The sequence below is a fragment of the Martes martes genome (genome assembly GCF_963455335.1).
Source record: "Martes martes genome assembly, chromosome: 10".
NCBI lineage: Eukaryota > Metazoa > Chordata > Mammalia > Carnivora > Mustelidae > Martes > Martes martes.
Genome location: NC_137898.1, coordinates 56,589,366 through 56,649,644, shown reverse-complemented (window position 1 = coordinate 56,649,644; position 60,279 = coordinate 56,589,366). Strand labels below are relative to the sequence as shown.

Below are 60,279 nucleotides of genomic sequence, written 5' to 3'. Positions count from 1 at the left end.
AAGTCTATTCTAGAGGACCAAGTGAGGTACAAGAGTAGTGAACACTTTAACTAAACCCCAGAGTTAGGCATATAGTCCTAAGGAGAACATGAAGACTTACTACATGGAGGAGCACCAGAGAACACAGGACTGCCTTAGAAAGTCTCACTACCAGGAACTGCGTATGTTGGGGTGGGAGGGACACAGGGAGAAGAGTCTTAATTACACTCATTCAATTTATTCCTACTGAATTTTCAAATGTAGAGCTTTTCCTTAGCACATAGTGAATAAGGGTAAAAAAAAAGGATGGGCTTTATAATACATGAACATAAAGAATTGGCTAGAAATATTTTGTTTCAATAGTCTGATATAGTTGATTCAGACATAATAAACATTTACTTTCAGTATAATAATGTGTAACACTTTTATAATATGTGCATTCCCATAGTCAGCCCTGAGTTCTTTATATACATCAACCAATTAATGGGTTGATTCTCATGCAAACTAAAAATGATTTTTAGGATTAATATCTACATTTTAAAAATAAGGAAACTGAGAAATAGAGAAATCAGTTGACTTTCTCATAGTCATAGAGATGGTTAAAAATGGAGGCAGAATTTGAACCTAGGAAGTTTTACACCAGGTTTATATTCTCAACCACTACTCTATACTTAGTTACATATTAATATTTACACTCTGATATATCAATGTGACAACTGCTAAAATAGAATTAGAAAGGAGATATATAATCAGCCTAGGCTAGGGATTATAAGAAAGTCAAGAACAGTTCCAGAAGATAGGACATCAGGAACATCAGGTAGGCAACTTAGCAAACTTCCTGTGGATTAGGTCAACTTAAGTAGGCAGTGTGTGGAGTGTGTGTTGTGTGTGGAGCATGTGGTGTGTGTGTGTGTGTGTGTGTGTTGGACATTAGAGTGGTATCCAGTTTTGCATTAGCCAATTCTGCATTCATTTCACTTTCTAAGGTTTATCCCATTTTCTCCATCTAACAATCACCCAATTTGATTATTAAGCAAGTTTCAACTTTCTAGAATGATAGTTTTCAAAATTTAGGCTTGAGCCATCTTAAAAATACATATTGCTTAAGCCCTTTCTAAAACTATTAGATTAAAATGTCGGTGGTGCATCCCATAAAAAAATCTCATTTACTTTTCATCATTCGTTCTGCATATTTATAATTCAGTGACCCAATGTCCATGCCACAGTTGTAGGATGCTGAGAATAAACACACAGATATTCTACTCAGAGAATGTGGCATGAGTTAAAATTCCTACAGAGTTTTATAGTTCTTACTTCAAATACAAAAGGTTGGAAAGAATGTCACTTAAAACATTATGACAAAAAAACTATGTGGAGAATAATAATAAAAAAAAAAACTCACAATTTTCTTGGACCTGTCAGAAAGTTCAAATAACAGTGTGAATAATCTAAAATTTAAGGAAAGATAGGTAACTCCAAAAAGAGATGGAACATGATCCTGTACTTACCAGCGGCATGTGTCAGATACTGTATAAGCCACGATAAAGAATTTGTTAATTTTTTTAAATTTAATTTCTTTTCAGTGTAACAGAATTCATTGTTTATGCACCACACCCAGTGCTCCATGCAATACGTACCCTCCATAATACCCACCACCAGGCTCCCCCAACCTCCTACCTCCCACCCCTTCAAAACCCTCAGATTGTTTTTCAGAGTACATAGTCTCTCATGGTTCATCTCCCCCTCCAATTTCCCTCAACTCCCTTGTCCTCTCCATCACACCACATCCTCCGTGTTATTTCTTACGCTCCACAAATAAGTGAAACCATATGATAATTGACTGTCTCTGCTTGATTTATTTCACTCAGCATAATCTCTTCCAGTCCCATCCAGGTTGATACAAAAGTCAGAAAGTATGCTTTCTGAGGAAGGCATAATACTCCATATTATGGACCACATCTTCCATATATACAAATGGCTATCAGACACATGAAAAAATGTTCATTATCACTAGCCATCAGGGAGATTCAAATTAAAACCACATTGAGATATCAACTTACACCAGTTAGAATGGCCAAAATTAGCAAGACAGGAAACAACATGTGTTGGAGAAGATGTGGAGAAAGGGGAAACTTCTTACACTGTTGGTGGGAATGCAAGTTGGTGCAGCCAATTTGGAGAACAGTGTGGAGATTCCTTAAGAAATTAAAAATAGAGCTTCCCTATGACCCTGCAATTGCACTACTGGGTATTTACCCCAAAGATACAGATGTAGTGAAAAGAAGGGCCATCTATACCCCAATGTTCTTAGCAGCAATGGCCATGGTCACCAAACTGTGGAAAGAACCAAGATGCCCTTCAACGGATGAATGGATAAGGAAGTATTTGTTAAAATTTAAACCAAATTATTCACAGCTGAGTATAAACCTATATGAAAATACATAATATCTGGGAGTGATGTATATATGACACAAAGGGGAATTCATACTTACTCAGATTTTTCTCCCTAGACCTAGACTGGTACTCATAAGACAGTCTGAGTGCATGACTAGACCTTCAGCATGGACCAGGCCTGGTGGAGGGGAATAGTAGTCACTGTAAGATAGGAAGGACCCTTCACCCAGGTTTTCTTCCCTAAGGAATAAAAGCCTTCACTGGGAGGAAGAGCACAAGTGGAGACCCATTGCTGCTGAGCCAAATGAGCAAAAACAAAGTCTATAACCCAGGGTGAGACAAGTTCCTTAGACATGTCCCACAGTGCTAGGTGAGGGGAAGAATCATTGAGGACATTTCATTTTCAAGACTCAGGAACATACTACCTGTCTAAGACACGCTAAACCAACCCAGATGGTATTTAATGTCCTCTGGCTCTTACCACCAGATTAGCAGAGTTTGAGGAACAAGTAACAGTGCTCTACACCTGAGGGAGTGTGCAAAACATGGAAGGTGGCCTTATTGCAGCACAGGAACAAAGAGAAGATCTAACATTGACAGGGGGTAGACATCAAGAAAAACCTAACTCATCAGCCACACCCTGAACACAAGGTAAAGTTAGAGAAATGTGATACATTCACTGAAGATATTCAAAGCAAAAGCATGAAGAATTCAATGACCTGAATAGTCCTTTACCTATGGAATAAGTTGAATCTGTACTTAGAACCTTCTAACACAGACTTCAGGCCCAGGTGACTACATTGGTGGATTTAGCTATTTAAAGGCTAAGTACCAATTTTCCAAAAACTAGCCAAAACACATATAAACAGATTGAACTCTAACCAAATCATTGAAGATACAATTGAGGCCACATCATTAAAATCCACTTCATAAGTAGAATAAATACATAGATAGGGGTTGAGTTCAGGGTCGCAACAGGGTTCCAAGAACAGCCACTTGTGCTTATAAATTATACAGCATAACTGACTGCTTCAAATTCAGGATGTAATGTTAATTAATACAAACTCCCTCTAAGAATTCATGATAGCATTTCTTCTATTATAATAAATGTAAGTAGGATTATTTTTTCTAAAGTTCATGCTATGGAATATTAGTGTCATATTTTGGTCAAAGGAGCAATCTGAAGCCAATATCATCTTAAAGTTTCAAATGAATATTTGTTAGTTGAAAGACCTGAGAAATCCTTCAGTAAAAGTATAGCTAAAAATTTAGTTTTATTGGTCAAAATTTACAAACAAATTTCTCCTGACTTCTTTCTACTAATAATGTCAATAATACCACCTAGAACTAGAGAACACTGAATAATGTCATATGGCACAGAAGTAAACAAGTACACACTTGGTTAATGCTGGACTTGGAACATCGCTAAAATTTCCTGCTTTCCATGAGAGAGAAATCCTCTGTGAAGTGTCACAAGACACAGAAACAGAACTGCTTGAAAAATAATTGTTTGTTTGAAAAGACAGATCAATAAACTAGACTCTATAAATATTCATCCATCAAAAAGCAACATAATGTCACTTTAAAACAGAAAAAGACTATGAATTTTTAAAGATTACCAAGTTTTTACAATTCTGTTCATGGTAGAAAATCTCTACTTTTCTCACATAATTATCATAGTCACAGGATCAATTTCATGTCTTACAACATTAACATAGTAGAGTCAAAAATAACATTCTTTCTGAGAGGGAGGCCAGGCATATGGGAAGTGTTTCATCATCCATTGTTTTGGGAACCAACATAATAAGGGCAATGTACTATCTTTGTTTAAATTAGGATATAAGGGAATTTATGGGTTTTATTATTATTATGCGTGTGGTGTCTTCTTTTTGGAGGGTAGGTTTTGCTTCAAAATGATGCTGACACAGAATGTGATGTGTTCAGTTCTAACGAAAGCAGAACAAAGTGTTTGTTCTCTTCCACATGGGAAATCTGAATTATTTCCATACAATGGAAAATTGTAAGACACTTTTATTCGTGCATTTGACATGGGTCTCGCCTTCCATTTTCTGGGTTTGGGAAGGAGGCTCACAGGTCTTCCCTGAGAGGGGTCTGCATAACTTCCGAAAGTTCTTTTTCCATTCTGAACAAAGACAACCAGTGCTGCTCCTTTCCTTAATTTGATTCTTTACAAGAGTTACGTTGTTTTCTTGGAAAAGAGTTTCAGCACCTGTTCTCTAATCTGTTTAGTTCTGACCCCATAGATTACAGGGTTCAGAGCAGGTGGAATGACTACATAGAAATTAGCCAAAAGGATGTGGATGTAGCGTGGAATATTCCGGCCAAACCTGTGGGTCATAAATGAAAAAAACGCAGGAGTGTAGAAAGCCAACATGACACACACGTGAGAGCCACAGGTGCTCAGTGCTTTGAGCCGGGCATCGTGGGAAGGCAGTCGAAAGACAGCATGAAGGATCTGGACATAGGAAATGACAATAGCTATGATGTCCAACACGAGGATAGAGATGGCACATAAGCCATAGATGATGTTGACCCTGATGCTGGCACAGGACAGGCGGGCAATGCCCATGTGCTCACAGTAAGTGTGAGGAATAATTTGGTGTCCACAAAATGGTAACCGTAGGATGAGTAAAACAAAGGGTATGGCAAAAGACAAAGTTCTCAGTAGGATTATCATTGCAATGATGACTACCACCTTGTTTGTCAACACCAGCGTATACCGAAGAGGGTTACAGATGGCCACATAGCGATCATAGGCCATGGCCACGAGCACAGCTGACTCCATGCCAGTGCAGAGGTGGATAAAGAACATCTGGATGAGACATCCCTCAAAGGAGATTTCTCTCAGGTTGAACCAGAAGATGCCAAGCATCTTGGGGATGGTGGATGTGGACAGGCCCAGGTCGATAGATGACAGAATGGCCAGGAAGTAGAACATGGGCTGGTGGAGGCTGCTCTCAGTCTCAATCACGGAAAGGATGCTGATATTCCCAAGAACAGCTGTCAGGTACACAGCAAAGAAAGGGAAACCAATCCACATATGTATATGTTCCAGTCCAGGGATCCCCAGAAGGAAGAAAGAGTAGGGACGAAATAGGGTAGTATTAAGTGAGACCATCTTCCTGGGATATTTTTATAGTGAAAGATATTATAGATCAAATACCTCCCATTCACTGAATAAGCCTCCTCCTTGTTTAGCACACAGAGAAAATGAAGAAATCAGTGAAACATTTATTGTATCTACCCATCTTTGATACCTGAAAGTGTACAAAATTGAATGGTAAAACAAAGCCACATGATTGCAGTGTACATCATCATATCCGTTCAATTAAACTGAATATTGTTATTCAACCAAAATTTACCGAGTACCCAACATAGATTTGCTAAGTTCTATGCTAAGACGGTAGCAAAAGATGAGTTAGGGAAGGTTCCTTTTTTGATGGAACTTAAAGTTTCAGTGGTTGAAACAGTTATGCAAATGAACCATTTAAATTAAGAAAATAAGTGGCAAGATAAAGTTTTTCCCTTGCTTCTTAGGTGCACAAAATATTTCCTGAAAATTATTTAGTATTTTATAGAAAAATTATTTGATTTATGACTATATAAATTATGTACAAGGTAGGGACATAAACATAAACACAATGACAGCCATTATGATTCTGCGTGTATCACATTTCTGAGCTGAACATATATAATGTGTCTTTAAGGAAACTGCAAGTACACCAAACCAGAAATTTCTAACACAATTTTGGATCTATGTAGGCTTTTCACTGTTCAAGTTCCCAAAAAAGTTTTTCATGCCATAGTCATCTTCTGATCTCTCCTTTCTTGCTGATACCAATATTAGAGAATGAATCTGCCTTGAGGTTTTATCAAGAAGCCATACCAAACTTCATTTCAAGATAATCCTCTTAATCTGGGTCTGCTTAGAAAAAAATTCACATACTCCTCTTCATTTCTGTTCTGATGGTAGGTAAATAGAGCTTTGCCCTTTAAGTGCCTTCCTGCTGATGTCTGTCCAGAAAGAAAAACAGATCTACACATGGACACAGAAACATTAATGTACAGTTTTATAAAATATCACAAAATTCACAAATATAGTGAATTAATTCATACACACAACTCCTGGAAATTAAATCCATCATTTATCTGACTATATAATTTATTACAATATATATGCCTTAATAACTCTAAGCACATTGTGATTAAAACCTCTTGCCTTCTCTTTCATATACTTCCATATAGATAGATAATAGATAAATAAATGATAGATGATAGATAGATAGACAGACAGACAGGCAGGTAGATAGATAGACAGAGAGATGTCTGCACACAGCGAGAGAAGGTCTGGAACTCAGTAGAAGTAAGAATTACAATTTTAAGAAGTTACCACTAGCAGGAAAGTAGATCTAATCCATACCACTAGGAGGCTATCTCCTTACTCACATGACAAGTTTGGAAGAACCTGGAGGGCTGAGGTAAATGTATTATGTTATAGATCACCTTTGATGTACTCCACTCCCTATAGATAGGATTATGCCTTTCCCTTGTTTCTCTGCTCAGTATTCAGTGAGACTGCTAAGTCCTGTGCAAATGAGAAACAAGCTACAAACTATATTAGCCAGATTAACTGTATTAGAAATTGTGTCTGGGGATGGAAGCGTGTGTGTGTGTGTGTGTGTGTGTGTGTACGTGTTGGAAGGGTGCACTGCAACTTGGGTCTTGAGCAAATTGCTTAAGAAATCCTAGAAAGAAAAGTTGGATCACAGGTACGGGGAGAAACAGTTAAGATAATTAGTCAAGCAAATTAACTAATTAAAAAAATAGAAGAGGTATTTCAAGAAAGCAATATGAACTATATAGGAAACTATCCCTAATTTGAACTGGGATGACTATATGCAAGGAAAAGCATTTAAACCCAGGGGATTTGGGTATTTGGGGATGAAGTAGAATCTTATAATCAGATTTCTTTTTCTGTGATTGTGGTTCAGCTAAGTTAGAGTTTAGTAGATGAGAAATGGCATAATGTTTTGAAGCAGACGTTAGGAATTGAAGCCAGAGTCTTCCTGCCGTGTGAATTTGGTTAAATTATTTCCCCTCTTTGAGTCTATGATTCCTCACCTATGCATGAAATGAGGCTAAAATGCCTATGTAGCTGAATTCTTGCAAGGTTTGCATGAGTCAAGATGGGACATCAAAAATGTAGAGTTACAATTACTGGTAAAAACCTATTGACAAGAACACAATAAAGTAGAGAACTATAGTGGAAGTGGTTTGCCTTATCTCAGACCTTCAGATAATCTGTACATCAGGAGTCAGCAGACTAAATACTGATCCTCACTTTACCTCCCTATAAATATTTTGGTAGGGGTCCTAACATTAGTAATAGAATATATCTGATTAAACCTATCCTTAGACATTTTCAGACATTAGCATTACACACTAGAAGACCAAACCATTCCAAAATGATTAGCACTACCTTTAGTTGGAAGAAAGTAGCAAGTGGTTCGGTGTGTTTTACTATGTTGTGATTGGTGAGAGATAATTTCTGAATAGGTTAAGGTAAGTTCAATTATTATTCTCCCTCTATGTTGAAAACGCACTCAGGATGGGGACATTTATCCAACCTTTAAATTAGATTAGAAGGGACTGAAGGAGAGGTAAAGGTGAGCAAGAGCAAGAACACAGGAAAAGAAAGAACCTTGATAGATCAGCAATTAGATAGGCTCCAGGTCAGTGAAGAGCTCTCTGCACAAAAAGAATGGCAGAGGTGTCAAAAGATGTCGGAGCTGCATGCAGACACAGTATAAGGGAGTATTAGAAACAAAAGAAGCAGTTGCTCATGTGCATATAGAGATTATGCCAACATATTCCTACAGTCAGTTCCCTTATCCCAAGCCTTCAGTCAGCAAGTTTTTCTACTCCCCCCATCCTGTCATCTACCACTCTTTCTTGTGCTCAGCTGGCTACAGATAAGGATCCATACCTCCAAAGCATTGCTTACCAGCAAGGACTCCTGGAGAACTTAGCAAATCTCCCCTAGCAACCTTCTGATCTCCTTTTGCGTTGGTGGGAGGATTTTTAATACTGTGGCCAAGCCTCTAGAGAGAGGGGAACTTTGCATTGGGATTCCCTAGGAGGAGAGGGGGCAAGAAAGCTCTGAGATCTAGATTAACTCCTTTTCTAGTGGCATAGAATATACCAGACTCCAATAGACCATGTCCTGATTCTGGACCTTGGCTCCCAAATCTAAGATTAGCATATTTTCAGTGGGGTTATTATTATTACTATCATTATTATTATTATTAAATATTATTATTATTATTTTGGCCATGTAAATTTTTTTAAAATTTTTACAAACAAGGTTCTTGGAATCAGTTTTAAGCTATTACTTTTGAAATCCTCAAAGGGAGGGAGTGGCTTGTCCAGGCTCCAAATATATATAAGCTAATGATTATATTAAGTCTGGGTATATCTTCTTAGTATCATGCAACTACCACATTGAGTCAATATTTATTAAAAATGAAGTGCTAATAAGTAGAGAAGTACACTAAAATTATATCATAATGACTCAATATTTAGCATAGTTACACTATCCTGAAGTGAGGAACTGCATACAGTTTTGAATCGCACAGAAACCTATCATGTCATCCCAGTGGAGGTTTCCCATCAGTAGTGGAAAGCAGGAATAAAAATCCAGAAGGCAGAGGCTAGTCATTTTAATCACTCCTTTCCCGACTACTTATTTAAAGCCATGTACGAATTGCCTTATCCTTTCAATCTCCATTTTGAAACCTGACAAATGGGGACATTTGTCAAACAAGTTTCAGTGCCCTATAGTCCTAACATCATACGGGGATATCAACCCTTTTTAGCGATGAAGAGACAGAAACAGAAAAGGAAGAGTAGTTCACATGGGGAGGTAGAGTTGAGTGTTTAAGCTTCCATTCTAGAGGGTTTTCCATGAGTAACAGGAGCTGACCTTGGACATTCAGATGGATACATCAGTTTTATCATTCACTCACTGATGAATTGAAACAACTATACACCGATCAGGTGCCATTTAAGGCACTGCCTGTAGAGTAGTAAACAGCATGGACAGTGAAAGACAAGAAACAGAATAAAAAACCACACAGATGACAAAAATGAACTGTGTTGAAATATAAGGCTGGGAAGTAGGAGAGGATGCTGATGGTGAGAGTTAGTCATTCTAAGTAACATTGTCAGGAACGTGACTTTAGGGTAAGGGTCAGGGAAGGTGGAGCAAGTCATGTGGAATCTGGAATGGGGCGATGGCTGTGGGAAAGCTTTCCAGGCAGAGGGAACAGCAAATGCAAAGACACTGAAGCTGAAGCATGCTGGGTGTCATCAAAGAAAATGCAGCTTCCACAGAATCCGAGTCTCAGAGATGTGGACAACATCAAGCCCCCTCAGACTTCCACACACTTACAAGTCAGAAGGTCATCATTCAACAGAATAAATATCAAAGGAGATCCCCATACAGTGGCTAGTAGTTAGGCTAGTTCATGGCTACTCTTTCAGTCAAGAAGCCAAATTTAAATCAACTCAATTACTTGTTTGTTTGGTTTGGTTTTATATAGCAAAACAGGGCAACAGAAAAAAAAAAAAAAAAAAAAAAAAAAAAAAAACCATGGTACCAGAGTATCAATAGTGAACTTTTCTTTTAATTGACTGATAATACATAAATATATTTGCATGCCTTCCCATTCTTTCTTCTACCTAATTACAGTAATCACTACAGGATATTTAAAGATCTCATATACACAAAGAAAACAGAAAATGAGTGTTTTATTCCTTCAGTCACTAATCAGTCAGATTAGATGAAAAAAGAATAGCAACACAGGCACACACAAAAATGGGGATAGGGGTCTTTTTATGTCAACTCACTATTTGTATTCATTAAGAAAATCTAGCAGTTTGTAGGGAATGAGAGTTACCTGCACAAATTTGCAAGTATTGCTTTAGTGCTCCCCTGGATCCAGTGCCTTTGTGGCCATGCTAATTCCAATACGATTATTATCACTGTGTAAGTGATACATTTTTACTCTTTGAAATTTTTGGAATGTGTACCTTGACTTTGATAGTAATTTGATAGTGATTAATTATTTCTATAAGATTATAATTTTAAAATACCAGATGCCCCATAAATATGAAGTTTTATGTTTCTTTAATTTTTGAAATTATCATCATGTTTTTCAAATATTTCACCTCTTCATTTATTATTTCCCTGCTTCTAAAATTCATTATGTATGTTTTTGGCAATTCCACATTAATCTTCCAAAAAACCAATTTTTTTTCATTTTCTTACATTCATTAGTGATAATTTCATCATTGCTTTATGACCTCTTATGTACAGTTTTTATATGTGTGTGGGTGTGTGTGTCATAAATGATATTCAGTAATCTTATGTGCAGTTTCATCCATATTGCTTAGATCTACTATAGTAAAATGTCTTTTTTTTTTCCTCCAAATAGTCTATATAGGATTTTAATTCTCTGGATGTTGGATTTGTTTCCTACTGCTGCCATAATAAATTATCACAAGTTTAGTGGCTTAAAACAGCACAGATTTATTACTTTACAATTCTGTAAGTTAGACATTCAAAACATACCACTAAAATCAGGATGTCAGCTAAAATCAGGATGTCAGCAGGGTAGCTTTCTTTTCTGGAAGCTTTAGAGGTGAATCCTTTCTCTTGACTTTGCCAGCTTCCAGAAGATGCCCACATTCCTTGACCATGTGCCTCCTTCAGTCTTCAAGTCTGGCAATGGCTGATGTCAGCCCATTTGGGTTGTTGTAACAGAATACCATAGATTGGGTGGCCTGTATACAGCAGAAACTTGAAGTCCAAGATCAAGGTGCAGGCAGATTCAGTCTGTGGTGAGAAGCTTCCTGGTTCCCAGATGGTTGCTATGTCCTCACATGACAGAAGGGAGGAGGGAGCACTTTGGGGTATCTTCCAAAAAGATATCAATTCCACTCCGTTCCATAATTAAGCTCCATCTTCATGACCTTATCCCCTCTGAGAGGTCTTGCCTCCAAATACCATCACACTGGGGATTAGATTTTAGAATATGAATTTGGAGGGAGACACATTGTCTATAGCAGCTAGTCAAGGGCTTCTCACATTTTTATTTTTTGTTTAATTTCATTTATTTGCGAGATCACAAGAACGATAAAGCACAGGCAGCAGGGGAGGGGCAGAGGGAAGGAGAGAAGCAGACTCCCCACTGAACAGGGAGCCTGATGTGTTGCTTGATCCCAGAACCCTGAGATCATGAACTGTGGCAAAGACAGATGCTTAACCCACTGAGCCACCCAGGTGCCCCAAGGGTTTCTCACATCTTACCTTTAGATGTTAGATTTCTGCTGCTTCTCATTTCCACCTTTAAGGACCATTGTGACTACCTTGACCCTATCTAGATAACCTAGAATAAAGTCTCAGATTTAAGGCCTGATTAATAGCAATCTAAATTCACCTTTATTCTGCAAGGTAACCTATCCACAGTTTCCTAGGACGAGGATGTGAATACCTTTGGGGGAGATGGGCCATTTCTCTGCCTATTACCAAGGTTGTTTCATAAAACTGTCTGGAAACTGTATTATTGAATCTTCTATGTTTCTTCTTGTTTTATTACTAATGTTTTTGTTTTATGTCACATCTATTTGCTTCTTTCTGAACTTTGTTATGTTAATGCCAAACATTTTGTGTAAAAATAATGTAGAAATAATCTGAAGCCCAGGATAATGCTACATGAAGTTATTTCAGTCTAGAGATTTCATATTTACTTCTGGCAGATAACTATGGGCACTAAAAGTCTCAAGTCAAGAGGCTAAGAAAAGTAATGTAGAAAAGAAATCATGACAGTGATGAAGGGACTAAATTAAAACACTTTGGAAAAAAGCACATGTCTTCTAACAATTTTTATAACAAAAGAACATGTTGATGAATTGGATGGGGTAGAAAGATTTGAATAACTGAAGACAACGACTAGTTTTAAATTCGACCAACTGTACAAGAAGAGTTACATTTACGAAGATGGAAATGTTAAAGCAGTTATCAAGAATGCCTTCTTGGCCATGTGACCTTTGCTGTGTCTTTTAGACATATATGTAGAGATACCTAGTAGACAGTTTGCTCTCTCATGGTGGAGATCAGTAGAGAAGTAAGGGATGGAGAGGTACTGTGGAGTTTCCAATATATATACAGTCTTTAAAGCCAATTACTGAATAAAATATCTTTAAAAAGAATATAGTTATAGGAGAGAAATTAAAGCAGAAGTAAGACATAGGGCATTCATGACAACATTTAGAAGTCAGGCAGTAGAGGAGGACATAACAAATATTAAAAAGATCATGTAGTGAGGTGGGAGAAAACAAAACATGTAAGAGTAGTTTCAAAAAAAAAAAAAATGTACGTAAGGACAATTACTTTCAAATGAGTGAATGGCCAGTTTCCCATGCTGCTGAAAATTGTTGTATGAGGGCAGAGTTTGTTTGGGTTGGGTAACTAGAGATCATTAACTTGACTAGAGGTGTTTCAGCTTCAGAAAGGTACTGGGGATAATGCCAGTCTAAGGAGATGGGTTGAGGTGAGGAAAGACAGATTATACACCTTGCTATTCTCTCATGTCTTTTTTTCATCTATTTTTAGAGAATTCCAATAGATCCATGATCTTTGGGGGATGATAGTGTTCATTCACTTGTTTTCAGGCTTTGTCTCCAGAAACATGTACACATTCCTAGATCTGAGTTCTAGGATTTCAACTCTCACTGTCGGAATTTCCACTTTTGTCTCACTTTGTTGCAGGATCCTGGGCTCGGTGTCTGATCACGGACACGTCTGCTATTAACTTCCACTTTATCTGGTGCTCAAGTTCTCTTGGCAGGAATGTCTCAGTCTGCCAATGCAGTTGGTTAGCTGCCATAAAGTTAGAATACTGTCCCTCTGTGTCAAAGTGCCAAAATGTACCTGATGATCTCATTAGCTCCCTTTTCTTCCCTAATAACTGGGTTCCAAGAGCTGCCTAAGGTAGCAATCTGGCCACTGAGATCCTCCCAACTCTCCTCATTCACTTCCCTCTGTGCCCACCAAAAGCTTTTCCTTTTTCCTTTTGGGAGATCCTCCCAACTCTCCTCATTCACTTCCCTCTGTGCCCACCAGAAGCTTTTCCTCAGTTTTCTTCTAAACCTATTATTTTGGGAAAATGCCCATGAAGAGTGAAAAGATAACACATGTTCAGGTAAAATGTGGAGGAACTGATGAAGTGTATCCACCACTCTATTTCTAGCATGTGATGGAGGTCCCCACAGTGCAGAGGTGTGGCCAGTTTCTGAACACAGAGTTAAAATATTTCAGTGGAAGTGGTTTAGAAGCAGGGGTTGGATTCTAATCATAACTGTTCTTTCATTTTCTCAGTGACATTTCTAAACCTAGGAAGTGCAAGATCAAGGTATCAGCCCATTTGGTTCCTGATGAGAGCTCTCTTCCTAGCTTGCAGATATCTGCTTTGGCCTCTCTTCTTCTTCTTTTAAATATTTTATTTATTTATTTGGAGAGAATGAAAGAGAAAGAGCATGAGAAGGGGGAGGGTCAAAGGGAGAAGCAGACTCCCCGCCAAGCATGGAGCCCAATGCAGGACTCGATCCTGGGACTCCAGAATCATGACCTGAGCCGAAGGCAGTCGCTTAACCAACTGAGCCACCCAGGTGCCCCTGGCCTCTCTTCTTCTTATAAAGCCATTATGCCCATCATGAAGGCCCCACCCTCAGAACTTAATCTAACCCTAATTGCCTCCAAAGACCCATCTTCAAGTACCATGACATTGGAGGTTACAGCTTCAACTTGTGTGAATTTGGAGGGGCAGGGGGAGGGCAAAAGCATTCAGTCCATAACAGCACCCTGAATGTGCAGGTGTGTCTGAGCCAGTGCATTAACTAGTGAAAGATGCATAACTTGAGAAACCCAGTGCAAAGTGAAGGTGCTTGACCCTTTGTTACAAATATGGAAGAACACGGCTTTTCTTTTTCTTCCATGGTCTCTCTTTTAACCAATAATGGTGTTTTCCATTTTCTCTTTTATCTTGCTCTCTTTGGAGCATGGGAATATCCTATAGGTAAGTACAAACTTGCCCAGGAGCATAGGATTGCTGTCCTGTGAATTGGATTACTGGTTAGAGGTTTGGCTAGGATCAGGGTCAGGAGCACGCCAATGGCAAAAGGAAGAGGCAATCTCTGAGCAAGAGTAGGGTAGCAAGTAACCCAGCAATCGTCCTGGGAATATATGCAGAGGGTACAGCAGGTGAGAATGTACAAGTCAGGCTCCAAGCCTCAACACCTGCCCCATTTTCATAAAAGATTTTAATTACAGAGCATAAATGCAAAGATAAAATTGTTTAAAAATTCAAAACAACATTAAACTCTAAGTACAACAGAGATTAAACCCCAACTGTAGCGCCCCCTTTTGAAGGCAGGGTCCTGAGTACTGCAGTGGTCACACACCCATGAAGAGAATAATGGCATTAACTAAGCCTCTACAGGTCTAACTTTTGAGATATATTGGTTCATTACTGGAAAAGAAAGCTATCAAAAGGACTTGTAGGGACCATACCTGCACCAGTCAAGTTTTTATTTTTCATAGAGTAAGTAGATTGACATGAAGCACCTAAGACACAATGTTAGCATCTGCTTAAGGTTATTGAATTACAGGCTTACAGGGGGTTACGTTACAAAATTTTATGTTAATTTTGCCTTTTGGATGTAACTCAAAATTTGATCACAATGTTATCAATAAAAAGAACTCAGAGAGTACATGATTACATTTGAGATTATCTATGTGTGAGAAGTAGGTTGGTGCAATAAACAGAGGGAGAAACTGAAAAATAAATGGGAAACAAAAGTCTGAGGTTAATTTATCTGATCGATGTCACTTATCTAAGAAAATTGATAAAACTACGAGTAGAAGAGCAATGATCTGACTTGAGAACCTGGCTCTTGAACACCAAATTATACTGTCCCCCAAAGTGATGATCTGGAATGGTGAAAGAATGAGCTGTGTCAGTCATCGTGTGGATTCCTAACGCAGCAAGGAACTAAAAGGTTAATGGATACCAGCAAAGTGACCAAGAAACCTTACTTTTCCCTGCCTTCATTTCCTTACAAGTCATGGATTTGTAGTCATGACTTGGGACCAGATTAGAAACTAGACTCCTCAGAGACCTTGTTTGTTTTGGTTTGTTTTGGTTTTTTGTTTGTTTGTTTGTTTTTATAAAACTGGCTCTAAGGGATTTTATGTTGAAAGCTCCAACCAGGCAAAGAGCAGCACCCTCAATAAAGACTGAGCAGGTTGAGACAGAACAGAGACAGGATTCCGTCCTGGTGCTGTCTGGTGAGTCTCCCAGCTCATAGGTCATCCTTACTTCACAGTGATGGCTGAAAGCAAAGGGAGGGATAGGAAAAGAAGAGACATGGGAGAAGTGTGGCAGAAAGAAGACTAAAGCTGGAACTTAGAGAATAACTAGGATCATGGTCAGAAAGGGCCAAATAATTTCTGTAAAACAATATGGTCTTTAGGCTGAAGCCATTCAAAGTGGATTTTAGAAAAAACAGTCTGCTCAATATCTAAAGATTGAGAGACAACTGGTATCATTGGAACATGGTTCAAGGTGTTTTAGAAGAATTATCTTATCCTAAAATTAAGGGTTTGGGGTACCTGGATGGCACAGTCAGTTAAGCACCCAACTCTTGATCTCAGCTCAAGTCTTCATCTTAGGGTCGTGAGTTTGGTCCCCACTTTGGGCTTCATGCCCAGTGTGAAGCCTACTTAAAAAATAAATAAATAAGTACATAAATAATTAAGGATTTCATTTTTAAAGGTTTATTTGCATTATTGTTTCTATTCTAGACAAAGGAACTGAGGTATAGCGATATGACAGTTCTATAAGCTCACACAGCTAACATGTAATACTTGCTTTCCTTCAACTCTAGAGTGAACAAGTCATGAAGCTGGGTTTTAGCACAATTAGTCTGAATGCAGAGCTCATGCTCTTGAGCACTAGAAAGCAAAGTGCCTTAATCAGCTCAAGAAATGATGATTGGAACTATCCCATTGAGGATGGAGATAATTGTACTGATTTTCATGATATTTTTAGAAATACAATCAAGAATACTTTTTTTTTAAGATTTTATTTATTTATTTGACAGACAGAGATCACAAGTAGGCAGAGGTGCAGGCGGGGGTGGGGGGGTGGGAAGCAGGCTCCTGCCAAGCAGAGAGCCCAATGCGGGACTAGATCCCAGGACCCTGATATCATGACCTGAGCCAAAGGCAGAGGCTTAACCCACTGAGCCACCCAGGTGCCCCAAGAATACTTTTTTAATAGGTAGAGAAGAGAAAAGGATGTGCTCCTATTTCTGAATGGGCCCCCTGGTTACATGATAACGACGTTTACTGAGATTAGACAATAGCGAAAGTAAGATTAAGTTAAAGCTGGAGTTTGGTAGAGGCAGGGTTGAGGATTCAATTTTAGAAATTTTTTTTTTTGGTAATGTTTTGGCAAAAGAAAAGTTAAAAGTAATTGCAATAGGAATTTGGTTTAAGAATCTGAATTTGATACAATTTGGAGGCTTTGAGACTTTGATTCAAGATTCTTCATTATAAAGATAACTATTAAAGGTGCACCTGAGTGGCTCAATGAATTAAGCATCTGCTTTCAGCTCAGGTCATGATCCCAGGATCCTGGTATTGAGCCCTGCATGGAGCTCCTTGCTCAGCAGGGAGTCTGCTTCTCCCTCTCCCTCTGCCTTCGACTCCTCCTGTTTGTGTTCTCTCTCTCTCTCTCTTTGTCAAATGAATAAAATCTTTTTTTTAAAAAAAAGGTAGCTAAACTTCTGGTAGGCTACTTAAGCTCTTGATCATTAGATAAGTTATATGTAAAATAAGCAAAATTAATGTTCTTCTTGAAGGTTTTTTTTTTATTTAAATATTGGAGATGGTTTTTGCCCAGAGTCTGACAAAAAGCCTTATAAATAATATGCAGTCCCTCAATAATTGGTATTTGATGTTGTGGTTTTCACTATTATTCCCAATCATATTTTGTAATAATAATTACTAAATACTAACAGATGGACTAATTTAACAATTTAAAGTAATTTTTAATATTTTGGCATAAATTTTGATGAATCTGTGTGTTTATTATATAGTTATTTTTCATCCCACGTGCTAATCCCAGAGTGTTGTCAATCACCTGGAATTAATTTCCATCATCATATTTAGAAGCTAGCAGAATCCTAAATTGGTCAGAACTGAAGGGGGAGGTTCTGTTGGTGAACATTGTGATAATGAGAAAAAGTAGCTAATTAAGTGTCCTCTATTATCTTTAGGTCTTCTACAGGACAGAGACTTTCTGGTAACCTGTAGTTTGGGTCAACACACATTTCTGAAGACTTATGCCTTACAAAATAGAATGCTCCTTCCCAATGACACCCAATTCCACCTCTTCTCCTTCTTGTTGCTGGGAATCCCAGGAATGGAAACACTGCACATCTGGATCGACTTTCCCTTTTGTGCTGTGTATATGATTGCACTCATCAGGAACTTCATGATTCTGTTTGTGATCCAGGCTGAGAGCAGCCTACACCAGCCTATGTTCTACTTCCTGACCATGCTGGCTGCTATTGATTTGGGTCTGTCCACAGCTACCATCCCCAAGATGCTCGGGATCTTCTGGTTCAACCTCAGAGAGATCGTCTTTGAAGCCTGCCTTGTGCAGATGTTTTTCATTCACAGCTTCACACTTATGGAGTCAGCAGTCCTGTTGGCAATGGCTTATGACCGCTACGTGGCCATCTGCAACCCACTCCGATATAGCACCATCCTCACCAACAAGGCTGTTTCTCTGATCGGTGTGGGTGTGTTAGTGAGAGCATTTATTTTTGCGCTCCCATTTGTATTTCTTATCCTGAGATTGCCCTTCTGTGGGAATCATGTCATTCCCCATACCTACTGTGAACACATGGGTCTTGCTCGCCTCTCTTGTGCCAGCATCAAGATCAACATCATCTATGGCTTATGTGCAATTTGTAACCTAGTCTTTGACATCATAGCCATTGCCCTGTCTTATGTTCAGATACTCCATGCTGTTTTCCGTCTTCCTTCCCGTGAAGCCCGACTCAAGTCCCTCAGCACATGTGGTTCTCATGTTTGTGCCATCCTTCTATACACCCGCCCTCTTTTCCTTCATGACACATCGCTTTGGCCGAAATGTCCCCCGCTATATCCACATACTCTTGGCCAATCTTTATGTTCTTGTGCCACCAATGCTCAACCCTGTCATATACGGAGTCAGGACCAAACAGATCTATGACCGTGTAAAGAAAATATTATTACAGAAACAAGGAAAGGAAAAAGAATGACACCTAATACGTGTTCAGTTCCATCTGAAATTTTATGAAACTCAAATCAGAAAGATGCCTTCTCCAAGAAAGTATGTTAAAATATGTATCTATATTGGCTCTATTCTGTAAGTATTCAAATGTATTTAATTTCCATGTGCTTTTCAGACCATTTCCCAACATGCATTGTTGCATCCTCTTTGCCCCTTAAAATTCGATGTAGGGGCGCCTGGGTGGCTCAGTGGGTTAAAGCCTCTGCCTTCGGCTCAGGTCATGATCCCAGGGTCCTGGGATCGAGCCCCGCATTGGGCTCTCTGCTCGACGGGGAGCCTGCTTCTCCCTCTCTCTCTGCCTGCCTCTCTGCCTACTCATGATCTCTGTCTATGAAATAAATAAATAAAATCTTAAAAAAAAAATTCGATGTAATAGGTCATGTCATTTTGCTCTATTCACCTAAATATCTGATTGATATTTATATACCAACAGTTTTGAATGCATCCATTGCCACTAAATTAGTTGATATTTCATGCAGCTTCTTTTTTCTCTGAATGGAATTGCTTTCTGAGTGTGTATTTCATAACTGCAAGCTGCTGGGGATAAAATGATGACTATTCCACTTTCCCTGACTTTATGGAATTTATAGAGTTTAAAATTAGTCAGCAAACTCAACTTATAAACATCTAGCTTTTTTTTTTTTCAGCTTTTTTATATTTTGGTAAGTAAATTTGTCTCCATTTACAAGTATCAAAGACGATTTTTTTTGCCTTTTTTTAAAAGATTTTATTTGTTTATATTACAGAAAGCAAGAAAGCTCAAGCAGGGGGAGCAGAAGGCAGAGGGAGAAGCAGGCTCCCTGCTGAGTAAGGAGCCCAATGCAGGGCTCACTGGATCTCAGGATCGAGCAAATGAAGGTAGATGCTTAACCAACAAAGCCACCTAGGTGCCCCAGTCTTGCTTTTTTGAGGCAGATTGCTTCTTCCTAAAGATGACCCCCATATTAGCCCTTAAAGGTGCTGTTGACACCCTTCCTGTTAGCAGTGGCAGGTAAGGAAGTTGGTACAAGTCACAGAAATCAGTTGCTTTCTTATATGCTAACAATGTAACTGAAGAAAGAAATTAAGGAATCAATTCCATTTACAATAGCACCCAAACCCATTAGATACCTAGGAATAAACCTAACCAAAGAGGTGAAGGATCTATACTCTAGAAATTACAGAACACTTATGATAGAAATGGAGGAAGACACAAAGAGATGGAAAAACATCCCATGTCTATGGGCTGAAAGAATAAACGTTATTAAAATGTCTGTGCTGCCCAGAGCAACCTACACTTTCGACGCAATCCCTATCAAAATACCATTGACGTTTTCACAGAGCTGCAACAAACGATCCTAAAATTTGTATGGAACCAGAAAAGACCCTGAATCACCGGGTGAATGTTGAAAAAGAAAACCAAAGCCTGTGGCATCATAATGCCTGACTTCAAAGCTGTGATCATCAAGATAGCATGGTTTGGCACAAAAACAGACACACGGATCAATGGAACAGAATAGAAATCCCAGCAATGGACCCTCAACTCTGTGGTCAACTAATCTTCAACAAAGCAGGAAAGAATATCCAATGGAAAAAAGACACTCTTCAATAAAATAATATATATTTAAACCAGTTTGACAACTTTCATATTCTAAATACACTACAAATGTCATGCACATTTAACATAATTATTCTTTTTCTTAATTAAATCTCATGTTTACTATCTTTTACTTCAACCTGAGATACAGATATTTCACAACAAAGATTTCCTTCTTTAGAATTTTTTAATCATGATTAGTAAGTCTTATTTGCCTTGCTTTGATTTTATACATAATTTTACAGTTACTTTTCCCATTGTCCTACAGATGCCCCTGCAACTTATCAAATTTTAGTATAAACTAGCTGTCTTACTCTTTTCTATTCATAAAGGATAAAAAAAATGAGTCCCCTTTTCTACTTTCTGACTTATATACTACTGTTGGTTTAATTTACTTCTCATAAACTTTGAAACTTAGGCACATAGGGTTATTGTTTTGGAAAGTCAACATTCATTTAAATGTTTCCAAATACTTACTATGTCTGTTGTTATTCATTCCTTTTGCATCTTTAAAATTTCATCTGTAATAGTTTTACTCATGTCTGAAGAAATAAACTTAAATATTACTTGATGCACTTTTTCTGGTACTGAGTTTTCTTTGCTTAAAAAATAACCCTTTGGGGGACGCCTGGGTGGCTCAGTGGGTTAAAGCCTCTGCCTTCACTCAGGTCATGATCCCACAGTCCTGGGATCAAGCCCCGCGTTGGGCTCTCTGCCCAGCAGGGAGCCTGCTTCCTTTCCTCTCTCTCTGCCTGCCTCTCTGCTTACTTGTGATCTCTGCCTGTCAAATAAATAAATAAAATCTTAAAAAAAAAAAAGAAAGAAAGAAAAATAACCCTTTGTTTCATCCTCATTTTAAGGTTGCTTAGAGGATATGATATCATGAATTAACAGGGGATCTCCCAGATTTACAGAAATATGACTGATAAAAGTGGTCATTATTTACCTTGTCCAATGTAATTTTTAAAGGTGTACACGTTACAATTTTATGTATATGTTATGATGATTACACAATCAATTTCATTAGCTCATCCATCACCTCACATAGTTACCTTTTGTTTTTTGTGGTGAGAAAACTTAAGATTTACTCTAGCAAATTTTAAGAATACAATAAAGTATTACTAACTACAGTTGCCATGTTGGACAATAGATCCCCAGCACCTCTTCATCTTATAATTGAAAGATTATATGCATTATGAATATTTCTCCTCCCTACCCACCGTTCTACTGTCTGGTTCTATGAGATTGACTTTTTTAGATTCTATATAAAAATTAGACCATGTAGTATTTGTCTTTGTGTCTGGCTTATTTCACTTAGCATAAACCCTCTTGGAAAATTTTCTTTCTTTTTAAGACCAAGTAGTATTACATAATATTATATTGTTTACATGTACAACGGTTTCTTTATCTATTCATTTGTCAGTGGATACTTAGGTTGTCTCCTTATCTGGCTACCATGACTAATGATCCAATGAACTCAAGAGTGCACATATTTTTGAGCCACTGATCTTATTCCTTAAGGTATTTACCAGGAAGTGGAGTTGCAGGATCGTATAGTAGTTCTTTTTTTTTTTCTTTTTTTGAAGAAACTTCATACTTTTCTCTATAATGTCTGTACCAAAGCTATTCTAGTAAACATATTAAGTCTATTTTTTTTTCAGGATAGTAAAAATAGTATTTAATTCTTAACTGACACTTGTGTTGTCTTTAAGAATTTTGTATCTGACCAGGTTTTCTTTTCTTTCTTTGTTTATGACTTTTCTTATTTATATCTCCTTTTATTTTCCCTCTATCTTTGATCAACTGAAATTTAAATGCAGCTGGTGTGATGAAATATTATATTATAGGCTGGTAACTACTTCAGACTTCTGATGTAAATATTTATATTTATTTTTGTAATTAGAAAGTTGTCAACCATATATTTAACCCTCAATTTTTTCCCTATCATTAAGAGTCTCTTATAGTTTGTTCTCCTCTCTTTTTTTTTCCCCCCTTCCCATATGTTCCTCTGTTTTGTTTCTTAAATTCCACACCACATATGAGTGGAACATATGGTTTTGGTCTTTCTCTGACTGACTTATTTAGCTTAGCATAATATAATCCAGTTCCATCAGCAAATGACAAGATTTCATTTCAAGATTTCAAGATTTCATTTCAAGATTTCAAGATTTCATCAAGATTTCAAGATTTTTGATGGCTAAATAATATTCCTCTGTGGTGTGTGTGTGTGTGTGTGTGTGTACAACCTCTTCTTTATTCATTCGTCAGTCGAGGGATATGTGTACTCTTTCCATAATTTGGCTATTATTGATAATGCTTCTATAAACATCGGGAGGCATGTACTCCTTCAGAATCAGTATTTTTGCATCCTTTGTGTAAATTCCAAGTAATGTCATTGCTGAGTTGTAGGGTAGTTCTCCATTTTCTGCATCCTCACCAACATCTGTTCCTTCCTGGGTTGTTAATTTTAGCCATTCTGACCATTGTGAGGTGGTATCTCATCATGGTTTTGATTTGTATTTCTCTGATGATAGGTGATGTTGAGCATCTTTTCATGTGTCTGTTAGTCATCTGAATGTCTTCTTTGAAAAAAAATTTCTGTTCATGTCTTCTGCCCATTTCTTAACAAGATTATTTGTGTTTTGGGTGTTGAGTTTGATAGGTTCTTTGTAGATTTTGGATACTAACCCTTTTTTATTCATGTTATTTGCAAATATCTTCTCCCATTCCAAAGTTGCCTTTAAATTTGTTGAATGTTTCTTTAGTTGGGCAAAAGATTTTTACCTTGATGAAATCCCAATAGCTCATTTTTACTTTGGTTTCTGGTGCCTCCAGAGACTTGACTAGTGAGAAGCTCCTGCAGCTGAGGTCACAGACATTGCTGCCTGTGGTCTCCTCTAAGATGTAATGGTTTCCTGTCTCACTTTTAGTTCTTTCATCTATTTTGAATTCACTTGTGTGTATGGGGCAAGAAAGTGCCATTCTTATCATGTAATTATCCAATTTTCTCAAAATCATTTTTGAAGAGACTGTCTTTTTTTCCACTGGATATTTTTTCCTGCTTTGTTGAAGATTAGTTGACCATACAGTTATGGGTCCATTTCTGGGTTCTCTATTCTGTTCCATTGATCTATGTGTCTGTTTTTGTGCCAGTGCCACACTGTCTTGATGACTACAGCTTTGTCATAGAGCTTGAAGTTCAGAATTATGGTGCCTCCAGCTTTGCTTTTCTTTTTCAATGCATTGTCTTGATGATAAATGATCGCATGTCCCTTTCAAGAAGACCAGTGTATATTTGGCTGTCCAGTAGGATCCTTCTTCAGGGGAAGACAGCCTCCAGTTCAATGGGGTCCAGGTTTCAGAGTGCTCTCAAGATTGAATTCAGGAAACACAGCCTGACAGCAAAAATTCCTGACATCATTCCTGACCTGCAGAAAGTAGCCCCAACAGAACTTCTCCTGGTTTGCTAGGTTCTCCTCAGGAATATATTTCTCACAGTCGTGATGTGGAGAATGTGTTTTAGGGACTCTAGGGCAGAGTTAAGGGCTGGTTGATTAGGCATGATAAATCCACTCTAACATTCTATGTTCCCTGAGTCTTTGGAAACTTTCCTTTCTGGTTTTCCTCAGGAAGATTCTGGCATTTCAGTTCATTTGCTGAAGACCATCTTTGAGTACAGGTATCAGTCAACTATCCAAACATTCTCAAATACACTGGGTCCAGAATCTCTCTTTAAGGTCCTCATATTAGATACAACTCAGCCTCACGTTATGTCATATTTCTTCTACTCAGATCCAGTACTCAGAATTTTGTATCACACATGTTCCTCAGGCTTTCTCTGTATAAACTGACAAAATCTTACAGTTCTTTGGTTAATATAGTTTATTTCTGGATCCTTCTAGCATTTCTGTCCAATCGTAGATCTAGACACTAGCCATATCTGATTATTGAACGTCTGAAATGTGGCAAATTCAACTGAAGGAATGAATTATTTTTCTTTAAGATTTTACTTATTTATTTATTGGACAGAGAGAGAGATCATAAGTAGGCAGAGAGGCAGGCAGAGAGAGAGGAAGAAGCAGGCTCCCCGCTGAGCAGAGAGCCCGATGCGGGGCTCGATCCCAGGACCCTGAGATCATGACCTGAGCCGAAGGCAGAGGCTTAATAAGCCACTGAGCCACCCAGGTGCCCCTGAAGGAATGAATTTTTAATCTTTATTCATTTTAATTAAAGTTTAAAATCTGAAGCCATATAAAATATTTTTCAGTTCAACATAATGTTTTGTTTTGCATTTTATTTTAGCTATTGAAAATTTAGTGTACAAAATAAGCTGTGTTTTGTGTTAAATACTGGATTACTTTTTTGTGTTAAATACTTTTTTGTGTTAAATACTGGATTTTTGTGTTAAATACTGGATTACTTTTATCATTTAATGATATCAAACATAAATGATATCAAACATTTAATTGTTAGGTATATTATTGATTTTATGTTTAAATACATTTGGATAATATTAAGTTAGATTAAGCATTCTATTGAATTAATTTTACTTATTTTTAGTTTTCATAACATGGTCAAGAGAAAATTTTAATAATAATAAGTGACCTACATTTTATTAATATTTAATTTTAATAATAATAAGTGACCTACATTTTATTCCATTTTATTCCTATTAGACACCACTATTCTCAGAAACCATACAGAGCGGTGGGAATTTTTATGGCATAGATCACCAGTCCATTTTAAGCCAGTTACCTCAGGGGAAGATATTATATTTTCTCTGAATAGGGGGAGACTATGTACCTCATACAAGAGAAGAAGAGCTGCTTCAAATAGTAAAGGGGGTTTGGCAGAACTTAGGATTTGCTTCACTGAAGTCTACTCACATAATGCCATTCCAAATTTAGAGTTCTATTTCTTTCTAAAAAAAATGACCTAGCAGAACATTAGGAGGGTTTTTTTGTTGTTTTGTTTTGTTTGTTTGTTTGTTTGTTTGTTTAATATAGGCTAGCATACTTTGTATCCTTGCCTGGGCCTTAGGCTAGATATTTAAAGCCCTGAGGTTGTTGACTCATTATTTCCTTTATCCTTCTTCTCCAGCTTGTGTATCCCAGAAAGAGCAAATCTGTACTTTTCTCATTCTTACTAAAATATTTGGCAGAAATACTTGGACACTCAAAGCCTTGCCTTTTTTAAGCACTTGCTTATAGAAAGTAAAAATATATGTTTGTCACCATATTCTACATACCACCAATGTCCCCTTTGCCTATAGCAGCATAGGCCCTATTTCCCTAAGCCTAATTAGGTGAGGAACCAATGCCAAATTTCATTCTTAAGAATTTGTTACCCAGGAAGTTCTTCTGGTATCTATACTTACGTCAGTTAGGGTTCAGAACTACTATGAGTATTAAGGAATAAAGAATTTATTCTAGGAATTAGATACAATTGTGGGAGGATGTAGGGAAGAAGAAAGATCAAACAAATTTCTAGCCAGATTAGGCCTGCATGAATTAGTTGGTGTTTGCGGAAAACCAGGTATTCTCAGCTTCTGAGATGGGATCATAAAGGAAGTGAGTGTAGAAATGTAAGAAGATGGTTTGTTATTCCTGGCTACTGCTTCTGTGTTTGCAGTAGAATATCTGGTGGTGCATTTGTGATCACTGTTAATAAACAGATCAGTAGCTGTGGGGAGTTGTGTGTTGCTGAAGGATATGGGGAGAAATGAGAATTCTCTAGTATCACTGTGTTTCTCTGTCTCTGCATACAAACAATATCGAACCACAGAAAACAGTGGTTGCTGTTTCACATTTGCTCCCAGAGCATATGAATTTCTGATGTGACCAACTCTAAACTAGAAACTTACAAGGAAGAGAATTGTGGGAAACAGTGTGCTAGCAAGGTCACAGTGCAGTATCTCACCAAGACACATTTTACCATCTGTGCTTGTCCAAGTGAGGAGCACAATCAATTCTCAGTTAATACTTTAAGGAATTAAAGACACATTGTTTAATTAATTGATAGTAAATGAACCAAATCATAAATGAACTCAAAATTCCATCAGGGTATTTTATTTTTTAAGTACAACAAAATGACAACCTGTTATTTTATTTTTCTACAAATTAGTTTAAAGAACAAAGGGAGAATAAAAAAAACATACAGGAGGATAATCAGCTCTAAAAGTTATTAAAAAATATAATTTTGTAGTGATGAAAAATCTTGTGATACTGGTTCAAGAACAGACAAACCAACTATAAAAATGAAAAGAGACTCTTGTACAAATTGAAATTTAATATGAAAAAAGAATATATGAAAATCAGTTCTGAAGTAATGAGTTACTAAGTCATTTATGTTATTAAATAAGTTAGAAATAGAAATATAAAGATATTTCATTTTCTTACCTCTCACCTTAAAATAAATTGTAGTTAGATTGGAATTAAAAGTAAAACTTAACAAACACACACCCCAGTAACAATACAGATGTTGGGATGTTGATATATAATAAAGCTAGGCAGTAGCCCTAAGTTGGAAAGTGATAAAGTCATGTGTCATAGGTAATATAATCAGTATTGATTTCATTTAAAAATTTAATCTGCCATATGAAAATAAGGTATTAAATATAAAGGGCTTATAGGAAAGTGTTACTGTGTCAAGTGTAATCAAAAACTCATGCTATGAGACTTTTAAGAAGCTAGGCAGAAATTTGAAGAGGAGGCAAGGAAATCAGTAAACACCATAAAAATAAAGAACATGACCTATTCAATCAGTAACGTACTATCTGATGATCCTTCTTTTTCTGAGCATAGAACCTTTAGAAATTTTTCAAATATGTACAAACTTGATTCATAGAAATGTCACAACATTGATTCTGAATTTAAAATAACTAAATATTATATATGTTCAAATTATGAAAAGATCAAATGCAAAGGAAAGATTCTAGTACATTTAAAAAGGAATACCAAATCTCATAAGTATTAATATACACATATCTCTAAATTTAATAGTAAGTGAAACAATTGTCTGTGAAATGATACACAATAGAGTACCATTTACATGAAATAAAAAAATTATACTCCTAAACCCCTTAGAAATTATTGAGTTTGAAAAGATCACGTTAGACTCTAAGAGAGATGAAAAACATGTAGTGGTCATTCCCGTCTCTGAGGATAAGACAAAACTGGAACTGGATGGGGTAAGATTCACAGGTCATTTCAAATTAAATGTCTCATATATTTAATGAAGAATAAAAATCAAGATAAATAAGTCTCAGTAATAATGGTTTTTAATTCCATGCTGTGAGGACATTTGTTGGATGTTTCCTTGTCTTACTTTTGTTGAAGGGAGGGAAAAGTAGGACGTAAAAATGGGGGGAGAAAAAAAGCACTGCAAATGTAATGATGACAAGGGTCATTGTTTGGACTAACCACTCTCACACTGAGTGAAGTAATACAAAAACTTCTTCCTTCCAAGGAATAGGTCCTTGAACTTGAAATATTTTAAAGATTATTCAAATCATAGAATCAACAATGGGCCAAGATCAAATGCTCTGGAATATAATTTGGCAGCACTAAATTTGGACAGAGAAAAAATCTCAAAAAAGAGCCCACATTTTCCCTGCTAGGTCAAAATTCTTGGTAAACAGAGGCAAGAGTACCTACTTTTTGGCAAAGACACGGAGCACTCGCTCTCGAATCTGTTTGGTCCTTACACCATAAATGATGGGGTTGAGTGAAGGTGGGATAACCAAATAGAGGTTGGCAACAAGAATGTGAATGTAGCGTGGTATGTTGTGTCCAAATCGGTGAGTGAGGAAGGAGAACACTGAGGGGATATAGAAAACACAGATGACCCCAACGTGAGAGCCACACGTGCTGAGTGCTTTTAGCCGAGCATCCTGTGATGGGAGGCGGAAGACAGCTCGCAGAATGTAGACATAGGAGATGCAAATAAGGACCAGGTTCAGCAGAAAGAGAGAGACCACGAAGAGCCCATAGATGGCATTGATACGGATGTTTCCACAGGACAGTTTTGCGATGCCCATGTGTTCACAGTAGGAATGAGCTATTACACGAGCCTGACAGAAGGGCAGGCGGTAGATGAGATAAACTATGGGAAGTGTAAACAAAACTGGACGAAACACGATGCATACACTGATGCCCACCAGCACCCGGGATGTCAAGATGGTCGTATAGTGGAGTGGAGCACAGATGGCCACATAGCGGTCAAATGCCATGGCCACCAGGACTTCGGCTTCCATGCCAGTGAAGGCATGGATCAAAAACATCTGGGTCACACAAGCCCCAAAGTTAATCTCATGAGCATCAAACCAGAAGATACCCAGCATGCGGGGCACAGAGGTTGTGGAAAGGGCCAAATCGATAGTTGAAAGGAGGGCCAGAAAGTAGAACATGGGCTCCTTCCGCAGGCTCTGCTCCATTTTGATAACCAGCAGAATTGTGGCATTGCCCAGTAAAGCCAAAAGGTAAACTGAGCAGAAAGGCAGAGAGATCCAGGCATGAGCCCCTTCCAGACCGGGGATTCCAACAAGAAAGAATGTGGTTGGGTGAAAAGTACTCCTGTTGGGATAAAACATCCTTCCAAATGACAGAAAAGGAGAAGTCATTCCTACAAAGAGGGGAAAAAAGTTTGAAGGTGATCATGAAAATGACTAGCTTTGTCCTTCAATATATAGTGAAAATGAAAAAGGTTGCTATTTGAAAGGGCTTGTTAATATATTTTGTTATTATAAGCCAAGCCATAATCATTTAAATAGGCCACTCTCAAAGAATCCAATACTCTTTTTTTAACCTACAAGGCTTTTCAGCAAGCCAACGGCAAAATTATAAGACAGAACGTGCTATTAAAAATGGAACAATTTTGTATGCTCTGTACCTTTTGTAAAGCTCCTGTCTGAAGAGAGATATGCAAAAAATCAAGGATGCACACATAGAAATGCAGATATAATCCAAGAGGCGACAGCCAGCTAGAAGCAACGTGACAGACACTTCCATAATTAGGAAATGTAGAAATTATCTAATGATTCATTCATCACTTATTGACATAGAGAAAATGCCACGATCTGGCCAAACATCCTATCAAAGATAAGCAGAATATCAGAAGTACATTGCCACAATCAAAACCACAGGCTAGGTCATACACCTCTATACCTGAAACATCCCCAAAAGAAAGATAGTGATAAACCGTATGTCTATTTTTGTTCATGTCTCTATGTTCCCAAGACCAACCCATTGCCTAGCCCATTGCCTTACAGAGTGTTAAGGGAATGGTGATTTCTAGCAGTATTTGAAAGCTTCTTTATTTACTCTCCATGCCATATCAGATCGTCTGGGAAAACCCGCCAAGTTTACAACTGCTACAGAATGAACGTGTACTACGTTCACTCCTTCTGCCTGATGAACTAGGAATGTGGGTAAAAGACTGCCTAGAAGGCTACAGGGGGCAGGGACCTGAAGAAGGCATTGTGAGCAGCACAAAACTGTCTGGAAAACAAAGTCTGTACAGAACTGCTCTCTGTAGTTGTTTAAAGGGCACAGAGAAGGTGGCTTCTGCAATGCCTTCAAAATGATGAAGCACCTAGTCACTCATAAGCTCAAATAATGAAATAAATGGACATTCTCTAGGTCTCCACCTCGAGACGGAGTGGTTTGAGGTCAGAAATAGTAGCACAGGCTCCAGTTTTTATGCGTTATATAACTTCATATTTCTCTGGGAAGCATAACAAGGCAAAAATAATGCTATACACATTCTAAGATTAGACGTGTGTGTGTTTGTGGAGAGGAGAGAAGAGCTGTATTTTGCAATGCCTCCCTTGTTTGTGCTTTATTAAGAACTGAAACTCCAGGTAACAGCCGCTGTCCAGTAGTGGGATGCTAGCCAGGAACAAGCCTTCTAACCCCCAAACGCCTGCCTTGGGTTTCTCTCTGAAAATAAACTCTCAATAACATGGCACTGCTCACCTCAGGTTTCCACTGTGCTTCGGAGGTCCATCTCATTCATTCCCTATAACCCACAGCAGAAACAGAAACGATACATTATCGACCAACTATATAATCATTCTTCAGATGCATTTTTAAATGCCTTGAATTATCCAGATATTTTTAAAGATACCCAATCTCCATTTAAAAGTTGCAAGGTTAAACTTAAAACAGTAAAAACAAACAAACAAACTACAATGAAAAAAAAATTTTTCAGGAAAAAAAAAATATGTTGCAAGTTTCTTCCCCCATTAGATTCAGAAGTTGGACCACATGATGCTTATCATAACAAGCCAGTAGCTCTTCTCAGCCACCTTTAACCATCTCCCTTTCATTTGACTACAGTACATACTGAAATCAAAACCCCATTCATCTTTGATGATGAATTCCTCCACAGGAAGAGAGACACAAGGAAAATTTCAAGTAGCACAGCTCTGTGTGTTTTTCTTAAAAACAAAACGAAACAATAACAACAGCAACAACAACAACAAAAGTTCAAGGAGAATCGTTTTATACTGAGGTTTTAGTTGCTTATAAAATTAGAACTCAGTTTTCTAGTATAAAATCCATCTTTGATGATGAATTCCTCCACAGGAAGAGAGACACAAGGAAAATCTCAAGTAGCACAGCTCTATGTGCTTTTTTTTTCCTTTTTTTCTAAAAACAGCTCAAGGAGAATCGTTTTATACTGAGGTTTTAATTGCTTATAAAATTAGAGCTCAGTTTTCTAGTATAAATTGTGCCACGGGACCAAATCCTCTGAGATTACCGGTAAAAGTCTCGACTATGACTTAGAGAAAAAGAAGCCTAAGAAAAAGTGACATGAATAGGAATTCATAGAGAGAAAACTACAAATGTGGGGCAAAAACATACAAATATTATCATTACTATATGATATAAAGATAGATACATCCTATCTCCCCCTAAGTAATATTTTGCAGCGCAATTCTATGGATTGTTGTTTCTTACATAAAAAAAAAAAGATACTTAATCCATATTCTACATTAAAAAATAATAACCTGGGGCGCCTGGGTGGCTCAGTGGGTTAAGCTTCTGCCTTCAGCTCAGGTCATGATCTCAGGGTCCTGGGATCGAGTCCCATATCTTCTCGGCAGGAAGCCTGCTTCCCTCTCTCTCTGCCTGCCCCTCTGCCTGCCTCTCTGCCTACTTGTGATCTCTCTCTGTCAAATAAATAAATAAATTCTTTATAATAATAATAATAATAATAATAATAATAATAACCTGGCCTAGGAGACCCATTTTCTTTCCTTTTTAAGATTTTATTTATTCATTTGACAGACAGAGAGATCACAAGTAGGCAGAGAGGCAGGCAGAGAGGTGGGGTGGGGGGAAAGCAGGGTCCCTGCTGAGCAGAGAGCCCAATAAGGGGCTTGATCCCAAGACACTGAGATCAATCATGACCTGAGCCGAAGGGAGAGGCTTAACCCACTGAGCTACCCAGGTGCCCAGGGAGACCCATTTTCAACGTGAGTACTCACTATCTCCCTACACGGACCTGACCACATGCTCTAGGTTCATTGAATGTTTGACTATGGGGATTGACATCTGTGAGTTTTTGGTCCCACTGTCCTTTGTCCATAATTGATCTTCTCAATCTTCCTCCTTGACAGTTTATCATATCTATGTTACAGAAGCCACAGAGAGAAGTGGTGAATATATCCTATCCTAGAGTTGGTCTGATTCAGTTCAGATACTGGATTTCCCACTCATACGATTTGGAAGAGTTTGTACTGTTATGAGACATTAATTACTCTTTACACATAGGATAGAGTTCACTAGGGAACATATGTGGGCCTAGGATTTCATTATAGGAAGTATTTGATTACTAAATTCAACTACAAATGTCTACTCAAATTCTATTTTTCGTCTTCAGTTACTTATAAAGACATTTTGAGATAAACAAAAACTAACAGACTCCTTTGCCAGCCAACTGAAACAATAAGAAATGCTAAAGGATTACTACCAGCTGATGGAAAATGTCCAAAGCTTTTAAATGGCTATAAATGAAGAAATAAGGATCATTGGAAATGTTGAATAATCATGTTAACTACTATCAAATGAGCCTTGTGCACAAAAATTTTTGAATTATTGCAAAAAAAAATAAGTACTTAAATGGACAGAAGACTGTATTCACTCAAAGATATTATACTTCCATTAAAATTAAACTGCATGAGGAATCTACACATAATGTATACACTTTCATTTATAGGTGTACATGAACTATATAAAATAACATATGATATAATTTCAATGAGCAAGTCAAAAATACAAAACAACATATTTTGAAACAGCAAAACAATGTCAAAATGTTTGGGGGGGTCACTGCAATACAGACAATATTATTGCCTCTCATTCTAATTTATGGAGTTTAAAATGTTTAAGTAATGACCATACACAATTTAACAATGAAAGCTATCATAAATGAATATTAACTGAAAAAATGACTCCACTCAGATCAGACCTATTGTCAAATAGGATATCTTTAAAAAAATTGGTTTCCCAAGCTTTTAGAAAATGTTACAGTTTCTACTGTCAAGATGGCAGTCTATATAACTACTGTCATTCCCAGAAAGCTTCAGATAATTAAAATTGATGTTAAAACTAAGTGATACGTAAGTTAAAACTAAGTGATAGATAGATCGATCCATCTTCAAAATAAATAGAAAGAGTCATTAAAGGACAAGTGTGAGCAGTCTAGCGCATATCTGCAAATACAAGGGGTAGTTAGATTTTAAAGACAGGGAAGGGATGTGAAGGTTTCTGTCTTGAGGTTTTCAGAAAAGCCAGAGGCAAAAAGCACCGAAAGGCAAATTCCTAAAGAATTAGGTGGACTTTCATAGTAGTGTCTCTGCCACACAAAACTCCTACTCTGGATGCTACAGTGTGTCATCTACATCCTCCTTTCAGATCTGAAGTTGGTTGGATTTGTTTCCTCCTGCTGCCATAATAAATTATCACAAGTTTAGTGGCTTAAAACAACACAGATTTATTATTTTAAAGTTATAAATTTCTGTAGGTTAGAAATTCAAAACATATCACTAAAATCAGGATGTCAGCTAAAAGCAGGATGTCAGCAGGGTAGCTTTCTTTTCTGGAAGCTTTAGAGGTGAATCCTTTCTCTTGACTTTGCCAGCTTCCAGAAGATGCCCACATTCCTTGACCATGTGTCTCCTTCGGTCTTCAAGTCTGGCAATGGCTGATGTCAGCCCATTTGGGTTGTTGTAACAGAATACCATAGATTGGGTGGCCTGTATACAGCAGAAACTTGAAGTCCAAGATCAAGGTGCAGGCAGATTCAGTCTGTGGTGAGAAGCTTCCTGGTTCCCAGATGGTTGCTATGTCCTCACATGACAGAAGGGAGGAGGGAGCACTTTGGGGTATCTTCCAAAAAGATATCAATTCCACCCCGTTCCATAATTAAGCTCCATCTTCATGACCTTATCCCCTCTGAGAGGTCTTGCTTCCAAATACCATCACACTGGGGATTAGATTTTAGAAATATGAATTTGGAGGGAGACACATTATCTATAACAGCTAGTCAAGAGTTTCTTTCATCTTTATTTTTTGTTTAATTTCATTTATTTGAGAGATCACAAGAATGATAAAGCACAGGCAGTAGGGAAGGGGCAGAGGGAAGGAGAGAAGCAGACTCCCCACTGAGCAGGGAGCCTGATTTGTGGCTTGATCCCAGAACTCTGAGATCATGAAGTGAGGCAAAGACAGATGCTTAACCATCTGAGCCACCCATGCACCTCAAGGGTTTCTCACATCTTACCTTTAGATACCAGATTTTTGCTGCCTCTCATTTCCACCTTTAAGGACCATTGTGATTACCTTGACCCTATCTAGATAACCTAGAATAAAGTCTCAGATATAAGGCCTGATTGATAGCAATCTAAATTCACCTTTATTCTGCAACGTAACCTACCCACAGTCTCCTAGGACCCGAATGTGAATACCTTTTGAGGAGATGGGCCAGTTTCTGCCTATTACCAAGGTTGGCAAAATCTGTTTCTTTGTGGTTTTGAGATCTTTAAATATCCCATAGTGATTATCCCATAGTAATTAGGTAGAAGAAAGAATGAGAAGGCATGCAAATATATTTATGTATTATCAGTCAATTAAAAGAAAAGTTCACTATTGATACTCTGATAACATGTTTGTTTTTTTTTTTTTTCTTTTTTTCTGTTGCCCTGTTTTGCTATATAAAACCAAACCAAACAAACAAGTAATTGAGTTGATTTAAATTTGGCTTCTTGACTGAAAGAGTAGCCATGAACTAGTCTAACTACTAGCCACTGTATGGGGATCTCCTTTGATATTTATTCTGTTGAATGATGACCTTCTGACTTGTTAAGTGTGTGGAAGTCTGAGGGGGCTTGATGTTGTCCACATCTCTGAGACTCGGATTCTGTGGAAGCTGCATTTTCTTTGATGACACCCAGCATGCTTCAGCTTCAGTGTCTTTGCATTTGCTGTTCCCTCTGCCTGGAAAGCTTTCCCACAGCCATCGCCCCATTCCAGATTCCACATGACTTGCTCCACCTTCCCTGACCCTTACCCTAAAGTCACGTTCCTGACAATGTTACTTAGAATGACTAACTCTCACCATCAGCATCCTCTCCTACTTCCCAGCCTTATATTTCAACACAGTTCATTTTTGTCATCTGTGTGGTTTTTTATTCTGTTTCTTGTCTTTCACTGTCCATGCTGTTTACTACTCTACAGGCAGTGCCTTAAATGGCGCCTGACACATAGTAGATGGTCGGTGTATAGTTGTTTCAATTCATCAGTGAGTGAATGATAAAACTGATGTATCCATCTGAATGTCCAAGGTCAGCTCCTGTTACTCATGGAAAACCCTCTAGAATGGAAGCTTAAACACTCAACTCTACCTCCCCATGTGAACTACTCTTCCTTTTCTGTTTCTGTCTCTTCATCGCTAAAAAGGGTTGATATCCCCGTATGATGTTAGGACTATAGGGCACTGAAACAAATGTCCCCATTTTTCAGGTTTCAAAATGGAGATTGAAAGGATAAGGCAATTCGTACATGGCTTTAAATAAGTAGTCGGGAAAGGAGTGATTAAAATGACTAGCCTCTGCCTTCTGGATTTTTATTTCTGCTTTCCACTACTGATGGGAAACCTCCACTGGGATGACATGATAGGTTTCTGTGCGATTCAAAACTGTATGCAGTTCCTCACTTCAGGATAGTGTAACTATGCTAAATATTGAGTCATTATGATATAATTTTAGTGTACTTCTCTACTTATTAGCACTTCAGTTTTAATAAATATTGACTCAATGTGGTAGTTGCATGATACTAAGAAGATATACCCAGACTTAATATAATCATTAGCTTATATATATTTGGAGCCTGGACAAGGCACCCTCTCCCTTCAAGACGTTCAAAAGTAATAGCTTAAAACTGATTCCAGGAACTATATTGGAAAAAATGTTTAAAAAAATTTACAAGACCAAAACAATAATAATATTTAATCATCATCATCATTTTCCTGGAAATATGCTAATCGTAGATTTGGGAGCCAAGGTCCACAATCAGGACATGGCCTATTGGAGTCTGGTATATTCTATTCCACTAGAAAAGGAGTTAATCTAGATCTCAGAGATTTCTTGCCCCCACTCACCCTAGGGAATCCCAACACAGACCAAGTTCCCACTCTAGAGGCTTGGCCACAGTATAAAAAAATCCTCCCAACAACACAAAAGGGGATCAGAAGGTTGTTAGAGGAGATTTTCTAACTACTCCGGGAGTCCTTGATGGTAAGTAATGCTTTGGAAGTATGGATCCTTATCTGTGGCCAACTGAGCACAAGAAAAAGAATGGTAGATGTTAGGATAGGAGGGAGTAGGAAAACTTGCTGACTGAAGGCCAGGGATAAACTGACTATAAGAATGTGTGGCATAATCTCTATGTGCATGTGAGCAACTGCCGCTTTTATTTTATGTTATTATTCATCCCGTGTGCTAATCCCAGAGTGTTGTCAATCACCTGGAATTAATTTCCATCATTATATTTAGAAGCTAGCAGAATCCTAAGTTAAACAGAACTGAGAGGGGAGGTTCTGTTGGTGATGATTGTGATAATGAGAAAAAGTAGCTAATTAAGTGTCCTCTATTATCTTTAGGTCTTCTACAGGACAGAGACTTTCTGGTAACCTGTAGTTTGGGTCAACACACATTTCTGAAGACTTATGCCTTACAAAATAGAATGCTCCTTCCCAATGACACCCAATTCCACCTCTTCTCCTTCTTGTTGCTGGGAATCCCAGGAATGGAAACACTGCACATCTGGATCGGCTTTCCCTTTTGTGCTGTGTATATGATTGCACTCATCGGGAACTTCATGATTCTGTTTGTGATCCAGGCTGAGAGCAGCCTACACCAGCCTATGTTCTACTTCCTGACCATGCTGGCTGCTATTGATTTGGGTCTGTCCACAGCTACCATCCCCAAGATGCTCGGGATCTTCTGGTTCAACCTCAGAGAGATCGTCTTTGAAGCCTGCCTTGTGCAGATGTTTTTCATTCACAGCTTCACACTTATGGAGTCAGCAGTCCTGTTGGCAATGGCTTATGACCGCTACGTGGCCATCTGCAACCCACTCCGATATAGCACCATCCTCACCAACAAGGCTGTTTCTCTGATCGGTGTGGGTGTGTTAGTGAGAGCATTTATTTTTGCGCTCCCATTTGTATTTCTTATCCTGAGATTGCCCTTCTGTGGGAATCATGTCATTCCCCATACCTACTGTGAACACATGGGTCTTGCTCGCCTCTCTTGTGCCAGCATCAAGATCAACATCATCTATGGCTTATGTGCAATTTGTAACCTAGTCTTTGACATCATAGCCATTGCCCTGTCTTATGTTCAGATACTCCGTGCTGTTTTCCATCTTCCTTCCCGTGAAGCCCGACTCAAGTCCCTCAGCACATGTGGTTCTCATGTTTGTGTCATCCTTGCCTTCTATACACCCGCCCTCTTTTCCTTCATGACACATCGCTTTGGCCGAAATGTCCCCCGCTATATCCACATACTCTTGGCCAATCTTTATGTTCTTGTGCCACCAATGCTCAACCCTGTCATATACGGAGTCAGGACCAAGCAGATCTATGACCGTGTAAAGAAAATATTATTACAGAAACAAGGAAAGGAAAAAGAATGACACCTAATACGTGTTCAGTTCCATCTGAAATTTTATGAAACTCAAATCAGAAAGATGCCTTCTCCAAGAAAGTATGTTAAAATATGTATCTATATTGGCTCTATTCTGTAAGTATTCAAATGTATTTAATTTCCATGTGCTTTTCAGACCATTTCCCAACATGCATTGTTGCATCCTCTTTGCCCCTTAAAATTCGATGTAATAGGTCATGTCATTTTGCTCTATTCATCTAAATATCTGATTGATATTTATATACCAACAGTTTTGAATGCATCCATTGCCACTAAATTAGTTGATATTTCATGCAGCTTCTTTTTTCTCTGAATGGAATTCTTTCTGAGTGTGTATTTCATAACTGCAAGCTGCTGGGGATAAAATGATGACTATTCCACTTTCCCTGACTTTATGGAATTTATAGAGTTTAAAATTAGTCAGCAAACTCAACTTAAAAACATCTAGCCTTTTTTTTTTCAGCTTTTTTATATTTTGGTAAGTAAATTTGTCTCCGTTTACAAGTACCAAAGGCTATTTTTTTTTGCCTTTTTTAAAAAGATTTTATTTGTTTATATTACAGAAAGCAAGAAAGCTCAAGCAGGGGGAGCAGAAGGCAGAGGGAGAAGCAGGCTCCCTGCTGAGTAAGGAGCCCAATGCAGGGCTCGCTGGATCTCAGGATCGAGCAAATGAAGGTAGATGCTTAACCAACAAAGCCACCTAGGTGCCCCAGTCTTGCTTTTTTGAGGCAGATTGCTTCTTCCTAAAGATGACCCCCATATTAGCCCTTAAAGGTGCTGTTGATACCCTTCCTGTTAGCGGTGGCAGGTAAGGAAGTTGGTACAAGTCACAGAAATCAGTTGCTTTCTTATATGCTAACAATGTAACTGAAGAAAGAAATTAAGGAATCAATTCCATTTACAATAGCACCCAAACCCATTAGATACCTAGGAATAAACCTAACCAAAGAGGTGAAGGATCTATACTCTAGAAATTACAGAACACTTATGATAGAAATGGAGGAAGACACAAAGAGATGGAAAAACATCCCCTGTCCATGGGCTGAAAGAATAAACGTTATTAAAATGTCTGTGCTGCCCAGAGCAACCTACACTTTCGACGCAATCCCTATCAAAATACCATTGACGTTTTCACAGAGCTGCAACAAATGATCCTAAAATTTGTATGGAACCAGAAAAGACCCTGAATCAGCGGGCGAATGTTGAAAAAGAAAAAATGTTGTTGAAAAAAAAAGAAAAAAAGGAAAGAAGTGTTGAAAAAGAAAACCAAAGCCAGTCACATCACAATGCCTGACTTCAAAGCTGTGATCATCAAGACAACATGGTTTTGGAAGAAAAACAGAAACACAGATCAATGGAACAGAATAGAAATCCCAGAAATGGACCCTCAACTCTATGGTCAACTAATCTTCAACAAGGCAAGAAAGAACATCTAATGGAGGATAAAAGGCAGTCTCTTCAATAAAAGAATTTATCTTTATACCAGTCTGCCAACTTCATATTTTAAATACACTACAAATGTCATGCACATTTAACAAAATTGTTCTTTTTCTTAATTAAATCTCGTATTTACTATCTTTTACTTCGACCCGAGATACAGATATTTCACAACAAAGATTTTGTTCTTTAGAATTTTTTTTAATTTTTATTTATTTTTTTAATTTCTTTTCAGTGTACCAGAATTCATTGTTTATGTACCACACCCAGTGTTCCACACAATACATGCCCCCCATAATACCTACCACCAGGCTCACCCAACCTCCCACCCCCCGCCACTCCAAAACCCTCAGATTGTTTTTCAGAGTCCATAGTCTCTCATGATTCATTTCCCCCTCCAATTTCCCTCAAATCCCTTCCTCTCTCCATGTTCCCATGTCCTCCATGTTATTTCTTATGCTCCACAAATAAGTGAAATCATATGATAATTGACTCTCTCTGCTTGACTTATTTCACTCAGCATAATCTCTTCCAGTCCCAACCATGTTGATACAAATGTTGGGTATTCATCCTTTCGGATGGAGGCAGAATTTTTTAATCATGATTGGTAAGCCTTACTGGCTTTGCTTTGATTTTATACATAATTTTACAGTTACTTTTCCCATTGTCCTACAGATGCCCCTGCAACTTATCAAATTTTAGTATAAACTGGATGTCTTACTGTTTTCTATTCATGAAGGATAAAAAAATTAGTTCCTTTTTCTGCTTTCTGACTTATATACTATTGTTGGTTTAATTTACTTCTCATAAACTTTGAAACTTATGCACAAAGGGTTATTGTTTTCAAAAGTCAACATTCATTTAAATGTTTCCAAATACTTACTATGTCTGTTGTTATTCATTCCTCTTGCATCTTTAAAATTTCATCTGTAATGATTTTACTCATGTCTGAAGAAATAAACTTAAATATTACCTGATACACTTTTTCTGGTAGTGAGTTTTCTTTGCTTAAAAAATAACCCTTCGTTTCATCTTCATTTTAAGGTTATTTAGAGGATATGGTATTATAAATTAACAGGGGATCTCCCAGATTTACAGAAATATGACTGATAAAAGTGGCCATTATTTACCTTGTCCAATGTGATTTTTAAAGGTGTACACGTTATGATTTTATGTATATGTTATGAAATGATTACACAATCAATTTCATTAGCTCATCCATCACCTCACATAGTTACCTTTTGTTTTTTGTAGTGAGAAAACTTAAGACTTACTCTAGCAAATTTTAAGAATACAATACAGTATTATTAACTACAGTTGCCATGTTGGACATTAGATCCCCAGCACCTCTTCATCTTATAATTGAAAGATTATATGCATTATGAATATTTCTCCTCCCTACCCACCGTTCTACTGTCTGGTTCTATGAGATTGACTTTTTTAGATTCTATATAAAAATTAGACCATGTAGTATTTGTCTTTGTGTCTGGCTTATTCCACTTAGCATAAACCCTTTTGGAAAGTTTTCTTTCTTTTTAAAACTAAATAGTATTCCATTTTTTACATGTACAACAGTTTCTTTATTATTTCATTTGTCAATGGATACTTAGGCTGTCTCCTTATCTGGCTACCATGACTAATGATCCAGTGAACTCAGGAGTGCACATATTTCTTTGAGCTACTGATCTTATTCCTTAAGGTATTTACCAAGAAGTGGAGTTACATGATCATATAGTAGTTTTATTTTTTTCTTTTTTTGAAGAAACTTCTTACTTTTCTCTATCGTGTCTGTACCAAGCTATTCTAGTAAAGAGATTAAGTCTGTTTTTTTTTTTTTCAGAATAGTAAAAATAGTATTTAATTCTTGACTGACATTTATATTGTCTTTAAGAATATTGTATCTGACCACGTTGTCTTTCCTCTTTTTGTTTATGAATTTTCTTATTTATATCTCCTTTTATTTTCCCTTTACCTTTGATCAATTGAAATTTTAATGCATCTGGTGTGATGTAATTTTATATTATAGGCTGGTAACTATTTCAAACTTCTGATGTAAATATTTATATTTATTTTTGTAATTAGAAAGTTGTCATCCATATTTTTAACCCTCAGTTTGCTCCCAATCATTAAGAGTCTCTTACAGTTTGTTTCCATTTCATTTTTTTCCCCTTCCCATATGTTCCTCTGTTTTGTTTCTTAAATTCCACATATGAGTGGAACATGTGATATTGATCTTCTTCTGATTGGCTTATTTAGCTTAGCATAATACACTCTAGCTCCATCAGCAAATGACAAGATTCCATTTCAAGATTTCAAGATTTCTGATGGCTAAATAATATTCCTCTGTGGGGGGGGGGTGTGTATGTATGTCCTCTTTTCATTCATCAGTGGAGGGACATTTATACACTTTCCATAGTTTGGCTATTGTTGATAATGCTTCTATAAATATCAGCAGGCATGTACTCCTTCAGAATCAGTATTTTTGCATCCTTTGTGTAAATACCAAGTAATGTCATTGCTGAGTTGTAGGGTAGTTCTCCGTTTTCTGCATCCTCACCAACATCTGTTCCTTCCTGGGTTGTTAATTTTAGCCATTCTGACCATTGTGAGGTGGTATCTCATCATGGTTTTGATTTGTATTTCTCTGATGATAGGTGATGTTGAGCATCTTTTCATGTGTCTGTTACTCATCTGAATGTCTTCTTTGAAAAAAATGTCTGTTCATGTCTTCTGCCCATTTCTTAACAAGATTATTTGTGTTTTGGGTGTTGAGTTTGATAGATTCTCTATGGATTTGGGATACAAACCCTTTTTTATTCATGTTATTTGCAAATATCTTCTCCCATTCCAAAGTTGCCTTTAAATTTGTTGAATGTTTCTTTAGTTGGGCAAAAGATTTTTACCTTGATGAAATCCCAATAGCTCATTTTTGCTTTGGTTTCTGGTGCCTCCAGAGACTTGACTAGTGAGCTCCTGCAGCTGAGGTCACAGACATTGTTGCCTGTGGTCTCCTCTAAGATGTAATGGTTTCCTGTCTCACTTTTAGTTCTTTCATCTATTTTGAATTCACTTGTGTGTATGGGACAAGAAAGTGCCATTCTTATCATGTAAATATCCAATTTTCTCAAAATCATTTTTGAAGAGACTGTCTTTCTCTCCACTGGATATTTTTTCCTGCTTTGTTGAAGATTAGTTGACCATACAGTTATGGGTCCATTTCTGGGTTCTCTATTCTGTTCCATTGATCTATGCGTCTGTTTTTGTGCCAGTGCCACACTGTCTTGATGACTACAGCTTTGTCATAGAGCTTGAAGTTCAGAATTATGGTGCCTCCAGCTTTGCTTTTCTTTTTCAATGCATTGTCTTGATGATAAATGATCGCACGTCCCTTTCAAGAAGACCAGTGTATATTTGGCTGTCCAGTAGGATCCTTCTTCAGGGGAAGACAGTCTCCAGTTCAATGGGGTCCAGGTTTCAGAGTGCTCTCAAGATTGAATTCAGGAAACACAGCCTGACAGCAAAAATTCCTGACATCATTCCTGACCTGCAGAAAGTAGCCCCAACAGAACTTCTCCTGGTTTGCTAGGTTCTCCTCAGGAATATATTTCTCACAGTCGTGATGTGGAGAATGTGTTTTAGGGACTCTAGGGCAGAGTTAAGGGCTGGTTGATTAGGCATGATAAATCCACTCTAACATTCTATGTTCCCTGAGTCTTCGGAAACTTTCCTTTCTGGTTTTCCTCAGGAAGATTCTGGCATTTCAGTTCATTTGCTGAAGACCATCTTTGAGTACAGGTATCAGTCAACTATCCAAACATTCTCAAATACACTGGGTCCAGAATCTCTCTTTAAGGTCCTCATATTAGATACAACTCAGCCTCACGTTATGTCATATTTCTTCTACTCAGATCCAGTACTCAGAATTTTGTACCACACATGTTCCTCAGGCTTTCTCTGTATAAACTGACAAAATCTTACAGTTCTTTGGTTAATATAGTTTATTTCTGGATCCTTCTAGCATTTCTGTCCAATCGTAGATCTAGACACTAGCCATATCTGATTCTTGAACGTCTGAAATGTGGCAAATTCAACTGAAGGAATGAATTTTTAATCTTTATTCATTTTAATTAAAGTTTAAAGTCTGAAGCCATATAAAATATTTTTCAGTTCAACATAATGTTTTGTTTTGCATTTTATTTTAGCTATTGAACATTTAGTGTACAAAATAAGCTGTGCTTTGTGTTAAATACTGGATTACTTTTTTGTGTTAAATACTTTTTTGTGTTAAATACTGGATTTTTGTGTTAAATACTGGATTACTTTTATCATTTAATGATATCAAACATAAATGATATCAAACATTTAATTGTTAGGTATATTATTGATTTTATGTTTAAATCATTTGGATAATATTAAGTTAGATTAAGCATTCTATTGAATTAATTTTACTTATTTTTAGTTTTCATAACATGGTCAAGAGAAAATTTTAATAATAATAAGTGACCTACATTTTATTAATATTTAATTTTAATAATAATAAGTGACCTACATTTTATTCCATTTTATTCCTATTAGACACCACTATTCTCAGAAACCATACAGAGCGGTGGGAATTTTTATGGCATGGATCACCAGTCCATTTTAAGCCAGTTACCTCAGGGGAAGATATTATATTTTCTCTGAATAGGGGGAGACTATGTACCTCATACAAGAGAAGAAGAGCTGCTTCAAATAGTAAAGGGGGTTTGGCAGAACTTGGGATTTGCTTCACTGAAGTCTACTCACATAATGCCATTCCAAATTTAGAGTTCTATTTCTTTCTAAAAAAAATGACCTAGCAGAACATTAGGAGGGTTTTTTTGTTGTTTTGTTTTGTTTTGTTTGTTTGTTTGTTTAATATAGTCTAGCATACTTTGTATCCTTGCCTGGGCCTTAGGCTAGATATTTAAAGCCCTGAGGTTGTTGACTCATTATTTCCCTTCTCCTTCTTCTCCAGCTTGTGTATCCCAGAAAGAGCAAATCTGTACTTTTCTCATTCTTACTAAAATATTTGGCAGAAATACTTGGACACTCAAAGCCTTGCCTTTTTTAAGCACTTGCTTATAGAAAGTAAAAATATATGTTTGTCACCATATTCTACATACCACCAATGTCCCCTTTGCCTATAGCAGCATAGGCCCTATTTCCCTAAGCCTAATTAGGTGAGGAACCAATGCCAAATTTCATTCTTAAGAATTTGTTACCCAGGAAGTTCTTCTGGTATCTATACTTACGTCAGTTAGGGTTCAGAACTACTATGAGTATTAAGGAATAAAGAATTTATTCTAGGAATTAGATACAATTGTGGGAGGATGTAGGGAAGAAGAAAGATCCAAAAACAAATTTCTAGCCAGATTAGGCCTGCATGAATGAGTTGGTGTTTGCGGAAAACCAGGTACTCTCAGTTTCTGGGATGGGATCATAAAGGAAGTGAGTGTAGAAATGTAAGAATATGGTTTGTTGTTCCTGGCTACTGCTTCTGTGTTTGCAGTAGAGTATCTGGTGGTGCATTTGTGATCACTGTTAATAAACAGGTCAGCAGCTGTGGGGAGTTGCGTATTGCTGAAGGACATGGGGAGAAATGAGAATCCTCTGGTATCGATGTGTCTCTCTGTCTCTGCTGGCAAACAATATCGAACTACAGAAAACAGCCACTGCTGTTTCACATTTGCTCCCAGAGCATATGCATTTCTGATGTGACCAACTCTAAACTAGAAACTTACAAGGAAGAGAATTGTGGGAAACAGAGTGCTAGCAAGGTCACAGTGCAGTCTCTCATCAAGGCACATTTTATCATCTATGCTGACCAAGTGAGGAGCACAATTAATTCTCAGTTAATACTTTAAGGAATTAAAGACACATTGTTTAATTAATTGATAGTAAATTAACCAAATAATGAATGAATTCAAAATTCCATCAGGGTATTTTTTTTTAATAATAATTTTTTTTTAAGATTTTATTTATTTATTTGACAGGCAGAGATCACAGGTAGGCAGAGAGCCAGGCAGATAGGGAGAGAGGAGGAAGCATGATCCCTGCTGAGCAGAGACCCCCATGTGACGCTTGGTCCCAGGACCCTGGGATCATGACCTGAGCTGAAAGCAGAGGCTTTAACCCACTGAGCCACCCAGGTGCCCCCCATCAGGGTATTTTTATGTACAAAAAATGGCAGCCTGTTATTTTATTTTTCTGCAAATTAGTTTAAAGAACAAAGGGAGAGTGAGAAAAGTGTAGGAGGAAGATCAGCTTTAAAAGTTATTAAAATACATTATAATTTTGTAGTGATGAAAAACCTTGTGATACTGGTTCAAGAACAGATAAACCAACTATATAAATGAAGAGCAGACCCTTGTACAAATTGAAATTTAATATGAAGAAAGAATAAGTAAAAATCAGTTCTGAACTAATGAGTTATTAAGTCATTTATGTTATTAAACAGGTTAGAAATAGAAACAGAAAGGCATTTCATTTTCTTACATGTCACCTCAAAATAAATTCTAGTTAGATTGGAATTAAAAGTAAAACTTAACATACACACACCCCATTCACAACAGGTGTTGGGATATTAATATATAATAAATCTATGCAGAAGCCCTAAGTTTGAAAGTGATAAATTCATGTGTTACAGGTAATATAATCAGTATTTACTTAATTTAAAAATTTAATCTGCTATATGAAAATAAGGTATTAAAGATAAGGGGCTTATAAGAAAGTGTTACTATGTCAAGTGTAATAAAAAATTCATGCTATGAGACTTTTAAGAAGCTAGGCAGAAACATGGAGAGGAGGCAAGGAAATCAATAAATAAACACCATAAAAATAAAGAAGAGCATGACCTATTCAATCAGAGACCTACTATCTGATGATCCTACTTTTTCTAACTGTAGAACCTTCAGAAATTTTTCAAATATGAACAAAAATGATTCTTAAAGATGTCACGAATCGATTCTGAATTAAAAATAACTAAATATATGTATTCAAATATGAAAAGATAAAATGCATATTAAAGACTCTAGTATATTTAGAAAGGAACATTATATCCCCTATGTATTAACATAGATCTCTAAATTTAATAGTAAGTGAAACAACTCTCTGTGAAATGATTCACACTGCATTACCATTTACATGAAATGAAAAATTTTAATCCCAAACCCCATTGAAATTATTGTATTTAAAAATATCAATTTAGACTCTAAGAAAGATGAAAAGGATGCAGTGGTCATTCCCGTCTCTGAGGATAAGACAAAACTGGAACTGGGTGGGATAAGACTCACAAGTCATTTCAAATTAAATGTCTCATATATTTGATTAAGAATAACATGCAAGGGGCGCCTGGGTGGCTCAGTGGGTTAAAGCCTCTGCCTTCGGCTCAGGTCATGATCCCGGGATCCTGGGATCGAGCCCCACATCAGGCTGTCTGCTCGGAGGGGAGCCTTCTTCCCCCTCTCTCTCTGCCTGCCTCTCTGCCTACTTGTGATCTCTCTGTCAAATAAATAAATAAAATCTTAAAAAAAAAAAAAAAAGAATAACATTCAAGATAAATAAGCCACAGTAATAATAGTTTTTAATTCCATATTGTGATAACAAAGGTATTTGTTGTATGTTTCCTTGTCTTATTTTGTTGAATGGAGAGAAAAGTAAGATTTTTAAAAGGGGAGAGAAAAAAAAGCATTGCAAATCAATGATGGGAAGAGTCAATTCTTGGACTGTTCACTCTCAAACAGAGTAAAGTAATATAAACAGTTCTTCCTTCCAAGGAATTAGCTCTTGAACTTGAAATATTTTGAAGATTATTCAAATCATAGAATCAACAATGGGCCAAGATCAAATGTTCTAAAATATAATACGGCAGCAATAAATTTAGGAAGAGAAAAATCTCTGAAAAGAACCCACGTTTTCCTTGCTGTGTCAAAACTCTTGATAAACAAATGTAAGAGTACCTACTTTTTAGCAAAGAAACAGAGCACTCGCTCTCGAATCTGTTTGGTCCTTACACCATAAATGATGGGGTTGAGTGAAGGTGGGATAACCAAATAGAGGTTGGCAACAAAAATGTGAATGTAGCGTGGTATGTTGTGTCCAAATCGGTGAGTGAGGAAGGAGAACACTGAGGGGATATAGAAAACACAGATGACCCCAACATGAGAGCCACATGTGCTGAGCGCTTTTAGCCGAGCATCCTGTGATGGGAGGTGAAAGACAGCTCGCAGAATGTAGACATAGGAGATACAAATAAGGACCAGGTTCAGCAGAAAGAGAGAGACCACGAAGAGCCCATAAATGACATTGATACGGATGTTTCCACAGGACAGTTTTGCGATGCCCATGTGTTCACAGTAGGAATGAGCTATTACACGAGCCTGACAGAAGGGCAGGCGGTAAATGAGAAACACCATGGGAAGTGTAAATAGAATTGGACGAAACACAATGCATACACTGATACCCACCAGCACCCGGGATGTCAAGATGGTTCTATAGTGGAGTGGAGCACAGATGGCCACATAGCGGTCAAATGCCATGGCCACCAGGACTTCGGCTTCCATGCCAGTGAAGGCATGGATCAAAAACATCTGGGTCACACAAGCCCCAAAGCTAATTTCATGAGCATCAAACCAGAAGATACCCAGAATGCGGGGCACAGAGGTTGTGGAGAGGACCAAGTCGATAGTTGAAAGGAGGGCCAGAAAGTAGAACATGGGCTCCTTCCACAGGCTCTGCTCCATCTTGATGACCAGCAGAATTGTGGCATTGCCCAGTAAAGCCACAAGGTAAACTGAGCAGAAAGGCAGAGAGATCCAGGCATGAGCCCCTTCCAGACCGGGGATTCCAGTGAGGAAGAATGTGGTTGGATGAAAAGTACTCCTGTTGGGATAAAACATCCTTCCAAATGACAGAGAAGGAGATGTCATTCCTAGAAAGAAGGGGAAAAGTTTGAAGGCGGTCATGAAAATGACTAGCTTAATGCTCTGATATATAGTGAAAATGAGAAAGGTTGCTATTTGAAAGGACTTGTTAACATATTTTGTTATTATAAGCCAAGCCATACTCATTTGAATGGGCCACTCTCAAAGAATTCAATCCTCTTTTTTTAACCTACAAGGCTTATCAGCAAGCCAATAGCAAAATTATAAGACAGAACGTGCTATTAAATATGGAACAATTTTGTATGCTCTGTACCTTTTGTAAAGCTCCTGTCTGAAGAGAGATATGCAAAAAATCAAGGATGCACACATGGAAATGCAGATATAATCCAAGAGGTGACAGCCAGCTAGAAGCAACGTGACAGACACAGATGTACATGACACTTCCGTAATTAGGAAATGCAAAAATTATCTAATGATTCATTCATCACTTATTGACATAGAGAAAATGCCATGATCTGGCCAAACATCCTATCAAAGATAAGCAGAATATCAGAAGTACATTGCCACAATCAAAAGCACAGGCTAGGTCATACACCTCTATACCTGAAACATCCCCGAAAGAAAGATAGTGATAAACCGTATGTCTATTTTTGTTCATGTCTCTATGTTCCCAAGACCAACCCATTGCCTAGCCCATTGCCTTACAGAGTGTTAAGGGAATGGTGATTTCTAGCAGTATTTGCAAGCTTCTTTATTTACTCTCCATGCCATATCAGTTCGTCTGGGAAAACCCGCCAAGTTTACGACTGCTACAGAATGAGCATGTACTACGTTCACTCCTTCTGCCTGATGAACTAGGAATGTGGGTAAAAGACTGCCTAGAAGGCTACAGGGGGCAGGGACCTGAAGAAGGCATTGTGAGCAGCACAAAACTGTCTGGAAAACAAAGTCTGTACAGAACTGCTCTCTGTAGCTGTTTAAAGGGCTCAGAGAAGGTGGCTTTTTCAATGCCTTCAAAATGATGAAGCACCTAGTCACTCATAAGCTCAAATAATGAAATAAATGGACATTCTCTAGATCTCCACCTCGAGACGGAGTGGTTTGAGGTCAGAAATAGTAGCACAGGCTCCAGTTTTTATGTGTTATATAGCTTCATATTTCTCTGGGAAGCATAACAAGGTAAAAATAATGCTATACACATTCTAAGATTAGACGTGTGTGTGTTTGTGGAGGGGAGAGAAGAGCTGTATTTTGCAATGCCTCCCTTGTTTGTGCTTTATTAAGAACTGAAACTCCAGGTAACAGCCGCTGTCCAGTAGTGGGATGCTAGCCAGGAACAAGCCTTCTAACCCCCAAACGCCTGCCTTGGGTTTCTCTCTGAAAATAAACTCTCAATAACATGGCATTGCTCACCTCAGGTTTCCACTGTGCTTCAGAGGTCCATCTCATTCATTCCCTATAACCCACAGCAGAAACAGAAATGATACTTTATCGACCAACTATATAATCATAATGCCTTGGATGTTCTAGATATTTTCAAAGACACCCAATCTCCATTTAAAATTTGAAAAGTTGCAAGGTTAAACTTAAAACAGTAAAAAAAAAAAAAAAAACAAACAAAAAAAACAACTACTACGAAAAAAAGTTTTCAGTTAAAAAAAAAAATATATATATAGCAAGTTTCTTCCCCAATTAGATTGAGAAATTGGACCACATGATGCATAGAATATCATATCACAACAAGCCAGTAGCTCTTCTCAGCTACCTTTGACCATCTCCCTTTCATTTGACTGCAGTACATACTGAAATCAAAATAAAATTCATCTTTGATTTTGATGATCCATTCCTCCACAGGAATAGCGACAACAAGGAAAATCTCAAGTAGCACAGCTCTGTGTGCTTTAAAAAAAAAAAAAAATACAGTCCAAGGAGAGTCATTTTATACTGAGGCTGTAGCTGCTTATAAAATTAGAACTCAGTTTTCTAGTATAAATTGTGCCCTGGGATTGAATCCTCTGAGATTGCAGGCAAAACTCCTAGACTATGATTTAGAGAAACAGAAACCTATGAAAAAGTGGCATTAATAGGAATTTATAGAGAAAAAACTACAAATGTGGGGCAAAAGCACACAAATATTATCATTACTATATGATATAAAGATAGATACATCCTATCTTCCTCTAAGTAATATTTTGCAGCCTAATTCTATGGACTGTTGTTTCTTAGATCAAAGTGTACTTAATCCATGTTCTAATTTCAAAAATAATAGCCTGGTGTAGGAGATCCCATTTTCAACCTGAGTACTCACTATCTCCCTGCACTGTCCTGACCACGTGCCCTAGGTTCATTGAATGCTTGACTATGGAATGACATCTGTGAGTTTTTGGTCCCACTATCCTTTGTCCATGATTGATCTTCTCAATCTTCCTCCTTGACAGTTTATCATATCTATGTCACAGAAGCCACAGAGAGAAGTGGTGAATATATCCTATCCTAGAGTTGGTCTGATTCAGTTCAGATACTGGATTTCCCACTCATACAATTTGAAAGAGTTTGTACTGTTATGAGATATTAATTACTCTTTACACATAGGATAGAGTTCACCAGGGAACATACATGAGCCTAAGATTTTCATTATAGGAAGTATTTGATTACTAAATTCAACTACAAATGTCTACTCAAATTCTATTTTTCGTCATCAGTTACCTATAAAGACATTTTGAGATAAATAAAAACTAACAGACTCCTTTTACAGCCAATTGGCACAATAAGAAATGCTAAAGGATTACTACCAGCTGATGGAAAATGTCCAAAGATTTTAAATGGCTGTAAATGAAGAAAAGAGGATCATTGGAAATGTCAAATAATCATGTTATCAACTTCAAATATCAAATGAACTTTGTGCACAAAAATTGTTACTATACTGCTTTGAATTATTGCAAAAAAATAAGTACTTAAATGCACAGAAGACTTTATTCACTCAAAGATATTACACTTTCACTAAGATCAAAGTACATTAGGCATCTACACATAATGTATACACTTTTATTTATAGGTGTACATGAACTATATAAAGTAATATATGATATAATTTCAATGAACAAGTCAAAAATACGAAACAACATATTTTGAAACAGTAAAACTACGTCAAAATGTAGTGGGGGGTCATTGGAATACAGACAATATTATTGTCTCTCATTCTAATTTATGGAGTTTGAAATGTTTACATAATGAGACCATACAACAATTTAACAACAAAAACTATCATAAATGAATATTAACTGAAAAACGTACTCCACTCAGATCAGACCTATTGTCAAATAAGATATCTTTAAAAAGTTGGTTTCCCAAGCTTTTAAAAAATGTTACAGTTTCTGCTGTCAAGATGGCAGTCTATGTAACTATTGTCATTCCCCCAGAAAGCTTCAGATATATTAAATACATTAACTAAACATTTAAATAAATATTAAATATATTCAGATATATTAATTCAGATATATTCATATATATTAAAACAGATGTTAAAACTAAGTGATATATATGTGATATATATATGCGATATATATACTTATATATATATAAGTGATATATAAGTTATATATATATATATATCTCTTCAAAATCAATAGAAATAGTCATTAAAGGACAAGAGTGAGCAGTCTAGCATATACTTGCAAACACAAGGGGTAGTTAGATTTCAAAGGCAGGGAAAGGATGTGAAGGTTTCTGTCTTGAGGTTTTCAGAAAAGCCAGAGGCAAAAAGCACCAAAAGGCAAATTCCTAAAGAATTAGGTGGAGTTTCATAGTAGTGTCTCTGCCACACAAAACTCCTACCCTGGATGCTACAGTGTGTCATCTACATCCTCCTTTCAGATCTGAAGTTCTCAATCATCTAACTACTGAGAATGTGGCCCCCTTTGTTTCTATTGTCTAATGGACCTTCCTCAGCTGAGGTCAAATCCCCCTCCCAGAGAACCCCCATAATGCCTGGTTGATGAAGGAGCATAAAGCTTACTGGATTCACCACAATGAGGACAACAATGAAGGGCCACTCCAGCTCCAGCACTCCTGTGTAAACTTCTGGCTGACACTTTTGTTCATATTTCATTACAAATCATTTTCTCCCTCTTTCTTCATTCACCTCTCCCCGGTGCTGATCTTGGGAACAAAGTCGTTGTTAGTTTTCTAATGCCACTGTGATAAATTACCAGGAATGTAGTGCCTTAAATCAATGTAAATTTATTATCTTGCAGTTCAGTTTGTTAGAAAGCTGATGCATATCTCACTGAGCTAAAATCGAGTTTTCAGCAGGTCTGCATCTGTTTCTGGAGACACTAGAGGAGAACGTTTTTTTTTGTTGTTGTTGTTGTTGTTTTACCTTTTTCCAGCTTCTATAGGCTACCTACATTCCTTAACTCATGGCTCTCTTTTCCATTTTCAGAGCCAGGAATGAAGTTTTAAGTCCTACACATATGATATTGCTCCTACTTTGCTTCGAACGTGTAAATGCACCCCAATGTTCAGAGCAATATTATCAACCATAGCCAAGTTATGGAAAGAGCCCAAATGCCCATCAGCTGATGAATGGATAAAGGAATTGTGGTACATGTATGCAATGGAATATTACTCAGCCATCAAAAAGAATGAGTGTTTAGGTTTTTTTGTTTTTGTTTTGGTTTTTTTTGCCATTCGCAATGACCTGGATGAAACTAGAGTGTAGAATGCTAAGCGAAATATGTCAGTCTGAAAAAGAAAAACATCATATGATTTCACTCATATGTGGGATTTAAGAAACATAACAGATGAACATAGTGGGGAAAAAAAGAAAGAGGTGAACCATAAAGCAGACTATTAACTATAGAAAACAAACTGAGGATTGCTGGAGCAGAGTTGGAGGGGATGGGTTAAGTGGGTGATGGGGGTTAGGGAGGGCACTTGTGATGAACACAGGTGATGTACAGAAATGTTGAATCACTGATTCCCACTCCTGAAACTGATATCACACTGTGTGTCCACTGGAATTTACATAAAAACTTGTTAAAAGAAAAAAAAAAAAAGAATGTGTAAATAATTACACGATTGAGTCATCACGTCTTTCTCTGGCTCCGTTTTCTGTTTCTATTATCTTCCACTTCCAAGGACTCATGACTACATTGGCTCTGCTTCAATAGTACAAGACACTCTCCCTATCATGATCAACCTTAATCCCCTGTGCAAATTTAGTTCTTCTTTGCCATGAAACTGAACATATTCACAAATTCTGAAGATTAGGACGAGGACCTCTTTAAAAGGACATTATTCTGCCTCCAGGCAAATCTCCATCTCAGAATGTGCTTTCTAAGAAGCCCGACCTGAAAACATTGCTTAGCCAGGGTGTTTGAAGAGCCTACCAAGAAACCACAATGGCAAAGAAAAACTCACAGTAAATAGTTACCAAATGTCCAAAGATTATTAACAAAATAAAAAAAGAACTAACAATATAATAAGAAACTTTATAAAATCGAACTAAAAGTAAACCCTTCAGAGTTTTAAAATACATGTAGTTAGCAGCCTTAAAGAGAGGAGAGAGAGAGAATTGCAATCATGAAGAAAGGGATATTTTTTTATTAAAAGGATCTCATATGTGGAGTATAAGAAACAGCGTATAGGACCGTAAGGGAAGTGAGGGAAAACTGAATGGGAAGTCATCAGAGAGGGAGAAAAACCATGAAAGACTCTGAACTATGGGAAACAAAATGAAGGTTGCTGAAGGGGAGGTGGAGGGGAGGATGAGGTAACTGGGTGATGGGCATTAAGGAGGGCAAAGGATATGATGAGCTTGGGTGTTATATGCAACTGATGAATGGTTGAACACTACATCTGAAACTAATTATGTGCTATGTGTTGGATAATTGAATTTGAATTTTAAGAAAAGGATCACATAGAACATTTAAGTTTTGAAATAATTACATTAAGGGACTAAAGAATAGGATAGAAACTGCTGAAAATAAAAATTGGGGGTTTTAAGGATAGACAGATATATTTTTAGGATTATAGTAAAATAAATAAATAATGGAAGGAAAGAAAAGTTAAAATACATGGAATAAAGATAAGGTGTCCCAACCTTATTTTTACATATTTACAAAAGAATATGGTGGTAAGTGTGGAAGGAACTATTTAAAGAAATAAAGTTTGAAAAGTAATAGATAGAGAAATATCTAGAAGTAATAGATATATGGTATATACCATGTAAGAAAAGAAGGACTGATTGAATACTGAACATGCCTTTTTTAAAACATTTATAAATCGAGACTCATAATGAAATTTCAGAACACTGAAATAAAGATGATTCCAAAAAAAAGAGAAAAAATCTTTCAAAAGAGTAGAAAAATAACTGGCATATTTTCCACTAACAACTTTAGTTGCAGGAAAACAAAAAGTTGAACAATGAATTCAGAAAGGTTGTGGAATAGAACTTGGTTCCAAAATTCTATTAATTTTTAATTTATTTTTCAAATATGAGAGCAGATGAGGATGTATTTAACCATGAAAATGCAATCAAATATTACCAACGAGGTGGGGTTGTGCCAGTGGGAAAAATAGATATTCTCCACAAACACTGTGAATCCCAGAGCAAGAAAATATTCATGAAGATTTATTGCAGAAAGGAATAATTAAAAATCTATATGATCAAATAAAATGGCCATTTAAGAAGGTTTTTTAAGCCTAGAAACACAGTTCCAGGTAATTCCAAAATGAGAGATATAGATGTACAAGAACAGGACAAAGCAAAAGAGGGCTAAAATTTTTGTTTTGTTCAGAGTAGGGCAGCTACAAATTACTATAATTAGAAAACTAATATTTGACTAATGCTAGGGAACAAAGTTAAATTAAGGAAGCAAGAAAGTTAGAATAAAGAAAAGTATTGAAAAATATGAAATTTTTTAAAAATTTTATTTTATTTATGTTTTTTGTGTTCCAAAATTCATTGTTTATGCACCTCACCCAGTGCTCCATGCAATATATGTGAAATTTTTAAGAAGTGATCAAAAACAATGATGAAGAAATCAGAAATATGTTTTTTTTTTTTTTTTTTAATTTTAATAAACATATAATGTATTTTTATCCCCAGGGGTACAGGTCTGTGAATCGTCTGGTTTACACATTTCACAGCACTCATCATAGCACATACCCTCCCCAATGTCCATTTCCCCACCACCCTCTCCCATCCCCCTTCCCCCCCGCAACCCTCAGTCTGTTTCTTGAGATTGAGTCTTTTATGGTTTGTCTCCCTCCCAACAGAAATATGTTCTTATTGACAATTCTGCTACTCAATAATTTTACCGCAAATTATAAAAACCTGCATAAACATCTTAAAATACACCAAGAAATAAATGCAAGGAAATGCAGTATACTTTCTAATTAAAAAATAATAATAATGTGAATGTCTATTAATTAAGAGATAACTGCATAAGTAAAACCAAATGTTAAAAAATAAAACATGAAATATTTTAAGCCATATAAATAAATAACAAATGACCTAATTAAAACATTGTGACTGGGGCACCTGGGTTAAGCCTCTGCCTTCGGCTCAGGTCCTGATCTCAGGGTCCTGGGATCGAGCCCCGCATCAGGCTCTCTGTTCAGCAGGGAGCCTGCTTCCTGCGCTCTCTTTCTCTCTCTGCTTGCCTCTCTGCCTACTTGTGATCTGTCTGTCAAATAAATAAATAAAATCTCTTAAAAAAAAATTGCGATGGTTATAAAATTAAAAATTTCTTTACTGTGTGTCAGATAAACAAATGATACATTTTGCCTCTGGAAAAATAGGACAAAATTTGTATTGGAGCAGTGTTGAAAATAATTTCGACCTTTATTCTGTGTATATTTTTATTGAGCAACATATTTGAGATGAGTTCAATGTTGAAAGTCATTAATTCATGAGTTGTAGGAACAAAGGTCTGCATTATACATTTACTTTAGTTTTTTTCATAAATAATCTGAAAAAGAAAAAAATTTTAATGTAAAGCAATATGACAAGTTTGATGATGTAAGAGTCATTGCTTGGTCTTTGGGAAATACTACTATTGAATTAACTGAAAGCCATCAGTAGGATCAAAAAAAGGTGACTATTCATAGACTGGTTTGAGAACTTATACATTAAAGTCAGTGGAGGAACGAGAGATAGATCATGGGTCTACAATGAGAGCCCTTGCATTTGGGAAGGGAGTATTTCATGGTCAAATGCAGATTGAGAGAAAAAAAAGTGAATAAAATGATAGGCAAAGGCCAGCATGCATCACATAAATAGAGAAAATACTATACATGATTGAATTATAAAACTACACTTGTATTTATGGGCCTGATTAGAGGGAGACAATCAGTGATGTGGTACTGTTGGTATGTAAGAAACAGTTTTGAGGGGCATTTGGTTGGCTCAGTTGGTTAAGTGTCAACTCTTGATTTCATCAGGGGTCATGATCCCAGGTTCCTGAGAATGAGTCCTGTATAGGGCTCTCTGCACAGTGTGGGAAGTCTGTTTGAGATTCTCTCTCTCTCCCTCTGCCCTTCCTCCCCACTCTCTCTCTCTCTCAAATAACTAAATAAACCTAAAAAATAACAAAAAAGAAATACTTTCAAAATTGCATGTTATTTTGGCTATCATTCCACTGAATCTTACATGTTTGGCAGACCATTCCACTTCAAGCCACAGATTGGCAAAGATTTTTTTTTTTTTTTAATCTATGAAGTTTGCTCTTTTTAAAGTACATAACACAATTCAAGCTCCACAGGCCAGACATTTTGTGTTAGTTTGGTTCATGGATATATCCCTAGCAATTAGAATTATCCAAGACATACAACAAACACAAAATGAATGTAAATGAAAGGAATAATAAAGTGAATGCATGAATGAATGGACAAACCAATGAACCCGTGAAGTAGGATACAGGGTCAAATTTCCAGTGCCACATTTCTCTAATTACAGAACCCACATAAATAAATAAATAAATAAATAACAGTATAATATGTTCTTTACCCAGAAAAAGAGAAACTTTCTCCTATGAAGGACTCTGCATGAAGACATGTGGACAGAGGCCACACAGCTCCATCCAAGATACCCCATTAGCCTTTGAACTTTGAACTTGAACTTGAGTGACGATTCCACAAGTCTTAGAATCCATTAGTCAGCAGCTAGGAATAAATCAAACTGTATCTCAACCTGGAAGCAACATATTAGGACTAGGAGATGTTTGTTAAAGCAAGAACATACATGTTTTTTAGACACATCAAAATCCTTAGTAAAAGAACATGTCATGAGTCTTATTTTTTGATAAAGACATGGAGCACTCGCTCTCGAATCTGTTTGGTCCTTACACCATAAATGATGGGATTGAGTGAAGGTGGGATAACCAAATAGAGGTTGGCAACAAGAATGTGAATGTAGCGTGGTATGTTGTGTCCAAATCGGTGAGTAAGGAAGGAGAACACTGAGGGGATATAGAAAACACAGATGACCCCAACGTGAGAGCCACACGTGCTGAGTGCTTTTAGCCGAGCATCCTGTGATGGGAGGCGGAAGACAGCTCGCAGAATGTAGACATAGGAGATGCAAATAAGGACCAGGTTCAAGACAAAGAAGGAAACCACGAAGAGCCCATAGATGGCATTGATACGGATGTTTCCACAGGACAGTTTTGCAATGCCCATGTGTTCACAGTAGGAATGAGCTATTACATGAGCCTGACAAAATGGAAGGCGGTAAATGAGATACACCATGGGAAGTGTAAGCACAACTGGACGAACCACAATACACATGCTGATGCCCACAAGGACCCGGGATGTCAAGATGGTCGTATAGTGGAGTGGAGCACAGATGGCTACATAGCGGTCAAAGGCCATGGCCAGCAAGACCTCAGCTTCCATGCCAGTGAGGGCATGGATCAAAAACATCTGGGTCACACAAGCCCCAAAGTTAATCTCATGAGCATCAAACCAGAAGATACCCAGCATGCGGGGCACAGAGGTTGTGGAAAGGGCCAAGTCGATAGTTGAAAGGAGGGCCAGAAAGTAGAACATGGGCTCCCTCTGAAGGCTCTGCTCCATCTTGATGACCAGCAGAATTGTGGCATTGCCCAGTAAAGCCACAAGGTAAACTGAGCAGAAAGGCAGGGATATCCAGGCATGGGCCCCTTCCAGATCCGGGATTCCAACAAGGAAGAATGTGGTTGGGTGAAAAATACTCCTGTTCTGGTATGTCATGCTGTCACTGGTCAAAGGAGGTGAAACTCTCCTCTTCTAGGGGAAAAATGAGAGAGGGCAAGATGAAGTGATCAGAGCAGAGATCAACGTCTGAAGGGAATGTCGTATCACTTGCTGGCTCAGTGTTTCAGGATAGAGTTGATGTCAAGCCTAATACATAGTAAGTGTGCCAATGAAGGACATATATGAGATACGTCACAGCCATTTGATAAGGCAGGTCGAGGTCATATTCAGAGTATCCACCCTGCCTGCTGATTGAGTTCTAATCCCAAATATGGAGGCTTGCAGCAAGCTTATGAAGATTTCTAATAATTAGAGCTTATCATTCACTTTGAAGGAGAATGGATGTGATTCCAGTCTGGGAAATGTCACTCTGATGAGTGACATTGGCAACACCAAGACTACAGATGAGCTCAAGTTAATATACTACAGAGGCAGTAAAAAATGCCTTTAAGCAAAAAAAGACAGAGACATAGAAAGAAAGAAAATACCTTTAAAAATTCATAATGAAAATAAATTCTAGATCCAGGAGTACAGGTACTCACACAATTAAAATCTGAATTCTTCTGACTAATCTGTAAAAACTCTGACCCTGGCCCAGCAGCCTCTCATACACACCAGATCAGATAATAAGGGCGACCTTTTGGGATGCCTGGCCAGGAGTAGAAACAGGAACCGTTATGACCTACAGGCAGCACCGAGTATCAGGTGGGAAAGGGGAAAGGAGGGTTGTCTAATGCCATGTCACACCTGTTCACTCTCACAGCACATCCAGTACTCCCAGAGCACCTATTATCTTATCGGTGTTCATTTTACCACTGCTATGGAGCCAACACTTGGATACTTCCCTTACCAGTCCAAGACCCTGGGAAGAGAGGTGAGTTGGGTAAAAAGCCTCAAATGATTTTGGTACTAGAAAAGATACTTTTTGCAGCTTTCTGGGTCAGTCATGTCTTAATAGAGAAGAATCTAGTTCTGCAATGATCTGAAGGGTATGGAGAAAGACACTTAAGTAATGCCTTCAAAATTTTACAGAATGCATCAAACCGCTCAGAATGAGGTAAAGGAACTTGCCCTGGAATGTATGGTTCAGCAGTTGCAATAAAAAATAAAGCAGAGATAGGAGCACCTGGGTGGTTCGGTTAAGCGTCCGACTCTTGATTTCAGCTCAGGCCATGACCTCAGCATCGAGAGATTGAGTCCCGCATTGGGCTCCACGTTCAGCATGGAGTCTGCTTGAGGTTCTCTCTCTCCCTCTGCCAGTGCCCCTCCCCCACAGACACATGCTCTCTCACTCTCAATAAATAAATAAATTTTTTAAAAAAAGATATTCATTTTTGTCCTTATAATAGCTTCACTTTATCATTTTTATATTTATTCAATGTAGAAAACATACCAAGGTAAAAAAAAAAATAAACCATCACTTCTGAGTTCAGTCCAACGAAGAAAGAACAGTGCTTCAAAGTGCATAGACTTGTCTTTGTCTGTAAAAACGTAAACACCCTGGCCAAGTAAGAAACCATTGCCTAGAAGGGTGATGGCCAAGGCCAAGTTGGAGAGTCCCTGTTGTTTAATATGGAGCAAAACTAGGAGCCCACTCACAACAGCAGCTCTCCACTGGCCTCATCCCTTCCTACTGACATGGAAATTGATTTCACCCAATGCAACTGACAGGATGATATTAAGGGCACTGCATCTTCCAGGGATTTTAAACATAATATAATCCCCATTTAAAGATAATCTCATCCCCATTTAAAGATACAATTTTGGTTTTTTCCTGCCTGGTGCTGTTGGCTACTTGGTCCAGTTCTCAGGCCGCTCTGCCCAGGGATCTCTGCATTTCCTGCCACACCTGTTCACCAGACACCAGCCGCTGATTCACCTATTCCTTCCATAGGAATCGAGACTTCCCCACAGCATCGAGCAGGGCGGCCCTTATACCTCTCTCTGAGGACTTCATGGGGAGTGCCTTTATGTTAGGCTCCTAACGCCTAAGGAATATTTCTGAGAAAACACCCCATTTTAATCCCAGCTTTATGTGAAGCTCTGGGATTG

General features: G+C 37.5%; 5 protein-coding genes and 1 pseudogene across 6 annotated transcripts; 2 read left to right on the top strand and 4 right to left on the bottom strand.

Annotated features, from left to right (window-relative positions):
* Positions 1–4,570: 4,570 nt before the first annotated feature.
* On the bottom strand, positions 4,571–5,512 carry LOC308350093 (olfactory receptor 52E1-like; the record flags this gene model as incomplete). Its single annotated transcript, XM_080815095.1, has 1 exon — positions 4,571–5,512. One exon carries the CDS (start codon positions 5,510–5,512, stop codon positions 4,571–4,573), a length of 942 nt encoding a protein of 313 aa, XP_080671221.1.
* Positions 5,513–17,879: 12,367 nt separating this feature from the next.
* Positions 17,880–18,828, top strand: LOC308350051 (olfactory receptor 52E2-like; annotated as a pseudogene). The gene has a single exon. The product of its transcript is annotated as an olfactory receptor 52E2-like (transcript).
* A 9,259-nt stretch (positions 18,829–28,087) lies between these two features.
* On the bottom strand, positions 28,088–29,026 carry LOC308350118 (olfactory receptor 52J3-like; the record flags this gene model as incomplete). The annotated part of the gene is made up of 1 exon (XM_080815122.1): positions 28,088–29,026. One exon carries the CDS (start codon positions 29,024–29,026, stop codon positions 28,088–28,090), a length of 939 nt encoding a protein of 312 aa, XP_080671248.1.
* Positions 29,027–36,683: 7,657 nt separating this feature from the next.
* On the top strand, positions 36,684–37,637 carry LOC308350042 (olfactory receptor 52E2; the record flags this gene model as incomplete). Its single annotated transcript, XM_080815042.1, has 1 exon — positions 36,684–37,637. One exon carries the CDS (start codon positions 36,684–36,686, stop codon positions 37,635–37,637), a length of 954 nt encoding a protein of 317 aa, XP_080671168.1.
* Positions 37,638–47,064: 9,427 nt separating this feature from the next.
* Positions 47,065–48,003, bottom strand: LOC308350115 (olfactory receptor 52J3-like; the record flags this gene model as incomplete). The annotated part of the gene is made up of 1 exon (XM_080815119.1): positions 47,065–48,003. The coding sequence occupies one exon, from the start codon at positions 48,001–48,003 to the stop codon at positions 47,065–47,067; it is 939 nt and encodes a 312-aa protein (XP_080671245.1).
* Positions 48,004–57,285: 9,282 nt separating this feature from the next.
* Positions 57,286–58,224, bottom strand: LOC308350108 (olfactory receptor 52J3; the record flags this gene model as incomplete). Its single annotated transcript, XM_080815112.1, has 1 exon — positions 57,286–58,224. One exon carries the CDS (start codon positions 58,222–58,224, stop codon positions 57,286–57,288), a length of 939 nt encoding a protein of 312 aa, XP_080671238.1.
* Positions 58,225–60,279: the final 2,055 nt, after the last annotated feature.